The 72,089-nt window shown below is 42.0% G+C and overlaps 1 protein-coding gene across 1 annotated transcript; it reads left to right on the top strand.

The window, feature by feature from the left end:
- Positions 1 to 31,338: 31,338 nt before the first annotated feature.
- On the top strand, positions 31,339 to 54,757 carry TBX18 (T-box transcription factor 18). Its single transcript, XM_030447501.1, has 8 exons — positions 31,339 to 31,621; positions 32,456 to 32,639; positions 34,230 to 34,331; positions 37,247 to 37,418; positions 43,859 to 44,026; positions 45,248 to 45,312; positions 48,627 to 48,721; positions 51,179 to 54,757. Exons 1-8 carry the CDS (start codon positions 31,339 to 31,341, stop codon positions 51,901 to 51,903), a joined length of 1,794 nt encoding a protein of 597 aa, XP_030303361.1. The 3' UTR covers positions 51,904 to 54,757.
- The last annotated feature ends 17,332 nt before the right edge of the window (positions 54,758 to 72,089 follow it).

The raw sequence follows: 72,089 nt of genomic DNA, 5'->3' as shown, positions 1-72,089 counted from the left end.
CAATTGTTATAATAAAGTATAATGACATGAATGGTCACACACATGAACATCTACTTGGTGTGAAGTGTTTTCACTGCTCTTTCTACAGAGCAGATATGTCTTGACAGAAAGAGATGGCATAGAAAGCACTGCTGACATTTTTACGTGATGGAATACTGACAATATATTTGTTACTGATGGCTTTTTTTCTGGAGAAGATTCTCTACTGACAATACTATTTTTAGTGAAAAATGCTGACATCATCAGTTGACAAATCTATCTTTGAGCATGGAAATTTGCTCTGGAGTCACTTTCTTCATGCACCAGTTCATTCCTGTCCCAGTTTTCAGAGTGTATTGCAAGAATGCTTTCAAGCACATTGCCTTTACATCACTACTGAGGCCACACTAAAAGTACCAATATAGCCATTCCCTGAAAAGTTTTCAGGGCTGTCTCCAGGTGTTCCTAACTTTCTTAATAACAGTAGTTCACAGTGTCAAGGTCCCATTAGTTACCAGGTGCACTCCCAGAAAGCACCCAGCATTGACCTCAGTGATCTGTGTTTCCCCATCAGAGTCTGTTGCCTTTTGATCTTGAGCTGCAGTATGATTGTGACTTGTTGTGAACAACAGATCAAACTCCAACCTCTAACACCTCAAAGTCCACTCTTAAGCTAACAGAGACCCTGGAGAAACAGCTGGAGAAGCAGAACATCAGTGGTCAGAAGCTGCTGCTCTCTGCCATAGATCTTGTATGGGATCTTTATACCCTGTTCCTTTTTTAAAATTTTCTTCTTTTTTTTTTTTTTTTCCTCTTTCTTTTTTAATAAATAACTTGTATGGAGCAACTTGTCCCAGGCAAGTTCTTGTTTAGTTCAGTGCAGTACAGCAGACCATTTACAGGTTATTACTTTCATTTTCCATACCTTTCTTTCCTACATATTTATTATCCCTCACCCAATAAATCTTTTACGAAGTTATACATTAAGCATGAATTTATTTAGAAAAGGGTCTGTGGCAGGTTTTACAGCTAAACATCTCAAAAGTGCTATTTTATCACTACTGTATTTTCTATATAACTGCTAATACCTCTTGGCTCCTTTCTGCATCCCAGCAACTAGCTAAAGCATTGATGACACTTCAAATACTTCTCCCACGGATGCTAAAATCAATAGCAAAAACTGTTGCTCAGGAAGCATTTGTTTGAGAGGTGATGCTCCTGAAGCTCCCCACAACAGCAGCAGCAGAGGTGAGAACTGTGTGTCCATGTAGCTCAAGTTGGGCTGAGGGCCATTTTGTTTTGGCCACCTTTCTCCACAGAAAGTGGTCATGAGAGCTCAAAGGAGGCATCAGACCCCATCCCTTAGGAGCAGACCAACCATCTGCTGTGAGCAAGCCCAGGGCCTTCCTCGGAGACAAAATGGAGTGTCTAAAATCAGAGAGGTTAATAATTTTTAGGCAAAGACTTGAGGTGCCATTCAAATGTGTGACGGGTCTCAGCCCACAGATCTGCTGGAAGTTGTAAACTGCTCTGAAAGGGCCTGGAAATTGTAACAGGCAGCCTTTTGCTGCCAGAAGGCTTATGCTTATGGTGAAGAGCACATTCCCTGAAGAATCAGAAAGGGGTCTGTGGGCTGAAAAAAGGTTGGCCACTGCTGGATGAGAGATAAGCCTGAGCCACCCTGCAAGGTGTGAAGTTAAACTTCCCCAATTCTCAGATTTGCTCAGATCTCAAACATTTTTTTATAAGTTGCATTCAGCCTTGCACTGCAGATAAGAGGTAACTGTTTTAAAAGATCATTGAGAAAAATTAGGCTCACACCGAATCTCAGCAGGATTTGGCTCCTTTAGATCTACATTGACATCTTTTCCCTGTGTCCAAACAGACATCACCAATGCATCACGGCTTTCAGCTTTAAGACAAGCTGAATTCCCTCTGCTGCAGCTTGCCCAGGTGTGACAGTAAACCCCCAAAACTCAGTCTCTGCGCCCTGCCACACATGCTGTGAGCCCTGCATGGTGCCTGGGTGACCAGGCTGGTCAGAATTCCCTTGCTGCCTTTCATGACCATGCAAAAAGAAAAAAACCGAGGCAAAGCAAAACAAAAAAATTACCGATTTTACCGAATTTACTGAATTACCGTGCACAACAATTGCCCGCTCTTTCTCTTCCTCCTGGGGAAACACAAGGGAAAAGATAGAAACAACAGGCAGGCAACTTCTTTAATAAGAAACCAATGAAGTTAAAACTTCATTAGTACATACGGTTTTTTATATTGCTGTTTGTTTCAATAAAACACTTCTTGCTATGCGAGTGCACCTTCACATAGCAGGTTTGTTGCTTTGCCTGGGTAAGCAAATGAGCTGCTTTTGGGACTGATCATCCAGTTTTGCCCCACCAAACCCCAGGAACCATGAGTTGCACCTGGACTTGGAAGGTACTACGCTGTAGGCAATAGAGACTGAAAGATCTCTCCACAGGTTCTTGAGATCTCAGATGGGTTGACTTCCCTCCTGGAGATGCCTCACTCAGTTTGCTGAGGTTACAGAGAGAACAGCAGAATTATGTGCTCCAGTCAAACGCTCAAAGCTGACATTTTTCCCCTAGAGTTTTTCATCAGACACTACCTAAATTTAATCTGTCTTTCAAAATGCTAAGTAAAAGCAGTGATGCATCTTTTCTTAAAAAAGGAGGCATTGAACTGGAAACAGGGAGAAAAGTCAACCAGGAGGGCAATGTCAGCAACCTACCATGGTCATGTGAAGGCCTCTGAGCAGGGAGAAAGGAGGAGGAGGAAGAGAGAGGGAAGAAGAGGAAAATCCAGGGTGGCTCCTCTGTGGCTGATAAATGCTTAGGGGTCTGGAGGGCCTGGAAAATTAGGAAATATGTCTCCTCACTGTCCCCAGACACCCACAGCTGCCAAGGCTGTTACCTGCTCTGTTGCTGCCGAGGGAGCTGTGGACATGCTCCGGGAACCCAGAGTTGTTTTGGGCTCCCCAAGGCTGAGAGCTCAAGTCCACTCGGCTAGAAAAGGATGTGAAATCCAGCCTCACCAGAGCTGTCTGGAAACAGAGCTGTCTGGAAAAGCATTGAGGAAGGGCCTTAAAACCTGCTCACTACAGCAGGCTCAGATTAAAGCAGGTGTGTTGCAGGCAAACCTAAACAGACTCAAATGGCTGGAGCTCCTGCTCAGCTTGCCTGGACCCTGCCTCATGCTGACCCACTTTATGCTAAAAAAAACAGAACCGGTACTGATTGACTCCCATCCCCACCACAGATCCCATCAGGGCTCCTTTTAGCAGGTGCTAGCCATTTGCTCTGCAAAGCAAGATCTGTGTCAAGACTAATTGATCGACAGTGCAGAGACATAGGTAGTCCTTTTCTTTTTCCTTTTTTTTTTTTTCTTTTTCTGACTGCATGCAGTAGCACCATGGTGGGAGCATCAGTGTGCTCAGCTGACCTCATGGTAGTACTTGCAGAGAACCTTTCCCCACCCATGAGTTAAAAACTGCCCCATGTAGACACTTCCGCACACTCTTGTGAACACTTTGATTTTGTTCTTTCTTGTTTTGTTTCCCTTAATCTAAAAGAAGTTACTCAAACTGAGAACATATTGTTGCTCTTTGTGCGTGGAAAACATAACATAGCAACTTGTCTTAGCTCTCTAATAGTTTCACAATGTGCTTTTAAACAATGTCAAACTTGCTCAAGACTCCTGACATTTGAAGTTGGCAAAACACTAATCAGTGTTTATTTTCTTTCAAAAGCGAAACTTTTTAGAATTAAAATGGTTACATTTATTTCAAAGGAAAATATTCATCCCTTTTTTTTCTGTTTTCTATTTTTTTTTTCAGTCATGAAGTGCTGTGTATGCAGGATTATTTTTATTTTGAATGTACGTTGCAGCGCTCAACATTTTAATTGCCACTTCCTCAATAAAACTATTGGAAATCTTCCACGTTGCCATTAGCACTCACAAAATAACTGTTAACAATATGTTATCCAGACACAGAAACTTTATAATTAACATTGGACTAGTCTTCAAAGTCTAGTGACTAAAATATATCCCATAAAATTACTGGACTTCATTCAACGCTATTCTGCTGGTTTAATGTTCAATAAATGTGTTGAGGGGAGATATTTGGCAACACGCGCCAGTCTCCCTGGCAGGCAGAGTGACTACAATGGGCTTTGCTCTCTTGCTGTATGGCAAGAGCACCAAGGCTCTACGGGGCTGGAAGGTTGCTGCTGGTGTGAAGCAGTGTGGCTCCCGGGCACACTGCTGTGCAATCCCTCAGTGCAACACCCCCTCCCTTGTCAAACGTCAAGGAATGAGGCGTTTTTCACAGAAGCAACAAAACACAACAGGCAGAGTGTTTCTGGACCATTAGAGCACAACCAGGGTAGCGTCAGAAGGCAGAAGGCTGAAGGCCAAGCATCTCAGCTACAGGGGAAATACAAGATTGGCTCCAAAGCGTCTTAATACGATCCCAAAATGGAATTTCTGCAGTGCATTAAATAAGAAGGAACAGTTAGACCTGTGCCTTTAACACAGACATGGACATGACATCACTGGCAGCTAATTAAAACTTACTCCAGCCAGAATTGTGCTGCAGCCATGGCAGGCCATTCCACTGGTAAAATGTTTGGAGGAGATGGAAAGGATTGGAATGCACTTTCTTTTGGATTAAAATGTGAGAAAGGCACCAAAATGGATTAAAAAAAACCAGAAGAATAAAAGAAGTGTTTTGCAGGATCAAGGTCATTTAAATCAGTTTCTTGAAATAATCTGGCCATGCAGAGCCCTTTACCCATGGGAAACATGAAAAAAACCCCACTCTGCCTAGTTTTTGACACAAACAAGACTAATGGACCAACAGACGTGGATACAGTCCTAGAAGCTATTTTTACTGGGGTATAGTTATGAGTTGAGCCAGCAGTATCGTTGTGTTTAACACTTGATGCTCATAGAAAGAGGTGGTCACTGTCCCACGATACTTTCAGTATTTCATATAACTGAAATACTTCATATGCCAGGTGGTATCTATGCCTGGAGCTGCTGTGGGCAAGAGTCAGGCTGCTGAGGATTCCCACTGAACAATGAAAAGTTGAGTAGCTAGAAGCAAAATTCCTGGTCTTAGAGTCACAGAACCCCATGGGGCATCAAGGAAAGGGGAACCAGAGGGGTGTGAGGGAGCCCTTCACAGTTTTCCCATCCTGGGAGTTTCTAGCTGGGTGGATCTGCACGTAGAAAGAGAAGAATGCATAAACATGCAGCATAAGCATTTATACAGAATTTTGCTGCATTCGAAAAGGAAAATTCCTTGATTTTTCAGAGCATTTTACTAAGTCTGCTGATAACAGGCAATATGAAAACCATAGCTACACCATGTACAGCAGACTTTTAATCAGTAAAATAGCCTACTATAGTCTGCCTGTTCTCTGCTCACAGATCTTCTGGTGAGGCCATGGGTCAGAGTAAGGGTTTCAGTGGAAAAAAAGTGCCAGGGAAGGGCTTTCATCTTTTGTACTTGTTGCACAGGAACAGTCAGGGGAGGTTTAGGTTGGATATTAGAAAGAATTTCTTTACCGAGAGGGTGATCAAACACTGGAATGGGCTGCCCAGTGAAGTGGTGGATTCTCTGTCCCTGGAGATATTTAAAAAGAGACTGGATGTGGCACTCAGTGCCATGGTCTGGTAACTGCAGGGGTAGTGGATCAAGGGTTGGACTTGATGATCTCTGAGGTCCCTTCCAACCCAGACGATTCTATGATTCTATGATTTTCTTTCTGTCAACAGTATGGTCACCTGGTCAGAACATTTATTTTCAAATTGTTTGTCATTGTCTGAGCAGGTTTGGTCTCTTTGCAAAATGTAATTTTTCAGTTCTGTCATAAACAGAAACAGAAATGTGACCAAGTAGCTGTGCTGCTAAGGGGAGATGTTTGTGCTCAAAAATGTCTGCTGGGACACAGTGCAAGCTCATATCATCTGGGCATTTCTCTGCACAGAGTTAGTGAGCTTATTCTCTTCAGCAATTTGCTAATATTATAGTCTAACCATACACTTGTGAAATTAAGGTACAGAACACTGTGAGGGTGGCTGAGCAGTACAGAATAGTATAGTATAGTATAGTATAGTATAGTATAACTTAGCTGTATCATTACAGTTAGGTCTCAGATAAAAAATGCTGACATTTTTTTAGGGAAAAAACCTTTGTTGATTCATTGTCAACATTCAGGATGAAGAGAATCAAAGGATTTTGGAGTACATCTTTCCTGTGTATTTTTTTCCTGTCACCACATGATTATCGTAAGATCAAAGAAAAGAGCTCTATAAAGGACACCCAAGAAATAATCTAATTAATTTATCTCTGCCATGGTAGGACATATAACTATAGATACACCATTTCAGCCATCTGCTTTTCTAACCTGTTCTTGAACACCTTTCATAATGGACTTCACAGTCTCCCTAGACAATCTATTTCAATGCTTGTTTATTTATTACAATAGAAACGATATTCTTGCTGTTCTGGTACCAATGATAATTTTTCCTAGTTTAATAACCTTCTTTTTAATACAAAAATGGCTGAGGTATTATTTTTGTTCAGCACACCACTGCCCCCAGGTATCTGAAGGCTAATTATTCACAATTATTTCTTATTCTTCTGAAGACTAAACAATCTAAATTCCTTCAGCTGCTACAAGTAAGATGTAATTTTAGAGCTTTGACCGCAGCCAGTGCGCTCCTCTGGTCTCAATCCACCATGTCTTTTTGGGGTGCAACACCCAGGGAATAGAAGGAACATATCTTAAGTCTTACAGGTAATAACCCTGTTCACCTGCTGCCTTCAGAGCTCTGGCATTGGGAGGCAGAGAAAAGAAATGTGAATCTTTCACACTGTGGAAATGGCCAGACTCATCAGAGTTGGCATAATGGCTGAACTCAGTGATATTAAAGGTCTTTCCCAACCAGAACAATTCTGTGACTCTGTGACCAGAGAAAGCTCTTTGTAAAGAAAAAACACTTCTGAGACCATTATTCAATAAAGGGTTTTCATCTTAAAGTTAATTTATTTTTATGAACAGTTGTCTGAATAGTTGCAGAAGGTGAATGCAACTGTGGACCTAAAGGCATCTGTAAAAAATTTTCAGGTATTCCTAAAATAAGCGTTAAGTGTGGTCTTATTCTGAGTTGATAGAGAAACTCTTTCTTAGGACAACCCAAAAAGATAAATTATCCTGCAAGCTTGATAAGAATAATGATCAAAACTCATTAAACTAGTATTAGAAGTACATTATATTGTAGTTTAAATGATTTAAGAGAAATGAAGCAGTGCTTACATAGACAACAGAATATAACTTATGCTCTGATCCTTAAAAAAAACCCCAACAAAACACACCTCAAAAAACATCAAACAAAAAACCAACCAACCAAAAACACTAAACAAAAAACCCCCAACAACAAACAAGCTCTTATCCACACAAGCTGTCCTCAAGACGTGCTTCCAGCTTGGACCTGAATAGGGATTTTTTGACCCAAATGCTTGTCTTTTTTCAAACTATATTACTCAGCCCAACAGAAGAGACTGCCTCCATCCATAAATCTTGTTTCTCTGGTTGTTATCACAAGAATATTTGCTTCCTATAAGCCTCTGGGAGTTCCCAGATCCCTCTCTTTATCTCAAGAAGACAGAAAGGCGAAGGCCAGATGAAACCCTGTCCTGATGCTGGGTTGTATTCCCATGCAAAACAACATTATCAGGGGTTGCTACCTCAGCCTCAGAGAAGCTGGCAGGTCCATGCAGCAGAGTGCAATGCCATGAAAAAATAGGACCCTGTGTCCCAAAGCTATGGGCCCCCAGGTTCGGTGCCATGTCCCAAGCCACTGGGACAGAGGCTTCAGTTCCTTAAGTGCACGGTGGCTTTAGGAGAACACAATCTCTGTGCACGAGCAGGAGAAAATCACCAAGTGATTTGTTACAAATTGTTCACCATGCTGTAAGAATAACCAACTTATTTCATTTAAAATGAGGGCAGAGGGGTTTTCTGCGAGCACGTGAGCGTTTTTTCCCCAATGAACATTTCATACTGGTTAATATAAGCAGATCTACAGTAGTGCATATGGTTAACAGCTGCTTTAACATGATATGGCATAATAACTGTCTGGAAATCATTAGCCTAACTTTTCTCTAGAATTTGGATAATTAACCGACAGGCAGAGCTATTTCAGCTTATCAGATAATACAGAGATATATATTTTTTCTGTATTATTTGCAGCACATGCAGTCCTGTTTCTGAAAAGAATACATGAAACAATTGCTGAGTAGATGAAAAAAATCATAGGTCTCAATAGATATTTAATAGATATTTAGATCTTTCCAAAATGCTGAAATATTCATGGGCTCCAAAGAAGATTTTCCTTTAAGGAAATTAAAACATAAAATTCTATTACTGTTAAGGTTGCAAAGAGACTAACAAAAGCCTGCAATATAAATATTTATATATATATATATATAAATTTTGTTAAATATATTAAACCATAAAGCAGAGATCTCAGGGACTTCAATAATGTAGATCACCTTTTGGTACAAAGATTTTGTAGCAGGTCTTTATTGCTTTTCACAGTTACAACCTTCCCCCTCTTTTATCTGCCCATAATAATTTTGTTGGAAGCACAGCATTTCTTTAGCTTAAACAGTGATATCAGGAAAAGTTGTGGGTCTTTTAGTACCAAGCAGTCAAAATCAAGGATGAAGAGAGATCAAATGGAGAGCAAAAGAATCTTCCTGGTTTGTGTTGCTCCACAGAAAATTAGAAGCCATGGTAATCTTGCATAAAAATGTATATGGACAGCAGTTATAGGAAGGCAACTAGAAAAACTGAATAGTTCAACCAGCCAACAACAACAACAACGTAATTTGTTAAGATTCCAGGCTGAGAAGTTTTGTTGCAGATTCCAACTTTATTCATTTTGCAGAAGGATTGAATTATAAAAATAATTAAATATGTATATATACATATACACATATACATATAAAATAATTCCAAACGCTTCTATAGGAAATAAATATGGTCAAGAGGATGACCTAAAATTTAGACTGTACATAAGAAACAGAAAGAAACACTCATATTTGTGAAAGCTGAATTATTTTTCACCTTCCCATGAGTCCAGGTAGGTAAGGAATAATGATGTAAGGTTTTTCATTCTGCTTCCCTGGGGTGTTTGTGTGTGTGCATTTATGCACCTGTCCTTCCCTGAGGGCAGCTCAGAATTCACGTTTAATGCCCACAGAAAGCTAAACTTGGCTCCTCATGCAAGTGCATCAATGTTCTTTTGAGTGAAATGTTCTTAATAGTTTGGTTGTAATGAAGCTTTGGGAGTGGGGAGGGAGGAGGGACATGACTAAAATGCAAGTGGTTACTCAGCTGCTTGAGAATAAACCATAGTGGAATCTGACCCAAATGCCTTTTCTTTTAGGTACCACTAAATGCAGTTTTCACTCTAGCTGCTCCACAGAGCACAATTTATTTTCCCCTTTTGGACCTCATGCATACCAAAATATGAATTTCTTTACAGCACACATCTGAAAACACAGTGGAAAAGGTCAGTCCTTCAATTGACTTTGAAGCACAGGTGTGTGCTAGCTTGATACAGATTCCTTTTCAGCAGTAGCCATTTAATAAGAAATGTGTTTTAATGCACTGCTGCCTTTATCTGACATACTGTGCTTCTGCTAATGGATAACAATGTAGAGACAAAAGACTTATCAGTAAGATAAGTCTTTAAGTATCAGTAAGATAAGTAAGATGATCAGACATCAGTAGTGTTGCAAAACAAACCTCTTCTAGGGCATGGCACTCCAAGGTCCAACCAGGTGTTCCAGCAGACACTCATGAAGAGTGCTCTGAGTCTATTGCCCTCAGGGTTGACTAGCCTGGATCAGTGCTATTGCTCCAAAAGCAGCCAATCTCTCTGCTGGCTTGCTCAGGACTGAGCTGAGCCTGTGAGTTTGAGCCTCACCTTTTATTGGCCCTCTAATCCTGCTCATGCACAGTGGGGGCCCACCCTAATCAGGCACAGGTGGGCTTAACAAAAGCTCATGCCCACTACCTGGCAATTAGTGGCACCTGGTTGCCTCATTTCACTACACAGTAGCTTTTTCACAAACTCACCATCACTATTAATTAACTGCCTGTTAATGAGTGCAACATGCTTTCCAAAGTCCAAATCTGGTGATTTGGATGTAATGATGGGCTTCAGCAAACTACCAAAATGTCTATTTGTGGCCTTCATGGGACAATATAGTCTGTAAAGATACCTGGTGGTGTTTCCAGATGGATCTGACTTCTGTACGATTCATGGTTCAATATGAGTAATGACTGAAGTTCCCCTAAGGTTGTGGAGTAGCCATATCTGATGGGACTTTGTCAGTGGAAGTTGTTGCAAAACAGATCAAGATCTCACTTAACTCAGAGAGCTAAATTTCAGGAACAGATTCAGGGTTGAATCTGCTTCTAGTTTTAGTTCAGTGGGAGACAAAGAACTAAAAAAATTCACATTTCTTCAGAAATGTCATGAGTTGAGCTATTTCTCCTAGATCTCCATATAGCAGTGAATACTTGTGGGCTGACAGTCTTGCACAACATTTAGTACTTGGCACTTAAATCACAAGAGAACAGTTAATTGCATTTTATCTTCTTCAAGTTTGAGCAAGAATCCTGCTAAAGGCAGAAGAAAATCAGTCCATGGTTGACAGGGACCTTTTGAGGTGCAGAAGTTGAAGTCCCACCACATTCCTGCTGAACATTCCCCTCCTTGCAGACAGCACCAAGACACTTTTGGTGCACCTACCACAAGCACAAACACATTTTGACAGCATCACCTGAGCAGTTTCACAGCCTTCCTGAGGTGTTTACAGGAGTGAAATGTGAACTCTCAGGTGTGTCACTATTTCTACTGCCTTTGTGCAAATGTAGGTGTACAGCCATGCATATACAACAGGTCACTGGAGAAAAAAAAAAAAAAAAAGCATGGAGGGGTCATTTGAAAAGTAATCCTTAGTAAGGGAAAAGGGCTTTTACCTCACTTGACCTTTTTTTGCTCTTATAGGACAATAGCTAGAGTAAATTTGGACAGCAATAGAGTCAGAGTTCTAATCACAAACTAATGTCTCCATTCTCCACACACTGGATGAGGAAAAAACTTCTTTGGCCTCCGACCAAGTTCCATGTGGGTCTAATACTGAATCTTCATCCAAATAAGAAGAGATTTATCAATGTGAGGATCAGGACTTTTGTCTATAAAATCAGCTGGTTCCTGTTAGAAGATTCATTCTATCATGATGACATTTGTGATATCTCCACCAAAATCAGCAGAACTCATTCCTTTTGCTTTGCAAGATTCATCCCATTGTATCTTATCAAAGTCTTTGTTACTCAGAGCAGTGTATGTAAAGCATTATCAAAAAAAAAATAAATTCTGGAACTGCTTAAGACTACTGATTTCATATGGGGGATGGGATGAGTGCATAGAAATCCCTTTCCAAATTAATAGCATTTGAATCCTGAAACAACTGTAACACAATAAAATTTTCTTTAATATTACAATAAATTTAATGAGCCTTAGAGAAATTCAGTCACACTAATAAAAAACAGAATCATGCAAGTAACACTAATAGTAACAGACAAATTCTTAGAAAAAGTATTGCATCTTTCTGATTATAATGGCCAGAAGACAAGAAATTAAATCAAATTGGAAAAAAACTTTCAATGGAAAGTTTACTACCCATGCTTTCTATAATTTAAAATACATCTAAAATAAAAAGTAGCAAGAAAATAGTAACTGTCCTACCATACTATTCTTATTTTGATTTTTTTTTCCAGTTTTATATCTTCCACCTTTGTTTTCAGTATTTAGGTAAAGCTTCCAGGGAATGCTCTTTATTCTTAACTTCTTGTTTGTCATTTCTCTGTTAGCTGGGAGTGGTAGGGAGTGGTAGTAAAAGAAAAATAAGGGGTCAGTGGAAGCAAAATAGAGGAAAATACAGAGGAAAATATCTTGAGTCTCATTTTCTTTAAAACAGACATTCTTCATTTGTGCAGAATGGGAAATAGCACACTATAGTTTCTAGATGCTGTTAAAGGCTGAATCTGCCAGTCCACATCTAAGAAAGTGCCAGCAACATTTCTGAGAGGATTGCTGCCAAAGAGCAAATAGCATCTACACTTCAAGAAACAGAATTTGTGTCCGAAAACATACTCCAAGAAAAGGGAGAACATTACTCCCCATCTTTATGGGTTTCTGAAGACACATTTGATCCATGAGCTAATTGATTTATTTTGGCATGAGAGCTGTCCTTTTTTCTTTCTCTTTTTTCTTATTTTTTTCCCTGTAAAATAAGCCAGCTATCAGGACATCTTTTTAAAATGTAAAGATATGCTTAATAAACTCTTTAAAGAGTAGCTGGGACACAGATGTTTCTTATAATTTTTAGCTATAGCTTAAAAACCCCAATGATGGCAAACTAGAAGTCTGATTTTTATACTGTGTACCTATTAAATCTCTACTATTGGTGACCTTATCCAGCAGTACATAACAAACTGCAAAGCATGCATTAAATATATCACATGCATCTAGCCAGATAGTTGGATGACATATAATTAATGCAAACATTTGCACTGTCCTTCCACTGGAGAAAACATTTACTTCTGCTTTGCAGAGCATTCGACCAGTTAGTACCTCAAATCTCATGTGATGTGGTAAGGATGTTTCTTTTTTTCACAGCAAGCATGTAGAGCTTTACCTGTGGATGTTTTCCTGTAATGCAGAGCAGCAAAGCTTGTGTTGCTCAGCCCTCTTGACACAGAAATAGGATGGCTCTTGCTTGTTGTTTGCCAGCACAACCAGCCAGACCTTGGCCTTTGGAAAAAGGTTTTCACTGTCATTCTGGTGCTTGGGGATCCCTATTAGTGAGCAGGACCAGGCTCTTTCAAGCACTTCATACACAAATAACAATTTTTTTTGCTGCTCTGAAGAGTTCACAGGCTTGAGAAAGTCCTCTGCTCCTCAGCCAGCCCGCCGGCGGTAGCCAGCAAAGCTCCTCACCAAAGGCAGGCAGACACTTCCCAGCTGTAAACAAGGACACGCAGCCTCCAGTTCCCATCCAGACTCTGTTCTTAGCTGCTCCCCACAAATAAGTATCATTTTCTCCATTTTTGCCATGTTAAAGCTCTGTGGTTGTTTATCCCTGGTTTTGTTTGTCGGTTTTCTGCTTTTTCTGTTGTTTGTGTTTTACTTTCCCCCTCATTCCCTTTCAAACTCATTGCCTTTTTTTTTTTTTTTTCCCCCACAGAACTTTTTTAAGCCATCAGAATTTTAAATTTAGCTCAGCCTGAGGGTGGGTCCCCACACCCACCTCCAGTGATGTCAGGGTAACCTCGGGGTCCACACTTCCAGCCGGGCCCAGTGCTCAGCGGGGGAAAGCTCAGAGCACTGATTTTCCCATGCCCTCAGACTTTGCTGAGCTGCCTGCAAAGCCTCTCTGGGCTGCCTGGTGGCAACCACTGCAATAAATAAAAAGCAAATTCAGGACGGTTGGTTCTTGTTTTACCCCTATGTGTCAGGAGCCCAGGCTCCAGCCTGCATGAGCCAGGACACTTTGATGGAACCAGGAAAGGCTACACCAGGTTATGTCACCTGAGGACCTGGTCCTTGCTCTCAGGAGACTCCTTGAAGTTCACCAGGAAATTTTTAGCCAAAAAAGCTTTGTGTTCCCTCTCCAATAGCGGCCGCTTTTTCCAGCACTGAGTGGAGTTCTCATAAAACATTTACTCTTACTATTATGGGACAGTAATACTAATAATACAGTAGTACCCAGAGGCCTGGAATGAGGTCCCATCAAGTTTTGCACTGAACAAACAGAGCCGTGGGCCAAGGCACCAGCCCTACCATGGCAGCAGCAATCAGCACTATATGATCACAGAAGATCTGGAGGTACCAAGCAGGAGAGGATCCCACCAGCTGCCAGGTAGGTGTGCACCAGCTATGTCTGTCTTTGCATAACCATCCTTTTCTGCTCTAAGGTTGAGTTATCACCCTCTTTTTCACAACATCAAGAAACATGCCAGAAAAAAAAAACAACTTATAGGATGCAACATAAGACTGAGAGGAAGATCAGGAGGTCATCATGACCTCCACAGAAGAAATAAGAGAACATCAGATCTGTACATCACCATGGACTTAACTTGGTTTTCAAGATAAATACTCCAGTCATTAGCTGGCCCTTCCAGACAGACTTTTAATTGCTTATGGTAACCAATAGCTGATTTATGTTCCCTCCTGGGGTGTTAATATCACCCTTTCACATCTAAAAGGGAGACAGTAGGAACATATTCCAAACTTCTGGCTCTCAGATGCACTTTCAAAAACTGTACAGTGTACTGCAAGAGAGTGACAAAGATATCACCAAACAGAGCCCCTCTGAAGGAAGCTTTCCATAGCTTGAATATGTGATCTGCTGGAGAGACATGAGAATCCATGCTTTGTTTTTTTTGTTCACTTATGTCAAGTATTTTTTTAAAATAGGTATTTTATTAGCTTCAACACATTCAGTTAAATATCCAGTTAATTTACTGGAGAAGAAATTATCAACTGACGTGTTATTTATGGTTTCTCTCTCTACATGTTAACTGATGTAATGTTCTTCAAGAACAATTTTAGTCCTAGTGCTGCTGTTTTCTACCAGTTCTGGGATATGTGAAGCCTGTCCCTGTGCTTCCCCGTTCTGCGAGGTACTCTACAGGCACATAGTGCTTCACAGGCCCTATTTCAAAGATTTTAAAAATGACATTCATGGTTTCTGGATTGGATTCTCTGTTAGTTTAGATTGACAACCCTGCACTGACTTCAGTGGAAGTCTGGTAATTTACACCAACTGCGAATTTGGATCTTTATTTCTTCTTTTTATTTCTGAGGCCAGATTGGTTTATTTTAAAACCTGGCTGCTGGCTAAAAATGTGTGAAACAACTTTTTTGCTGCATAAATATTTTTAAACAGTATTTTCAAGGATTTTGCAATGAGTTACATGAAGCTGGCAAGCAGATACCCCCTTCATCTTGTGCAAACAGAATTATGTAAAGAACAGGCCTTTGGGACATTAGCATGTGCAATCAAAAAGAACATTTATAAGCAACTTTTTTTTTTCCCAGACACTCTTCTAAATTCCATCCATATTCCACCATCCAGGTATTTTACCTGATTTATCCTAACCCACCCCCAACATTTTCTTTACACCCTAGATAGGACCAGCTAAACAGTTGACTGCTTCCATTTGCCATCACTGCAATGAGCAATTTCATGCTGTGAGTCCCTTGGTCTATAAAGCCTACTCCAAATTCAATAAAATTTCTAGGTGTAGGCAGAAAGCCATCTAAAAGTTGTTTTTCCCTTGAATTTAATAGGTTTTGGCCTAGAGAGCTGGTCTTCTGGCCTTGTAGTTTTTCCTACATAAGGGAGGTTTTTCTCTTTCTTCATTATTCAGTATTACCTAGAGATCTCCTTAGCAGTAAGCACTCACTTACCTGTGCACCTCCCCAAAATGTGATGAAGCCACTGAGAATCTCTAAACATCAAGACAAATATTTATGAGAGCACTGTAAATGGCTTCTGCATACCTTTGAACCTTGTCTAAGGCCAAAACTCAGAGCCAAGGAATCAGGTTTAAAACTATGACTTGAAAATCAGGGCTCCTCGAAGGCAGGCTGCACACTTGCTGAAGCTGAAGGGTTGCCTTGCCTTCTCCAGAGCTGCCTCTGTATACACTTCAGCATCCTCTCTCCCATCCAAGGCTTTCCTTCCCTTCTCACCAATGTCATAGGGAAGCAGGTCCTACTCTGCAATATCCAGCATCTCTCCTTGATGATAAAGCAATTTGCTCCAGTATTTCAATGATTATTCCAGTCTCCCAGTTAGAACACAATGCCAGTAAGAACACTGCCATTTCCAGAGTAAAAAAGGAACAGTCTGGGCAACAGCAAGACACAGACACCCCATGCATTTGGGATATCTTTGATCCCTCCGTCGCTTCCTCATCTCCAAGGCTGTTGTGGGCATGGTGGTGCCAGGCTGCATTTGGGTGGGTAAGAGCTTCACAGTCTGCTCCAGGCCCAGTCCTCAGACTGAGAGCTGACATAGGTTTTTTGGCATTAGGGTGCTGATGGCCTCCTCCCAACCCTTGCTTCATTTGCAGACCTGCCTGTCATTCACCAGTGCACTCCTCCACCTAACAGCAATGGGTGCTGCTTCCTGACCCTTTCCGCCCACCCCAGACCTGTCCCCCACCTCCCCTGCTGCTCAGCCCCATGTCACTTTGTACTCCCATCCCCAAGGGGCTGTTTCCCTGGGTGCACACTGACTCCTCCATCTCGTATTCCCATCACACACACGCAAAAGTGCAAATACATCTGTTTCTGCAGGAATACTAGATAATATGGAATATTGGATATTAGAAAGAATTTCTTTATGGAGAGGGTGATCAGGCATTGGAATGGGCTGCCCAGGGAAGTAGTGGATTCTCCGTCCCTGGAGATATTTAAAAAGAGACTGGATGTGGCACTCAGTGCCGTGGTCTGGTAACTGCAGTGGTAGTGGATCAAAGGTTGGACTTGATGATCTCTGAGGTCCCTTCCAACCCAGTCGATTCTATGATACTATGAATTTCCACAGCTCTCTGCCTACCGGGTTCCTCTGCTCAGTCTGGTGTCAGAGGCTGGCCAGGAAGAGGGGTGCAGAAAACCCAGGGACGTGCATCCACCTGAAGCGCTTCCTTCACCTGGAGGTGGAAGGCGAAGCACGAGGGGTCAGGCAACGAGAGTTTCCTCCCAGAGGCAGAGCTGAAATTTATAAGAGGGATGGAATTCTGCCTTTAGATCTTTCCTGGCTCTCCTCCTGAGAAAGTCCTGTCAGTGTGAAGAGCTGGCAGAACCGCTGGCTCCTCCAGGTTTCTCAGCCCGGGACGACTCGCTCAGCTCTGGGCCTTCTCTCTGGCTTCTGAATCGCAGCTGAGCCGCACATGGAGCTGGCCCTCACTCCCAGCCTTTGCTCTGTCCCTCGATGCACCGCTTCTATGAATCACAGGTGCTCTGCATTCCCCTCAAAGGACTGAAAGGAGTTTTCAAGAGCTCCAAAATCACTCAAAGTTAATGGGAGCTGGGAGCCCAAAGAGCCCCCGAGGAGCTGCGCTGCCCCAGCACAGCTCAAGCCCTGATCTGTGCTGGAGCTGGGACTCCTAACTCACAGGATGCTTTTAAAAATGTGTTTTGCTCTCTCACACAAGTAGGAGCCAAGAGCTTGTGAGTTCTGGTCTTGCTTCTGCAATTAAATTGTTCTGAGGCTGTTAGACGAGTCACGATCCTACTGAGCCTCTTTCACCATCTGTAAAAGGAAGATAACAATATTTAACATCCTTCCAAAATAATTGTTAGTAAGACTTCAGCAGCTTACATCTGCATAGGGTCTTGAAGATACAAGGCACTGGGAGAGTGTTATGTGTTGTTGTTACTAATTGTGAATATCCTTTTCTTTAGTTTGTTGTCAATTATTATTAAAAGTGAGAATTTGTGACCCAATGTAATATTACTCTGAAAAGATTTAGTATCTTTCACAGCCTGTAAATAACTTGGTTGTATTTGTCTGATGCAGAGATGGTAATAGGAAACAGATTTCAAAAGTAGTGCAAAAAGGAACGTGTGGTTATTCTGACAATATAGCTCTCTTAAATTTAAACCTGATAAATCAGCTTTGGGCTTATGTTTTCTCAGAGGATAATATTTTAAAATAAGGCAACATAAATGAATTCCTTAATTGGAACATAAACATTAGCACTATGCTTCTATTCTTCCGTTCATTCTAATGAATAAACAGACATGTCAGAACTTTAAAAGATTTTTGGCAAGACAGCATAGGGAATTCCTTCACAAATTCTAGAGGGAATCTGATCAATGCTTTCCCACTACGAACTTTTTGTTAGTGAAAAGTGACCCACATGTTCCAAGGCCAGACACATTGGTGTCACGTATCAACTGTTTACCAAAAAAATGTTTGTCTTTGTTACCTTGAAATACCTATCTAAAGCCATCTAAAATTTGGCAAATGAAAGTTATTTGAGGGTAAAGGCTTTAGATCAGTTCACCCCCTCATATGGGAAGTTACTCAGGCACAGTGGAGCTCGGCTCTGTTTCCTTCATCTTGATCCTTCTCTTTTTTTCTATAGAAACTGCAGGACACCAGATACATCCACTCAGGGTCTTCTGCTCCAACATCAATGTTGGTTTTCTTCCCCCATCCTGTTCGCTCCTATGAGTTCATACTACCACTGGCTTCCCTCTAGTGGGGACCAGCCCTAAAAAATCAACCTCAATGTAAAGTGTGGGGTAGTTCTTGGCTTTTGTGCCATGAAGAAGTCATTTTAGGAAATGCACAAATTTTCTCAGGGATTTGGAATTGTTGACTATTGTTTTCAGAATTTTCTATCCCCATTTCAAGGAGTTCCCAGCCCTTCTGGGTCAAGGTGCACCAGCTGAAGGACTGCTGATGTTGCTATTCCTATCCTTTTCATAGGAGCATGGGTCACTGATGTGAAGCAGCCAATTTTGTCTTCAGAAAATGAAGTCTGAACTCTTTCTCCCATGCCTGAGGTTTCCATGTCTTTCTATGCCTGAGGTTTCACTGTGTAGCTCCAGGTGTATGTATAGTTTTGTGTGCTTTTAATGTAGCTTCTTGCATCCTTTAGATCAAAATATGTAATATTTTTCTAATAAAAAACAGTTTTAGAAGGGTCAGGTCTAATGTGTTTTATTATAGCTAGTAGCAGCTCTTGGTGTGTATGGATCTCTTATGGAATTTTGACTTCACTGGAGCTGAAGCAGATAGGAAATTCTCATAAGAACAGAAAGGACTGAGAATGCTGGTCTTTTTCATATTTCTAAGCAGCCATTTATTTTGGAATCTCTTGCAGATGTATCCCATTAACTGTCAAGTTACTTAGTAAACCCACCAAATTACTGCACACTCACTCAATAAAAGTGCTAGATACATAAAAGTGCATGGAAGTTCTCAAAGTTTTTCTTAAACCTCACCAGGAAAAAAAGGAATTGTTTGGGTATTTTGTTAGGTTTTTTCCCTTAAAAAAAAAACAACCCAAAACAACAAAAAAACACACACACACACAAAAAGAAACAAAAACCCAAACCAAAACAAGCAAAACAAACAAACAAAAAAACCCAACAAGGAGTACAGCCAGGGAAAACGAATGTTAAAAAGCAAGCAGCACAAAATGAGGGCTTACATTTCCAAACCTCGACATACCACATGTGCCTATAAAATACAGGAAATGGGTACAAATGTGAAGCTGCACACAGGATTAGAGGCATATGAACACATTTAAAGCAGGTGGAAATAATGTCAGCTGGAACTGTAACGTTAGGTTTGTACCAGGGGGCAAAAAGTAGATGGGGCTATACTGCCATTAAAGGACTCTTGATACAATTTTCTGAAAAGAAATCACAAACACAAACAATTTCTGGCATCCTTAAACAAATGTACAGATGTTGGTTGCATCTCTTCCCGTTGCTTTTAAAACAGGAAAGCCTCCAGGCCTCAGGCTCAACTGCAAAGCCTTCCAAATCCAGACTGCTACTTTGTCAACAAAAGAAGCCTTAGGGAACATCACTAAGTGACTTTTTAGTCAATTGGCATTACAATATCATGCAAGGCCAACACATGACATCAAGCTATTGGGAAATCTGTGGCCTGGTGCTAAACTGTCCTCAAATAATTGTGTTGTGTGTGAAAAGACTGACGGGATCCACACAGGACAAGTAATAAGATGGCCTCTACTGCCCCCACAGACTCATCCCTGCAAGATCAGCACGGGTGGGCATAATCCTTCACAAAACCCACAGTTTTCCCCTACCAGTTCCCAAGTAGGGTGCTTTTGGGTATGCTATGTCAGAATGGGACTGGCAGAACTAGTGTAAGGTCCACAGAGAAACAAACTTTTAATCTCTTTTTGAAGAACCCTGCCACCAGTGAGGGTAAAAGTAATTTGGCATTAGCTACAAAGGCTACAATCTCCTCTCAGAAGATCCTGGGGGAAGCTGGGGTTGACAAAGCCTGGCAGGCAGGAGGAAAAGGCTCAGAGCTGGCACAGAGGCACAGCACAGGATGATCCCGACCCTGTCTGCATCCTCTGGGATAGGAGTTGCTCTGTGAGCACAGTTGGTAAAGTTTACTGCGTCCTGTGTCTCTCCTGCCAAACTCTGGCTCACAGTGAGAATCCAAATCAAAGGCTCTCCTGCCTCTACAACCCTGCCTTCTCATAGCAGCTTAGATTACACATTTTCCACAGCCTAGAGGAGCACCTACATCCTATGACTTAAAAGCAAAAACTGAAGAATTGCCTGGGTCCAACGAAATTTGTGTTTCCAAAAAAGACAAAATGTGAATGATTTCAGAGTCTGGAATCCCTTCAATCAATGCCTTCCAAAAGCAACCCCAGCCTTGAATCCAAAATCTACTGAGGGAGGGAAAACAAGCAAATCTTTCCCACTTCTAAAGATATGGCATACTTGCTTCAGTGCCCATTAAATGAGATAGTAAGTTTTTCTCCTCTTTGCCAGGTTAAACTACAGATATTCCTTCCCATTCTCTTGTACTGTCTTCCAGAGCACAAATAAAGCACCATCTGGCCCCTCATTAACTCTATTTGGTTTCCTTTGATCTCATGTAAACGATGAGAAAAAGATCTAAGACTCTCTTCTCTTTAGACATGTGCATAACTCACATCAGTGTCAATGGGAGTTAAACATGCCTACGGAGAGGAAGAAATAGAAACCACTGTGTTGTACTGTAGCATCTTTTCATTTGCAAAATGGAAACAAAATGGTCCAAAAATCTAATTCCCAGATCACATTCCTCCAAGTCTGTAAGTGGACCTTAGAGAGGATGTAGAAATACCAGGATACTGGGATAAGACATGATAGGGTCCCTGAAGTTCTTATTCACAAAACAAAACCTCTCAGTTGTCATGAATTCAACTGTCCACAGCTCAGAGGAGAAAAGAATAGATTAATAAATGCATTTTGGAGTTTTTCATACTTTATCTTCTCTTTATACAAAAGACAAAAAATTGCTATAAATTAAAGCCTGTGGTCACAGAAGCTTTCAAAGATCCTCTTTTATTTTCCCCCATTCTTAAACTGCACTCACTCCCCATCTGAAGGGTACAAGTTGAGAAAAAGATGCTCTCTCTGTTTGGCATTAGGCAAAGAAGCACTGCATCTGGAGACCTGGCAATTGCCAGTGAACACCCCATGCTTCCTAAGGCATGTGAAGAAGTTTGTACCTATATAACACCCCTTGTGATGGACGCCAGGGCTATGTACACCTCTGGGAGGACCACAGCCACCGGGGCAGTCATGATCAGGCAGGGTGATAGGGACACTGCATAGCTCCTCACATCCCCTCTTTGTGTTTTGGGGCCTTCACCCCATCCTTCACCACCCCCTGGCACTGGGGTTCCTAAGGGGTTTCTCAATTCCTGTTCCACCCCTCAGCATCCTCTGCTGCCCCTTTCAATAAGGATTTAGGGATGTACAAGTGTGGCAAGAATTGACAAGGCCACTCAAGAGCTCATCTCCGTACATGGCCCCTTCTGCCCAACGGAGATCCAATATATGTGTGTGTGTAGATGGGTATATATACACATATACATGTATATATAAAGTCCGTTTTTGCAACTCGTCCAGGTGTTCCCAATTTTAGCACTGACTGTACTCGACCGAGACAAGAGAACACGGTGGGAGAAGGGACGGGGAGAACAGAGACCCCTACCCAGCGCACCGACCGGCAGCATCTCCGCAGGGCTCCGCGGGCACACAGGCGGGTGCGGCCCCCGCCCGCCGGGACTGAAGCAGTTTTGTGGCTCGTCCCGGCAACCGCGGGTGCGGAGCGCTGCGCCAGGGAGCCGAGGGGAGCCAGGGGGTGGAGGAGCGTCGCGGGAGGGAGCTGGATCCTCTCAGAAGATCCATTTCGTCTCCTTGGTTTCTAACGTGGGCTCTGATATCTAGTGCAATAATCAATAACCATCATTCAGCCTTTGAACACCAGGGGGCTGAGAGGACTTTTCAAGACAAACTCCTAGGGCGGTGATGTATACTTCACACTTACTGTGCACTCTCCGCTGAGGAAAGAAAAAAAGAGAGAAGGAAGGAAGGAAGGAAGGAAGGAAGGAAGGAAGGAAGGAAGGAAGGAAGGAAGGAAGGAAGGAAGGAAGGAAGGAAGGAAGGAAGGAAGGAAGGAAGGAAGGAAGGAAGGAAGGAAGGAAGGAAGGAAGGAAGGAAGGAAGGAAGGAAGGAAGGAAGGAAGGAAGGAAGGAAGGAAGGAAGGAAGGAAGGAAGGAAGGAAGAAGGAAGGAAGGAAGGAAGGAAGGAAGGAAGGAAGGAAGGAAGGAAGGAAGGAAGGAAGGAAGGAAGGAAGGAAGGAAGGAAGGAAGGAAGGAAAAGGAAGGAAGGAAAAGGAAGGAGGGGGAACGACGATGATGGATGGGCACCCAAATGAAAGAGCTACATTTATCTACAGAAATCAGCAACTGAAAGAATCCTGACCGCAAGGTGTGCCCATGTTTAATGGGGAAAAATTATTGATATATTTGTATGTTTGTGTATAGATCTATATCATCATGTATGCATATACAAACACATTTGTTTATTTTTAAAAAGGGACCAAGGGGACTTACACATGCAAACCTTCAAGGAGAGGGGCTTTAAAACCCCTCTTTGAGACATGTAGCTAGAGTTTGTACGAGAGCCTCGTCCTCGCCCCTCTCCCCGGGTAATTACAAGCAGAGGGCTAGCACAGTTTTTAATAACTGTCTCCCTTTCAGCACATCGAAAAAGCAATATATTTTAAAGATATATTATGTATGCAACACTTGATAGGGAGCTCGAGGGAAATGATCTCCTGGATGTTACTCTGAAAGAATTTTGGTCTGGTTGATTGCAGAGGAATTTAATTTTAACGAGCCAAATCCCTTCTTTCAGGTGATGGGGGGCTTGGGGGGGAATCGGACCATTCTGAGAGACCGGTACCCTCGCTGCAGCGGAGGCGTGGGGAGCCACTGTGCTTGGGCTGCGAGGCAGAGAAGCCTGTTTGATGGTTTCTTCAAAAATCTGTGCCCAGTTGGAGCTCAGCTTTCTCCTCAATCGATGCCTTTCTCCCTCTAAAGCCTATCCTCCTGTCTTTTTCCGACGGCTCGCTACAAACCCTCTTGCCCGCCATCTCAGACGTGTCCCAGGGCGTCAGGGCGCTGCGGCCCATTTCCCACTCATATCCCCCCCAAAAACGGGCAGGTGGATCCTTTGAAGCGAGGCTGTGTTTGTGTCCTGGTATGGGTGCGGGACTGAGGGCAGCCCTGGGGACTTTCCGAGGTAAGCGATGTCCCAGCACCGTCCCCCGGCATGGGTCCCCTCTATCCGTCTGGGAGTGGCCTGGGCTCTGGTGGTGTTTACGAGGTTGAAAAAAAGCAGAAAAAGAAAAAAAAAAAAAAAGCAGTAAGAGAGTGCCTCAGCCCCGCGGGTGCCTGGATTTGCAAGCGAAGGACGGATGAAGTTGGTCCGAAAATCCAGGCGTGAGGCTCCGAGGAGAAGCCTTCGGGCTCTCGGCCCCGCACCAGCTGCCGGGGTAAAAAAACAGTGGAGGAAGGTGCGTTTCAGTCAGCGAGGCATTTCAATTCCCCTCGCATATAAACACAGGAGCGGCCTTTCAAGAAATTCAGACAACTTTGTAAAACACCATCTACTCACACGTTCACACCGAGCAGAGCAGTAAAAGAGTATGAGTGTAGGGTCTGGATTTTATATTTTCCTTTCCTCTAGGGTCTGGTTTTAGACGGAGGGAATTGTGCTGTTTTGGGTTTTTTGGTTTTGGGTTTTTTGTTTTTTGGGTTTGTTTAGTTTTGTTTTTTTGTTTCTTTTTGTTTGTTTGTTTTATATATATATATATATATGTATATATATATATATTATCCTAGCGATTTTTCTCCCCCCAGTTTTTCTGTGTTAGGAAACCTTTCGAGTTGAGAAATATAGATGTTCCCAGGAATTCTTCCTCCCCATCAAGGCACATATCTAGGCGAGAACTGCAGAGCTGCGTTCTACGGGACAGCGAAAGGGAAGTTACAACGTTGAAAGCTAAAACAAAGGACTCTCGTATTTCCCACTGAGCAGTACCGGGCTAGTTCTGGCAGGGAAAAAGCCAAGTCCTCAGCAAGTGAAAGAAGCAGGAAGAAAGCCAGCTCAAGGCTGAGAGGCAGGGACTTTCGTTCAGAAATTGATCTGCGCTTGGAAGAGGAAAAATTTACTGTCCCTTCACATCTGTCCGATTATTTCTCTTTATTTATAGTTGATGGGGAAATATCATCTTTTCCTTCCCCTCCCTGGAAACGGGAAAAGCAACTTTCTGTCTTGCTGGAGAAGCTTTTCCACCGCTTTTCTGTCCCACACCCCCTTGTCGTCGCCAGCCCGCGGGGTCCCATGTCCTACGGCCCCTCGCTGCTTTCTATCAAGCAAAAACTTATCTACCCTTGCAGATGAGGGCCGTGTTTCCAGGGAACTCTGCGAGACGCGAAAAAGGAGGCCCGATCCTGCAGTCAGGCTCTCCTAACGTTCAGAGGAAGCCTGAACTAAGTAGGGGCTGTAAGGTCAGCTTCTGAAGTATCCTACTGGGTTGTTTTGTGGCCATAAAGTCCTTAAGTAACCTTGCATTAAAAAAAAAAAAAAAAAAAAGAAAAAACAAGAAAAAAAAAAAAAGAAAAAAAAAAAAAAGGAAAAAGAAAGCCACCAACCTTCATTAACACGATTCAGTAATAAAACAGTTGAAGAAGCTCAACTTTTCACATTCGGGCTGTGCAAGAAGGGAGTTCGCAACTTGCTGCAAAATCCCTCTGTTAGATAATGACCTAATTTGTGAGGTATAAATTCACTGTCTTTTTTCCCCCTTTTTTTCCTTTTTTTCTTTTTTCCTTTTAAAATTTTTTCTTTTTTTTTTTCCTTTTTTTTTTTTTTTTTTTTTTTTTCTTTTTCCTTTTCTTTTCTTTCCGGACCTCCATGGAAATGTCTTTGTTCATGTATCTGTAATATACCAAATACTTTAACTGACACTTTGCTGCGCAGTATCCCAAGAACGGAAAATACTCGCTTGGGTACCCTTAGCTTTGTAAATAACTGCTTTGCCAATAGATGGCATAGTGTCCTTTCCATTGTGAGGAAGCTCTATTTCCCCCATTATTTACCTTGCTTGTTTGTTTTGCTCACAGCAATTTTTTTTACGCATAAACGTCTCTTTGCATTTCCTTCCCTGGAGTACAAAAAGCATAGGTATCTTTAAAAAGGTATATTGCAAAAATTAAAATTACAGATGTAATACATACTGTGAAACCTATAAAAATGCGTTTACAATGGTTACTTAAAAAAAAAAAAAAAGAAATTTATAACTTTCATATGTACCTTACTCGTGCAATATGCAACTGCCATATGTTTTCTAGTTCCATAATTCAGTTTTTCCTGGACAGCTGGAGCAGGTAGTACTTCTTAAACTACATTTCATGTAATATGAGAACTAGCCCTGACTAAAGACCGAGAGTTACCATAAAAAGACTCAAGCTTTGCTTAAAAAATGTTGTTTAACTACACATAATTTCTTACAATGCTATGATAGAAACGGTAAAGCAGGGGTACACCGTATCTTTTTATTGTAGAAATCCCAGCCTCTCAAACGTAAATATTTCAAATTAGTAACTCTTCCTTAAGCTATAGTGATTTAAGGCTACGTAATTTAATTTCATCTAATTCCATAAATGTTTTCATATCTTTCCTGAGACAATAATGAAAATGCGAGTCAAATTTATAGGAAAGCAATAAAAAAGTAAAGCCAGAGGTTTCTTCAGCCCTCATTTAGCGTTTACAAAAGTTTATTTTGTGACTGGAGTAATGAAAAGTCTATTTTTAAAAATCGTTTGTCTGAAACGAACAGTAACTGTAAGTGGAAACGTCATATTAAAGACCGGACATTTCCTTAAAAATTATGCATACTCGTGGCTGCGTAATTAAAAATTAAGGTAGTAATTTAAGCGCTATAAAACGCAATCACCAGATATTTATAATTGTAACAAGGGTGCCTCAAACTGTGTTTTCGATTCTTTTAATGCGATTCCTCACCATTTTCAACCGCCTGAACTCCGGTCTGTTGCCTGCATACTGATTGCCGTGCGCTGATCTTATTTACACTCCTCAACAGGGGAGTGATTTTTAATTATTTTTTTTTCCGCAGTTTTATAACGAGACCTGAGGCTGCGGGGGTAGCAGCCGGTAGTGACGGTCGGGGTGGGGGGCCCAGTGGACTGCATGGGGAAAAGCCGGAGGCTGCCGCGCCGGGGAAGATGCGCGCCTGCGGGTGGACCGGGCGCACCGTCGGCGGGCATGACGGGCCGGACCAAACCCGCTCACATCCTCAGAGCGCCGCTGCTCCGGGGCAGCGCACCGCGGTGCTGAAGCGGGGACAGAATGTACCACACCGCACCGACGAGCCCTCATCTAACCCCACTCAGGGCTGCTGTTTGAGGGCCGCCTTCGCACCGCGGTGACCCCTAATTCCGGCAGGTTGGGCTTGGTTTCGGGGCGACTGGTGGGTGACACCCGCAGCAAGACTTCCCGCGGTCCAGATTAACATTAAATCACTCCAGGCGACACCTGGCTCTGTAAACAGTGAGGGCGCTGGGGTTCCCCTCCCCGGCCCGGTTGCCTTTTCTCGGCTCTTATATTAGAAGCACCTAACCTGATAATGCGTGTACCCTGGTGCTTCGCCCTTCCCTTGTTTTGGGAACCGCCAGTTGAGTTCCAACACGGGGAGCCTCAGGTGTCGGGGAAGCCGGTCCCACTTCTCCCGCCCCAGCCTTGCATCGGAGCTGAGACCGTCGGGCGGGATTACGGGGCGGTGCGTGCTAGACAGGCCCCGGGACGAGTACCGGCGCCTTAGTCCGACGTGGCCGTGGCCTGGTCCAGGCGAGGCGTGGGGTGAGCCCCTCTCCGTGAACCGCGCTCCTTGCGTTCTCGCCGAAAGCGACTCAGGCAAGTGAGGGCAGGGTCAATATAGCTCTCATCGGAACCAAATGAGAGTCTCCTCCGTCGCCGCTCCTGGCGGCCGCTCCTTCCGGCTGCCTAATGCCACCTCTTACTCCGGGCTGCAGCTCCCTTGGAAGAGGCGGGAGCAGCCTGGCTGGAGTGTCCCGGCAGAACGGGACGGGCAGGCTGTAATACCCCCCGGTGGCCAGGGGGGCTGAGGGGGGCTTTTCTCCCTATTTTAAATTTAAGCCACGCTTAACCTTCTCTCAAGCTTACTTTGAAGGTTATCTGCATCTCGGGGAGAGTCGCTGCAGGCTTGCCTTTCATACTGTTACAGGAAAACTGGAAGTGCTAATTCGTCCCCAGCACACCCAGTCCTACTCCTCAGCAGTGACGGTGGAGAGCGTGGAAGACAGACGGGGATGAAGGTGCGCTTGGGATGTATAGAACAGAGGTTACATGCGATTTTCTCAACGGGGTTTATAGTTTTTCCCTATTGGTAAAGGGACTAGCCTCGGTCAGCTACCTGCTGTCAGTTTTATACACTATGTCTCCTTAGGGTGAAGTGATTAGGCTCACTGGAGGGAAAAGCGGATAATTATATAAACGTATTTTCCTTAGTGACTGCTCTTGTGGTCCCCCTCCTAGAAAGTTACAGAAAATAGCGCTTTTAAAGAGGAAAGAACGCTGTGGACATTTTTACTGTCAGATGGCACTCGCCTTTTAATGTTTGAAAAGATTTGCTGAAATTACGCCTTGAATAGCAAAACATGGCCATAATCATCCCCTAATTATCACTCGAGATTTTCGAAGGAAGCGCAGGAAAATATCTTTCTGGTGAAAAACAGTTTAAACTTTTAAATATATGTTTACTTTTCTTTCTCTATTTTTTCCCCTTCTTTTTTTCTTTCTTTCCTTTTTTTAAATTTCTTTTTAGGTTTAGGTTTTGGTTTGTTTCTTTTTTTTAGCTTTTCTTTTTTTTCCTCAGGAAGTCGAAATATGCGATTCTCCTTCACCAAATAAATAGCGCCTCACCCAACTGCCTGCAAACCCGGACGGCATTTTGAAAGCCCGGAAATAAAAGTAACCCCAGAAAGGTGTTTTGAATATATGTATTATTCCATTAACAGGTCATTGTATAGAGAGATTCTTCTCTCTTTCATCATCCCATAAAAATTAATCGGACAGACATATGGATCACAGGTTGTTCGATAAATTTAAATCCACGCAGTTATTTTTAAAAGTCAAGAAATTAAAACAACATGCCACATATCGACCTACAGAAATCTGGCAAGGGAAAAAAAAATCAACAACAAGCGCCCACCCTCCCAGAAAAAAAATAATCCGGACGATTTGTCCACGCTCGGTAGGACAGGCGGGCTGCGCGCACCCTGCAGTGCAACGCGGAGCCGTGCGGAACCAGAGGTCAGGGTCTTCTCCGCGGGAGAGCGAGGCTGTTGGCTCCAGGAAGAGGGAAAGGAATAAAAACTGGGCAGAACCAGCAGCCCCGTGCCCAGAGGGTTCTCCGGGACCACCGCTGCACCCCCACCGCTCCCGCTCCCTCCCCGCCCGTGCGGCGAAACGGCATTCTACCGCCGCTGCCCCGCGGAGAGCCCAGGAGCAGCTTGGGTCCCCGTCAGGTCCCGACGTCTGCTCGGGGCCGACCCCGCTCCCCTTGCCCGCGCCTCCGTTCCGCCAGAAGCGCAGCCTCGGCCTAGAGCCCCCCCGCCACCGCCGTTCGTACGCCGGGCCCCGCGGTCGCGAAGCGCAGCCTCCTCCTCCCGCGCTCCTTCACGCCCCCCCCCTGGGCCGCGACGGCGGGGGTCGGTACCTGCTGCCGCGGGGCCCGCCGGGGCCCACGCACCGGTGGCCATGTCGGTGGCGCGGGCGGGCCGGCGGCCTCGGGCGGTGAGAGCGCGGAGTGGGGCCGCGGAAGGTGCTGTCGGAGACGGGCGGGCGGGGAGGAGGTTGAGGGAGCGCCCTCGGACAGAGAGGACCCATTTCCTTCCTTTCCCTATCGGTCTCATCCCCACCGCGATGGTTTTTAAATTCATGCAAGATCCTCTAGCTTAGCACGTTTCGACCACTCTCGCACATCTGATTTCCTTCAGATTCAATCACGGCTGGAATAGGCAGAGCAGACAGAGTTTAGACCACGGAGCAGTTAATATGTCCCAGATTTAACGTAAAGATAAACTAACTCCACAGCACTGTTCGGTGACAGGCATTAAGAATTCTCTGCTCTCGCATCGACTCAGAACGACAGACTCTGCAGGGGAATTTTTTTCGTATTGCTGAATTTTTCTCAGGCAAATTGTCATCTCTTCCAGTGTGGAGAGTTAGTGCTCTAACTAACGGTGCTCAAAAAACGGTGTCGTTTTTTGTTTATTTGTTTGTTTTATTACTATTATTTTTAATTATTATTTTTAGTTTATTTATTCAATTATCTCTCACATATCTACGTTTTTCACGTCTGGCAAGCACTTTTACAATTTAAACTCTGATAACCTTATTTGAAGGGATAATTTATTTCTAGGATATATATGTATTAGCCAGCCCCTTCCTTAGAATCTCTGAGGAAGCAGCTATTGAAATTAGGCATAAATTTGCATTTCAGAGATAGGTAAAATGCGATAGTGGAAACGGTTACGTCTCCTAAATGGCAGCTATTTCCGCTTTAGATTAGATCAGAAATCTCAGCTGTGCCACTTGACGGCCCGAACAGGACCTCCGAGGCTGTAACACAGACAAAGCACACACCAGTTTCTCTCTTTCTCTTGCCCAAAACAGCGAAGTGAAGCTGAGATCCTATCCCCGAAACCTTGACAATTACCCTGGGATGTTTTTCAGAAAGTGGGTTTCTATTTTGTTTCCTTCAGAGAAGCATGTCACCTCATTTCGTTCTGCTGAAAAAAAAATCCCCCAGGAAAAAAAAAAAAAAAAGATACAACAAAAATCTCAATAGTTTTTTAATTTCCCTGAGCATGAAAAGAAAAGAGAAACAGGCTGCAAATCTTTAATAGTTTTACTCACTGGAAAGATACGAAAGGATCTTCCCCGTGACTATTCTATGCACCTGAATACCATTATTATTAAAGTTGCTGCGGCTGGCTGCATCGACGTTCATACAAGGTTCGGTATAACTCTTTTTATTGAAGCTTAAGTGCATAATGGGTTGGGTTTAAGGGTGGAGGGGAGGGGGGGGGGTACGGATGTTGCGCTGAAACCCCTCTGCAGCCAGCGTTTGAATAGCAACGCTATGAATCTCGAAGTGCAACTGTTGAAGAATACTGGTAATTCCTAACCCCTAACAGCAAGAAAGGGCACAACGTCATTTTTTTCTAAGTTTCTCCCTAGCGCAACTCAGCGCCCCGGGGGGGTCCGCCTTCCCGCTGCGTTTCGGAGGGAGCTGGGGCTCCCGGTCCCCTCGGGGGACTGCAAGGGGAGGGGGTGTTCTCATTAGCGTTTTATTGAGGGTTACATCTGCCGGGGGGGAAAGGGGCTCTTTTCGGCCTGGGTGTGGGGTGCAATGCGGCAGGGCCAGGGGCGGAATGGCGGGGAGCCTCCCCACACACACACACACCCCTTTCCCGCCCGCCGCGGCGGGGCCCCCTGGAAGGGCGGCGGGGCCGGGACCGGGGCGGCGGGGCCGGGGCCGGGACCGGGGCGGCGCTGATTGGGCTGCGGGCGGCCGGGCCGTGGCAGCCCCCGCCCCGCGGCTCCGCCTTGCCCCCGCCGCCGCAGTGACACTAATGAGCGAGTTCTTCCCACCGGTCTCCTGCCTGGAAGTGCTGACAGATCAAGGCAACAAATTTCAATTACAAGCCCTAATTTGTGTCCGCAGAGCGTTTGTTACCCATGTCAGTCCTGCCTGGCCCATCAGACAGGGCAGAACGTGGAGGAGGAGGAGGAGGGGGAGAGAAGGAGCGCATCCGCAGAAAGGAATAGATTTTTTTTCCCTTTTTAAAAAAAACAAAACAGAACAACCCCCCGTCCCCCCTCCCCCCCCTAAAAAAAAAAATAACCTTGGCTGATAACTCGGATTTAAAAAGAAAGGCGAGGAAAAGCCCCAGCCCCTTGCTTGCACGGTCGGGAGGACGGGAGGGCGGCCGGCGCGGCGGGCCGGGCGCGGGTGCCGGCTGCCGCGGCGCGCCTGGATGCTCGGGCTATAGGGGGGTGGGCATGGCCGACAAGCGACGGTCCTCGCCCGGCACGACCATGAGCCTGAAGGCTCACGCCTTCTCCGTGGAGGCTCTCATCGGAACCGAGAAGCAGCAGCAGCAGCCTCCGCCGCCACCGCGGCAGCCCAAGCGGCGGAAGCTGGGCGGCGAGGACGAGGCGGCGGAGGACGAAGGGGGCAGCGGCTGCTGCGCCAAGAGCTCCCCCACCACCACTACCACCACCGCTGCCAGCGGCAGGACCGGCGGCGAGATGGAGTTGGGCTGCGCTGCCCGCGCCCCCGCCGGTGAGTGCCGCCCCGCCACGGTGCTGCCCGCTCCGGCGGCTGAGCTTCGGCTTCCCCCTTTTCCAGCCGCTCTTCTACCCCCTTATCTCTTCTGTCTTTCCGCACTGCATGGGCACCCCCTCTTCACCCACCCCTTCTGCCGCTTAATACTCGCGAGGGTCCCGCGGCCGCGGAGCGGAGCAGAGCGGCTGCCAGAGGGGTTGTCGGTGCCGCAACAGCAGCTGGAGGCTTGTTCCCGATGAGCGGGGGAAAGCGCTTATACAATACATATGTATGTGTGTACTACCAGAAGTGTATATGCAACGACGTGTGTGTATATATATATACATACGTATATATATAGATATATATGTAGCACGCATATACATGTGTGCCTCTAATGTATTGGCTGTGGACGCCAGGACAGTTTTACACTACGAGGGCAGAAGGCCGCGGGTCGGTCACCCTGAAGGCGCCCAAACGAAATGCGCCTCCGGCCTCGCACCACGGACTGGCTACCGACCGGAGCGGACCGCGGCTGAGGTTGCGGTACGCCCGGCCTGGCACAGCTCTCCCCTTCCGGCCTGGCTAGCTCAAGGGCTCCGCGTCGGGGACCTAAGCCCGATGCTTCGGCGCCCCTCTCGTCTCCCGGACGTCCCTGGAGCGGCCGCCCGGTACTCTGGTCGCCTCCCCCCATTCCGGTCTGGCGCTCGAGGCCCGCGGCCCAGGCCCGGGCCCGGTGCATCCCCTCGCCCTCCGTCACGTCGGCGGGGGCCCGGCACGGGCTGAGAGATCCTCCCGGTCGGGATGTCCGCGCTCTGTCGGCCGCTCTTGCTTCCTCCGCTCTCTCCGCAGGCGGCTGCGAGGAGGGTTTCCTGGCGGCCTCCCCTCCTGCCTCCCCCGGCTGCTCCCCTAAGGGCTCCCGGCCCGGTTCGCCGCTGCCCACGCCGCAGACGCCGCGGGTGGACCTTCAGGGAGCCGAGCTCTGGAAGCGCTTTCACGAGATCGGCACCGAGATGATCATCACCAAGGCGGGAAGGTAACGGGCACCCGCGGGGCCGCGGCCGGGCTCGGAGGGCCGGGAGGAGTGGGGTACATCAAAGAGGGACAAAAACGGGGGTAAAAATCCCAAACCACCAAAGATTTACGAGGCAGGTAGACGGCGATAAGGTTAGGATGGGCACGGGGGCATGGGGTGTTCCGAGTTCCCTGTTCATTAGGGAGAGATCTGGGAGCGTTGTGTCCTTCGGAGGGGAAACTTTTCCCCTTTTCCAGTGGATACACATGGTAAAAACCTGGGTAGTATAAAAGTATCTGAACTTATTAGAAATTACAAAAACATATTTTATTGAATCCATATGCTACCTTCTAAATTTTCAGAGAGGCTTTATTAATGATTGAAACGCAGTCTTAAACAGCACAAAGCAACATTTGTCTTAAGAGAGTCCAGTCGGGGCTTTTCTGTTTTATCTTACAGGTGCACTGAAACAACAGCAAAAACTAGTTAACCACAGTCAGGTTTGCCCTCCTGCTTATTCAGAGCTAGCAGAGATAGTATTTTTCTTTTCAGTAACGACTTTTAGTTGAAAAACAACCAGAATGGTTTTCAGGTTTCTAAAACTAAAATACAGGAAAATACCTTTTATTAGGTTGCAGTCAACTCGTTGTAGATGTTGGTTTTTTTTGTTTTGTTTTGTTTTGTTTTTTTCTTCAAGACTTTATACCGGGTTTGGGGTTTTTTGTTGGGGTTTGCTTTGGTTTTTATTTTGCTTTTTTTTTTTTTTTCTTTCGTCATAAAAAGCGTACCAAACGTGAGCTAAGAAACGCATTTCTATGTTAAAACCACCACATCAGTTAATTACTCCATTTTCTGTGCAGGAGCAAGAACGTGAACTTTTTTTTTCTTTTCTTTTTTTTTTTTTTTTTTTTTTTTTTTTAGAAATAACCTCGTAGATTCGTTTCTGCTTTCAATAAAGAAGTTTTACTATACCTTTCAAAGACAGAGTAGCTCTTGCACTTCACCTTTAGTAAGCTGCAGACAGGAAGTCCCGTCTCAATAAAGACCATATTGTTGGGTTGCAGCATGGCAAGTTGGCTTTTAGAGCTGCATCCTCACCGTGTTCTAATTGTATCACTGCGGATTTAGCTTCCTAATTTGCTGCTACAGAACTGGTGCACCATTTGCTGCTGTCACTTGAAACTTCAGTGGCTACTTGCATTTCTCTAAGTGCTGCTCTTCCTGGGTAGAGGTGGTGTTAGCACATCTCCAGAAGTGTATTTCTAGCTTGTATCTCAAAAACGAGCTTTAAATGCACGTACTGTTAACGTAAAGTCTCAAAACCAAATGATTTACTGTCTAACAATACAGTTGAAATGATGTGGTAATAGCTGCACTCCCAAAAGCGTTATCCCCAAACATGCGAAGCATTGTTCGAGTAAATGCACTTAAAAAATCCGTTTTGACATCTCGAATGGGCCGTTTCGTGGCTATGTAACTGTAATCGTCCAAAAGGACTCTGTAGGCTAAAAGGAAGAACGAGAAAAATCCCACGAACCGGTTACTTTTTCCTAAACAACCGTTCCCGAGTCTGTTTCATATTAAAAATGACCTCTCTCTTTCCGTCTTCAGGCGGATGTTTCCCGCAATGAGGGTGAAGATCTCAGGTTTAGACCCACATCAGCAGTATTATATTGCTATGGATATCGTGCCAGTGGATAACAAAAGATACAGGTATTGTGACTTTAAGGGAAAAAAAAAAATACGATGTAAGCCATAGGGAGCTGGGCTATTGGCAGAAAACATTAGTACTATATTAATTAGCAGAAGGTCGTGTTTAGCTCTACTTCAGGTTCCTATTTTCATCCTAGCACATTTTTAAAAAAACACAACAAATTGTGCCAAGCATGCAAAACCAACTAAAATGTCTGTTGAAGCTCCTCATACATTTATCTTATGTTGTGTATGTGCTGTGGGGAGATACTCAGATTTTGGATTTCAGAGAGTTAGGAATGCAGTCAGGAAATGTTACCATATTTTATTCCTCTTAATGTCAGTGGGAATTATTTCTTATTAACAAATAAATATGAAAATGTACTTTTTTTTCTAGGGCTAAATAGCATTAACTAATATTAACACTAGTAGTATTTATGTCTGATTTAATGGCATATATATTTTTAGTCATGCTTCAAAATGATTATGTAATTTAATTTAAAAGCTGTTTATACTGAGATACTTGGTTGCTGAGATTCACAAAGAGTAATGTTTCTAATTAATGATTTTTTAAAAAGAATTAATGGCATTATTATCTGAAGAATAATGTGAGGAATGAAAGCAGGTACTGCCTGAACATTTAACAGTAGGGATTACTTTTTGAAACTCTCACTACTGTGAGGTCAGTCATGTTTCCAGGGTGCCAGCTGGGCTCTGCTGAAACCAGTGGTCCTGTAGAAATGTTTGCAGGATCGGGCTCACGCAGTTACTGTGTGGGGTGTTATAGGTGATTTCTAGGTCTTGCTCTACAGATGTGATCCCATGATCCAGGAGGAGCCTGGCCAAGTAGTTCAGTAGAGGCAGGATCAGGTCCTTCCCAATTGCTGGGTTGATTGCTTCGACCCTGCACTTACTGTAATGTAGGGAAAAACGCTGCAGATTTAATTGTAGAACTAGGGAGTATTTCAGAATAAGACTAAAAGGCTGCTTCTGCAGGAATGCTGCCTTGTTTCCTGAGCAAACAGTGCCCTATCTTTTGCAGGCATCCTTACCTTATCGACTGCAATTGTGTCCTTTTCTCATGTGGTGTGTAAGATGTTTCTTAGGACCATTTTAGATTTTGTGTTTTTGATACCAGTGCTGAGGATGTCCAGTAGGTACAGCTAGAAGAAGGTTTTTTTGACTGTACCATAGAGAAATATTTATTTTCTTCCTTTGGACCAGTGCAGTACAGCTCAAATGAAAGTCCTTTTCTTGCTTTATGTTGCATGTGTGCATTTACTTAACAATCTGCCCATATAATCCCTAGAAGATCTGAGCAAGCCCTTAATTAATAGAAAAAGCAAGGTAATGATTCAAAATATAATAAAAATGTTAATATTAAAAATCAAAGGCAATAGTATAGAATATGAGTCGTTTAAACCTCATATGATCTAAAATAAATACAGTCACACTGAGTTGCACTGCCTACCCTGTGTGATACACAGTGCCTGGGTAACCAGAGTAATTTAATCAAAGCTGTACAAAGTGCAGTATTTTCTTAGTTCACAATTTAAATATTAGTACCACACCTTTAACCTTCCTTCTAAATATTAATGCTTTACATGCTTTATGTGATGCCACTTCTCATTCTTTACTGTACAGTCCATGATATTTTTATAGCTGACTTTTATTTTAACTTTGTCTGTTCATGTGGCTCTACAGACTGTCTTGCAGGTCTTTAAATTTGAAAGATTCAATATGGAGCCTAAACTTTAGGTGTCACAACAGGCACCAAAACTGAATGGAAATTAAGAGAATTACATCTAAATATAGATTTATAGCAAAATTGGATGTTTATAGCAAAATTGTTGTATATACATGTAAGCTTAAGTTGTTGCTGAAAATATTTGATGTGTATTTATGACTTGATCTACTTTTGTAAGGAAAGCATACATTTAATATAAACCAACAAATATAAAATAAATGAAAAAATATTACAGCAGTTGACTGTGTGATCTGGGCTGAGAATTTGTCTCCAGGAGAGAATTGCACCAACATTCTAAATTTTATTTTTACATCTTGATATGAATTGTACAGAGCAACACATGTCCTGGAAAATTTTGTTTTAATTTCCTATTACGTTGCTTGTCTTTTTCTAATAAGAAGCTGAATTTTACAAACATATGATTTGATATTTTATTTTTTATATAGATGGATTTCTGGAATTTTACTGTCCTTGTGAGAAAAATTCCTTGAGGATTTCAATTAGTGCTTTTCAAATTGCCCTGTGAAGTGTCTGCCTTCAAAATAGCTTTTCTGCCAAAGCAGGCACTACTTTTGTGAGAAAATTACTTTGTCAGCATTGGCCTATCAAATGAAATATGGGCTGTGTTTTTTCATTTTTAAGCCTTTATGAAATACTATTCAAGACAATTAATATGGTCTTGCAGAAATAGCAAGAGCATAGTTTGACATAGTTTCATTATTTTTCTCAGTCATAATGGTCTCTCCCTTCAATAGCTTTATTTATAGACTCTTATATTAGAGTCAACATGTTAAATCTTCCAAATATGGAATTACTACTGGATTGGATATATAGAGGACCTAATTCTTCCCTTTTTGTTAATGCCTCTTCAGCTTCAGCAATTAATGAGAATGTAGCAATTAATGAGCTGACACCAGCTTATATCTCATTATGAAGCCTAATGTTAAGACTGTTACTGATTTTAGGAAAACTACGGTGAGATCAGAGCACAGGTTTTAGCCTTATTTTTGGCAGATACCAAAACTGCCTTTTGAAACTGAAAAAAAAATAGCTTTTATTTATCGTCTTTTCATGTTCTGTTAATTGGGGGGTTCTTGGTGTATGTATGGTCCCTAACTTTTTAATAAAGAGCGGGTCTGATAAATGACTTCAAGTTTAGTGGTTATAGGTATTCGTTTTCTTCTTATAGGTACGTTTATCATAGCTCCAAGTGGATGGTGGCTGGTAATGCTGACTCCCCCGTCCCACCTCGTGTTTATATTCACCCCGATTCCCCTGCCTCCGGGGAGACCTGGATGAGACAAGTGATCAGCTTTGACAAATTGAAGCTTACCAATAATGAGCTGGACGATCAAGGGCATGTGAGTATTTGCTCCTCTGCAGTACTGTACGTAGGCACTTTGCTCAGCCCTGAAAGACTCTGACATACTGCTTCAGGCTGCCAGAAACAGGCTTGACTTTTCAAAGCTGTTTTGGAAGTTTACCATCCAGATCTAAAATCTACTTGTTTTCTGCTCTGATAATTAACTGCTTATTAGAGCCTGCTGTTTTAGTCCTCCCTCAAAAACAGAACTCATTCTGCAAAGTAAGACTTTACAAGGCTAAATTGCCTGAGATGAAGGGGCAGAATTGCTCGCATGTTTTCCCACTGAGCGTGTTACTTTCAATTTCTGCTCCGATCAAAAAGGGCGCTTAAATTCACAAGTGGCTAGAAGAAACATTAATAGTGTGTCATAACTTCATGTGAATAAAAATACACTTAACTATTTTCTTAACCTAAACATTTGTGTGAAATCACATGAGGTGTTAATAATTGCAGTCAAAAACGAACAACATGGGAGCTGGGTTTGCTCTGATAATGATTTATTACATACCTTATGAAGTAAGACCCTTTCACAGCTGAGGCTCATTACTTCTGAAAAAACTGGCGAAGACGTATGCAGTATGAGTGTTCTGTTTGCAAGCTCTAAATTGTTTGGTTATGACATTATCTAATGTGACAAAATGTGTTATGTTAATATTTCCTTTTCTCTTCAAAACTGTTGAAACATGACAGATGTAAGCCAATATCTTTCCAGCAATCCCTAAAATAGTTTTACTTGACACCTTAGGAAATAATTAAAAAATTAGAATTGTTTTCAGTAAGCCTTTAATTTTGCAAAATCTTGTAATAAATGGCAAATGTTGGCTTTCTTTCAGAAGGAGCATTGAGTTCCAAGTGCTAGAGTTTTAAGATGTTGGAGGCAAATTTTGAGACAGGATGTGGATTCCATTGTCCTTAGCATAGCTCAATTGATTAAGCAGGATACTCTGTTCCTTCACGGAACAGAGTGAAAGAAAATGTACCTGGCACAGAGTACAAAGATACTGCATGCATCTTTCAGCATAGTTGTAACTTTGTGACATTAAGCCAGGTATTTTGTCAATACATAGTCCAAGCTTGAGACTTTTCCCCCCTTTTGTGGAGATAAATGTGAGACTTTGGCCAAACTGTGAAGCAGCTACAGCTTTTGTGTTTCAGAGGCAGGAATACAGGAGACTGGCTGGACTGAACTAGTGACTTTGGTAATGAGGATTAGAAACCTTCCTTTTTTACAAGACTGTTCATAATTTTATTGCACTCTTCCTTAAATAGAATGGGGAAGTATTTACATCTCTTAGATAGCCGTACTTTACTTTAGGCTTGTAAGAAACACATTCTACATTGCTTCCTTCCAGAATTAGACTCACAGAGTCTCTGTTCAGCAGTGTTTGACTTAAAGTTAGCACGCATAGTTCCCTTACTTTGCCCAGCGTTTGTATATTTGCAGTTCTTCTCAAGTGGGAGTTCCTTTCTCTGAGACCTCAGTCTGTTTGTAAGGGCTTTACAAAGTGAAGCGGATACGAATGGGGAAAATGTCACTTTTCCAATGGAGAGCAGGCTGGTTGGTTTCTGCACTCACTCATTTCGGGGGGTTGGAGTGGAGAGTGATAAGGTGGGTACCATGGTCCCTCCATGCACTTGCAGTTGCAAACCGCCCTGTGATAAAATCTCGGCTCTGTGGACAATTGTATTATTGTATTTTTCCATCCCAGATCTTAACTTTGTTTCCATTCTGAACTGAAACCTGTGTAGTGTACACAGCACACCATTATTCATAATGTGGGGGGATATAAATTTTCTGGTCTTTAGTTAAGTGTTTTGATTTGGAAACTAGTGAAGCAAAGCCCTAGTACAGTGATCTGAGACACATTGAACTGATTCAGAGCTACGGCTGTGCCCCTCCTCCCCAAAATGGAAATTTCAGTATTAAAATACAAGGACAAAAGAAGGATGACTGTAAAATAATTTCATATTTTTCAAATCTGGGAAATTGCAAACATGTCATTCATAATTACCAGAAAAGGCAAAAGCAGAAAGCAGAAAAGTGTCTCTTGCAATGGGTACATTTTTTCTTTTAAAGCTATGGTAGTGTGGAATGCTGTATTGAAAAAGCTATGTAGCCTCTGCATGCCTCCAGCAATAATGGAAAACGAATAATCATATTTTGTGATGAATATAAAAACCAATTGTTTCTTGCAAGCAGGAAGGAACAGTTTTTCTCAAGAGGGTACCAGGGGAGGGATGGAGGATTAGAAGAGTTAGGGGTCAAGGCTGTCCCTCGAATACTTGTTTTTACATCAAGTGTTCTGACTCTCCCACCCCTGTATGGGAGATGGGGTATATTATAGATTAATAGAAAGTTGGTATTTTTCCCCTACTGCACAGGCAGAATGGCTCAGAAAAATCTTGGTGGAGTCTTTACATGGTACCATCATTCCTTCAGTAGTTCAAGCAGTCTTGACTTTTAGCTGTTGTTCTTTCAATGTGTTTATTATGCTTTCTGGTTCTGGGGCTTTGCTCCTCAGCAAAATTTTCCCCTTATTCTTCCCATGCTCCTCAGAAGTATCAGCTTTAGCAGTTTCTGTGTTGAAATCCCAGGATGAGCTTTTGATCTTCCAGAGGTTGAGGTAAGGGCCTCGCATGAGATCAACCAAGTGTCCTTTTACCTATTCTGGAGTACTAACTCCCAGAATTGGTGAGAAAAGTAACCCACATCCATGGGAATGAGGAAAATGTTGCAAACAGATGCTAAGGGGGTATTTCTGTGCAGCATTGATACTGTGGTGGTAGCTCATGGTAGCCAGTGCCCCTTGCATTGCATTGGGCTGGGATTAGCTTCTTGTGAAAGGAGATCAGACATCTATAAGATGCTTTGCTGCTCAAACATTTTCTAGGCTCTTTGTTGCCTGCTGCTATTTTCATCAACATTTTGAATGGGAGTTTGTGGCAACGTAATTTTATAGCATTTTTCTGATGAGAGATTTTGAAATACTTCTACCTGTAGAACACTCTCTGATACATGGGTTCCACTTGCAGACTGAGGAGATCAAGTAAAATTTGTATGGATATGTTTTCCTGGAGTGTTTTTGAACTCCAAAGGGAGTCTTTGCTTTGGGTAGACTGTGTGCTTATGGAGGCATTAAGGCCCCATGGAATAATTTAGACCCACACTGTGGCGTTTGTGTCTTTTATCTGAGTTGTGATGGTAGGGAAAAATAAAGCTGCATTTTGTAGTTGACACTGGGAAGTTCATGGTCTGGGCAATCTTCGTTAATGCTTCTCATCCCTCTCTCATCTGTGGGTAAGTGCTGCATTGTAAAAGCAGCCTCTCCCTCTGGCTGGTTAGAGCTGGATGATCTTTCTATTTTCATACAGTTTTTATTCTGAATTTCAGTAGAGGGGAAAAGGCAATATTTTTTATGCTTTTCAACTGAGTGTTTTTTGATGCAGAGGAACATCTTTTAACTTTTAGTGAAAATGAGGCTGTTAGCGTGTTAATTACTCTTTGGTGGTATTTTTATTTTTTTCCCCATTTGAAAATGGGGTGAGGCTGGAAGCAGAGGCGGAGTGTTACTCTGCCCAGATTTGGCTCCAAGTACCAAGCTCTGCTTACAGTCAGTGGGTAGCTATTTGTTCTTGTCACAGTGAAAAGCTGGGAAACATCAATGTTTGCACTTGCAGTTTTTGTCTTTGTGAAGAGGGAATCCATGCTTCTTGACCCCACACTCCTCCCTAACTGCAGAAAACTCGGGCTTTGCAGGGAGGATTTTTGGTGAAAATAGCATCAAGGTGAGAACCCTGCCATCAGTGGGGAGGTGGGTACATAATCTGCACACAGCTGAGCTGCTGGAGGATGGCATCTCCTGTGAGGAAGAGAATCGGGGTGTTGCTTTTGCTGTCTGTGACGTTTGTGCCAGCTCAGGCCTCATCACAGCAGCAAAAATCAAAGGTAATCCCAAAGGTAATCCCAGTTTTGTGTGTCTGCAGTGCCTTGGCCACCTTTGATCTGCCAGGCTGTCGCTTTGCCCTGCACCTACCTGTTCTGCATCTATCTGATAACGATGTCTTGTCTGCTACAGTGGTCAAAATGTAATTTTGCATTTAGCAGTAGAGGTTTGTTCTTCCACAAGGTATTTAGGTCGTGACCTGTGAAGGATTTGTAGAGAGAGGCAGGCTCTTCAACTGTGAGCTGAAAGTAATGCCAGTTCATGTTTGGTGTTCTCTGGGGTTTTTTCGGTTTGAGGTTTTTTTATTGTTGGCTTTTAAGGGTGCAAAGGGAAAGTTGTTGCTTCAGCTGATAGACTCCTAGATCCCCTTTGTGCCGATAAATGTGCAAGCCATGCAAAATGTAAAGTTGGAATCTCCTTTTCCTTAGATTTTTCTTCACTGTAGCTTTAGATGATCCTGAAAATAGAAGAGCTAAATGGTTTTCAGAGTGGATATTGCATCTCTTTTTCCTTTTGTGTCCTATCTTCATAATGTTTTTTAATTCCCAGAACTCTGCCGTTTTATATTGTTTATTTAGAATTTAGAGTCCTGGTCATTAACAAAGATCCCATTGTACAAGGCACAGTACAAAATCAAGAAAAAATGTTTTTTCTCTGGATTTGGTGATCAGCTAGCAGTGTGTCAGCACACAAATTTTCAGCCTAGCGCAGAGCCAAGCCAGGTTGCTGAGAAGAGAAGACAAGGATCAGTTTAGGTGCAATAACCAGTGGGGTGAGGGGGGGAAGGTGGTCATCTCCTCCCTGCTGTGACTTCATTTATTCTGATATATGAGCAGAGCTGTTGATAGCTGCCTGGGTTATCACTGCCTATGGTCAAGTCTGCTCTGTAGGTGAGCAGTAGTTTGCACTGCAGAGTTGATGGGGTGAAGTGATTGGGGTGGTAGCAGAACATGGTACGCTCAGTGGCACCCAGGCAAATAGCAAGGCACAGAATAGTGATGAATTTGAACGGTGGAGCAGAGCTTTTCTAAATAAATTTTTTTTCCTGTTGCACCACTGCCTGCCTTGGTATCACTGGGTGTTCACAGGAAAACAGGGTCAGGAATGTGCTGTCCTCTTTGCATTTTCATTCTGTAGGTCTTTGCCAGTGGAGAACTGAAAGGAGTGTTGTAAAAGAGAATGCACATTTGTATGATAAAAATCTTGCTCCGTGCAAGATTTCAGAAACTGGGGAAAGGTTTCATATGAGAACATCCATAGGGCACTCCCTGAGTAAATTAATTGGGGCCTGTGATGTCATTGTCAAAACCTTACTTACAGCCTCATAAAACCACTGATTATCCAGAAACTTGGCTTCTCCAAAATACAGTCATGTCATCTGGCCAGGACCAAGTGTACTAAACTAGCCAAACTCCAGTTTATCCAAATGAATGTAATGTCCTCTATGTCATTTGGATGAATGAACTTCCACGGTGTCTGGCTTAGGGGCTCGGTTGAGCTCCTCAGCCACATGCACGTTCTGAGGCTACTCAACGAGCAGGAAATTAAAAAGCTTCCCCTGAATGTTGATTAGTGGTTCCACAGGCCAATAGCCATAAGACTATTTATCAAGTTACTAATTTCTTAGACCTTCCAACAAAAATAGTTGAGCTTCCGATTATTTTCTTTTTTTTCATGAAATCTTCTATTTTAGTAGTGGTTAGCTGTCGTGGAGTGAAAGAGAGGGGAAAAAAACCCTGCATTTTAAATATTATATATATTTCGGGAGCTATGCCAAGAAAGTTTTTTGTGTTTAATTTATGCTCTGAGAGTTCATATACTTCTCATTTGTAATTTATTTTTACTTGAGTTTTTCTGTCCTGGGAGGGGTTTGTGTATTGATATTAATTGTATTTAAATCTAGCGTTATTAACACTTTAGAGTTTTGGAACTTAATATTATTTTACTATGATTTTCTGCATCCTCAAAGTGTGAGAGTCTCAGCTTGTGTCCAAAACAAGATAAGTTTCCAGCATTTGGGCTATCAGGAAAAAAAATGCTCCAAGCATATCCCAAAGGTTTGAAGAACAAAGGCAATAGCTTCTGCTGTTAATCCTATTTGATCAAATCCAGATTCCAGTGGAAAAAAAGTGACAGAACTTTCTTAATTTCAATGAGACCAGAATTGCACTCTTGTTTTGGTTTGGTTTTTTTGTTTGTTTGTTTGGGGTTTTTTTTGTTGGTGGTTTTTTTTTTTTTTGTTTGTTTTTTTTGAGCCAGTCTTAATTGAGCCAGTCTCTGAATTTGTGTTTTTTAAATGCTTGGGGTTGGCAGTAACATAAATGCAGAGGGATTAGACTACTGTAACAAGAACCTTCAGAGGTTAAAGAAAACATTTGATTTCCAGTAAGTGGTAAACACATACCATAATATGTTCCAAAAAGGTATTAGTCCTGAAACAGCAGGGTGTCCTTCTAATAAATGTTATATTTTTCCTTTCATGACTGCGTAGATTATTCTGCACTCTATGCATAAATATCAGCCTCGTGTCCATGTCATCCGAAAAGACTGTGGAGATGATCTGTCCCCTATCAAGCCAATCCCTTCAGGAGAAGGGGTGAAAGCCTTCTCATTTCCAGAGACAGTTTTCACTACTGTCACAGCATACCAAAATCAACAGGTAATTTGGGCTTTCTGCTTAGTGCTTCACAGGCTTTGCAGAGTAAACCAGGAGAAGTAGGAGGTAGGAGAAAAGCAGATACCATTATTGTACCACTTACTAAAACGTGTTGTTGTCCAAGCCCTCATGCTAGTACTGCAGCCCTGCCTGGAGGCTACAGTTGAGACTTGAGGCCATCTAGGTCAGATGCTGCATGGAAAAAATCATCCTTGTTATAGAGATCACACAGGTTAATTAGTATAGTTAACGGTGTCTTAATTATAAATACAGCATTGAATCAGAAGGCAAAGAGCAGGCTAATTTTTAAAGGTGTTTTTGTACCTTTCAGTGTAGATAACATCTGGATAGGAATCTTTTGTTCCTGAGTCCAGTGATTTCAAAACTCCCAGGATCTTAACAGAGAAGCTGAGGTCTGAAGAAAGTTGCAGTTGTTTTCAATAACTGCATTCAGCCTATATTATTAACTGCAATTTATCTGGGTCCACACAGATTCAAGTCAGAAGTAAACTGCAGGTTCCGTGGCTCCAGCATTTGGCTCTCATTACCACTTGCTGAAGTAGTAACATACATAGTGACATCATAGTGTTGTGATGTTTTATTAATTCCACCTAAGTTATAGCAGCTATATCTTGGGAAATCATATATGCCTTGCTGTCTTTGTAGAGAATAGCAGAAGAACCATGTAAATACTGTAAATATATGTTACGTATATATATATATATATATATATAAAATACATGTAAATAGTTATTTGTTGCCTACATGTGGATAGTTATTTGTTGCCTATGCCACCTACTTAAATAAATTACAAATATTGAAGAGGGTGGTTTGTTTTTTTTTTTAAAGGAGGATAATAGCCTAGAGATAATCTCTCTTTTCACATTTCCTTCTTGACCTGTACAGAAATAAAATTTAATTTAAATTTTATTGCGGTTAGGCAGCGTACTCTCTTAGGTGAAGAATGACATTTGCCAGAAGATTTTTCTCATGAATTCCAGCCTGCCATTTGGTAGCATTAAACACCTATTAGCTTCTCTGGGGATTTGCAAAAATAATGATCAGAGGGCTGGCCCTTATTTTGATGTGTTTCAGGACAAACATCTTAAACTATGCCAAGGTGAAGATGTTTTTGCTCCATTGTTGATTTAATTCTGCCAGGAGAGTCATTTTGTGTGTCACTTAGCTGAGTTTGCAGCTGAATTTGTCTCATCATGTTCACAGATAACTCGTCTGAAGATCGATAGGAATCCATTTGCCAAAGGGTTTAGAGATTCGGGACGCAACAGGTAGGTGCTGATGAAGGAGGTGGGCTTGTTACTGCTGACCAAATGGAGGCTGGTCAGGGGGAATATTTGTATTTACAGACAAATTGGTCTGAGAATTCAGACTCCTAGAGGGAGCACATAGATTTTGCAGTTATGTTCTCTGTAGTCAGCTCCAGTTCCTACTTCTCTGACCATGGAGATCTGGAAGAGGTGAGCACTTGGCTTGACTCATGTACTGAAGTTTCCTTTTGGTGGAAGCAGTGGCGTATCATGCAGGCTGCAAATGGAATTAATGCATGCTCAGGTCTGTGATTTCAGGCTGCTTCTGAAATTTCCTCTTTCTCCTGGCTGGAGACACACACTGTAGATACCAGTGTCAAAATATAAGCCTAGATTCTCTTGCATGTAAGTGACGTTTCTTATGGATGAACAGCTCGTTGTTTTCTCTTAAAGAGGGAGAAACTAAGATGCCTTGTGCAGTGACCTGGTGTTTAGTACACTTGTCTAGGAAGTAGGAGACCTGTTCACATGACTCTTTAGCTTAAGGGGTTTTAAATCCACTTACTAGGTGAATGCCTTTCCTGCCAGGCTACTGATGACCTTGAAACAAGCCTGGTTTCCACCTCCTCTGTTGTGGTTGGGCTGATTAATTGCTTGTTCTTTGTTGATCCATGAATCTTTCAAAATAGCAATGGGAAATCTGAGTAGTGCAAAGTGGAGACTTGGGTCTAGTCCCTGCTGCCAATACTGATGGCTTTTATCTGAAGACTGTTTAATGCAAAATACTTAAGCCTGTTATGAATTGTATGCTAAACCATTTCAGCTAAAAAAAGCAGCACTTAATTATGGTCCATTTTATACATCAGTTCCAGGGGCTACACTGTGTTTGGTGTCTACATTTCCTGTATTTATGACCCAGCCTTGCAGAGAAGAGATCTGACTCTGTGCTGGTAGTAGTGCTCAGAGAGTATCTTTTGGTAGCTGCTTTGTTGAGCTTCTCTTTTAGCAGAGGCTGAGGGATTAAAACCTCTTTTGTTCTTCCACCTGATTTACATAAATAATGAGACTGGACAGTAGGCAAGACTTGTTTTTAGAAGATAGATGAACAGTTACAAAAGTGGTGGGGTAACTGTAAAGATTTGCAGGAACCCACTGTAAGTGTGTTTACAGTTTGCACTCTGCGTTTATTGCTCTGTATGATTTTTGTCTTCTAGCAAGAAACCTGGGGCCTGGAAGGGATGCCTCAGTCAGTGGCATAAGTAGAGTTTTGTCCTCCTTTCGTAGAGTTTTATCCTCCTTTTTTAGACTTCTAGTTTGATATTAAGTAAACAGTAACTTCCAGAGAAATGCAGTGACTGATGAACAAAATATGCTCTGTGTATTTGGGGAAGAAAAGAGTTGACATACATGCCCTATATGACATCTCTCTGTAGGCAGTGTCTCTGCTGTGCATGATTTTTTGCAGAGCTATAAAATAACTACTAGGGACCCTCTTAAGAAGGGTGATGCCACGACTCCTCTGAAATTTCTGAATCTAAGTAATGCATCTATAGCCACGCAAACCCAGTCGTCTGAATTGCATTCCCTCAATCTCTGTGGGTATCCAGAGAGGGTCTTTTTGTTTGGCTGCTAGGAATAAATTTGGTTCAAGCATTAGGAAAAATACAAGATGTTTTAACTGAAAGACAGCTACAGCTTATGGAAATGCATTAGGAGGCCAGTCCTGTAGGAAGGGCCAGTCTCTGTATAAATGTTTTGGAACTGGCTTTAGATGAGATCTGAATGCTTTTATTGTAACAAACACACCCACTAAAGAAGTAACTCTGCAAACTCATCCACTGCAGACAGACATTGCTTTATGAATCAGTATTGCTGTTCTCTTTCATAGGCTCCATGGTACTGAATAAGTATGTTTGGGAATGCAGCTTACTTTTTTAACTGTCAGGGAAAATTTCCTTTTTTGATTTAAATTACTGGTGTACTCACTTGATTATTATTTTACTCTGTTGCTGAATATTAAAATTAAATGTTAAGATTGGGTTATATTCATTGTTCTAGCTGGTATACCTCAGCGTTTGAGTCTCCAACAAAAGTGTGAAAAGAATACTGTGGAACCACTATATCCATTTTTCAATGTTGCTTTAGTTCTTGGAGCTATCTTACTCTGAACTGTTGCATGCAATAATTCTGTTTAATTAAAAATACTCCCTTTCAGGTCATTCCCTTGCAGTCCCACAGGCTATTTTACAGAAATCAGTAGCTTTACCTTTTAAAAGCATTCCCTGTGCATTTGCAAAGTGCAAGAGAATTTATGTGCTGAGAATAGTCTCATTCTTCAGCTGGGCCTTAAGTTTGACCCTATAAAAACTTTTACTCAGGAAAGGACCAGAATTTCTCCCTTTAAATACTTCAGGAAAAACATAACTGTTTTGTTAAATAAACTTGGCCATTTGATAGTGCAAATTAGGGTGGTGATAAAATGTGGAAATTGTTCAAAGGCATCTTGTATAAATTATCGCCTTGGCTACACTCCTCCAGGAGGTGGCTTTTATCTCCACTTCAACTAGAAATGAAAATTCACCATTGCTGAAGAAAATGAAGGCTATTTTTTTTAGTCCAGGTCCAGCTAATAAATGCCTTATAACTTTTTCCTGAAGTACCTTTCCTGTCCTGGTGGAAATGCAGTGGGGAAGAAGCAGTATCAGGAGAACATGTTGGTAGCTTCAGATTGGGCTGTTTGTATAATTTGAGTTTACAGAGTGCTGCAAGCACTTCTGTTTGGTGTGTGCCTGATGCTGACACTTACCAGGCCCTTGAGGCCCAGCAGCCAAACGTAGGAGCAAAAGGATATCCCTGAGGTGATATTATGATATTATTTGTGAAATTCTGTCAGAAAACAAGAGAGCCTTTGCCTTAAGGAAATAGAGATTCTTCTATATATTATCTGCTACAATCGTCTAGCCAGTTGTTTCTGTTTTGTCTTGACACTGTTGAAAGAAAGTGATTGCCTCTAGCAACTGAAAATCTTTTTTGCTCAGCACGTAGTAACCATGACATAACGTTGTTTTGTCATTTTTAGTAGCCAAAGAGTTGTACACCCAGGACTTGCTCTTACACTTGTAAGAGTGACTTGCTAACTCATTGGTAGTTACTGGGAGTCCTTTTTTAACATAAGTTGTCAGTGGATCACCTTTGTTCTAGGCAGAAATAAAAGAGAAGATTAATAGGAGATCAGTGTTACTCTAAATGTTTCTTAGGTAAACTATGCAAATAAATGTGATAAAATATAGCTTGCTTTCATGATGGTGTGATGTTGTGGGTTTTTTTCTAAATAGAATGGGACTGGAAGCTCTGGTAGAGTCTTATGCCTTTTGGAGACCTTCACTTAGAACACTTACATTTGAAGACATACCCGGGATACCCAAACAAGGTAACAGTCTTCTCTATGTCCTTTTAAACAAAAAAAATCATGAAGTTATCTTAGTTTTGCCCACCATTTTTTTACAAAAAATTAGATGAATGTGTCACTTGCAGAGGAAAAGCAACCATCAAAGCCCAGAGTGGGCCATCACCTCTCATCAGAGCTATTCTAAGCTTGAAAAATTAATGCTAACTTAAGCACTGGGGCAGTAAAAATGTCAGGTTGTAAAGAAAATCCAATCACATGTTGCAGATGACCATTATTTAAGGATGGAATAAACTTTCTTAATGTTACTCTCTCGCTGGATACATAGGCAGAGTTCATTTTAGATGACTCCATTGTACACATCCAGAGTCCCATATAGGAATAACTTGTGTATTTCAGAGAATGAAAAAGGAGAAGAATGACCTCAACAATGAACCATGAGTGGCAAGCTTAATTAAGTTTCCTCTTTGGAAAGCCTCCTTGATCTTTAAAAACATACATTTTTTTTCATTAAAAGTCACAATAAACTTTATATGCCTCCTAGAGCTTGAAAAGTGAGCCTTTTTTCCATTTTGGTTTCTCCTGCTACCTGGCCCATAATACCTTGGTTCTTGCTTTCTCCATTGTAAAGGTAGTGCTGGGCAGGAGGAAGGGGTATTTAAATGGCCTGTTTGGACAGAAAAAGGGGTCTCTACTCTTTTCATGATTCCTTCATTTCCCAAATACCCCAGTGCATATAGAAAACCTCTCAGATATTTACCAACTAAATCAGACATAGTGGTTTTGATTCTTCCCTGTTTGTGCTACCAAATAGATCCTTCTTGACTTCTTGATAATGTATTCCAAAGACATCAAGTGTCTTCAGAGCAAAAACCCAGAAAAAAAGAAAGATACAGAAATAGCTTTTGAACTTCCTCTTAGCCCACTTCTTTGAGAAATCCTGAGTGTTTGTGCCTGATGTCTGTGATTAAAAAAGAGTTTTTGTGCCAAGTAACAGACACGCTGGATGAGGGTTGGCTGAGTTTTGAGCAGAGGATGAGGTGGGAGAAACAGTCTTCATAAAAGGGCTTGTAATAAGAAACCAGAATCAGACCCAAAATACCTTGTCAGACTGTGTAAGGCTGAAAGTTAAAATGTTTAGGAGACAAGCCAGTTGTATTGCCCTGTTTGTATATAGCAGCACTGTTTGAGAGCAGGGGAGCTGATGGCATGAACCTCCCTGCTTTCTTTTCTGCTGTTGCAGGTTAAGGAGCTTGCTGAATCTGGGAACTGGTATTCATGAAAAATCTTTTGTCCCCTGTTCCTTGGTCACTAGGGTGGTTTAGAGACTTGGTGAAGGACCCCATTAGAAATTAGTTCTGGTTGTTAATGCTGGGAGTGTCCACCTTCCAGCAGCAGAGGTGTTGAAATAGGTTGGAAGAAAAATAAGTATGCTTTACACTACAATTTCTTGAATGTGGCAGTGTTTTGTGGTGCTGGGTTCTTGTGGCCTGACAACAGAGTGAGCAGGAACAAGCAGAGTTCACTGATAATGAATTTTTCTTCTTCGTAGCTCTGCTATCATGAAAACCTGTTAAGTTCTTGACTGTGTATCTCTTTGAAGTTTTGAGCTGTTTGGTAGTTAATGTGATTCAGAAACAGGAGAGTCTTCCCTGCTAAGTTCCTGGGAGACTGTGAAAGGCCCAAATCAATTTTTTTGCTCTTATTTCGAGGGAGGAACACTCTCTAAGGAAAGGAAGTATTTCTTACATCTATCTATGAAATTTTCAGTCCTGCAAAAAGGATTCACCTATAACAAGCAGTGCATTTTCAGGAGTATTCAGTACTGGTATTTGTCATGTAAAACATTCTGGTATCAGTAAATTAATGGTTTACTAACACTTCTCTGTAAACCTAATCCTCCTCCTATCTGTTAAAGAAATGAAGTGGCCACGCACTGTGCTCAACCTACACTTTTTCTGAAGTTTTGTTCTGAAGTTGTGAACTTCCCTGGAGCTGCTGAACCACAGAAGCCTTTATCATTTGAGCTAAGGAGTCGGATCCTTAGCTGGTGCTCTGCCAGTGACTCAGGCACAGAGGGCTTGAAACACACTCTGGGGTGTAGCAGCAGCATAGACAGTATAAAAATCTTAACTTTGAAGAAGGCTCCCTGTGATGTGGCACTCTCCTGGCTACATCTGAGCTGCCATGCAGTTCGTTTCCTGTGTCAAATACTGAGCAGTTTGCACAGGAGCTCTAAGCATCAAATGGTGGTTGTGAAAGCACAAACTTAAGTTCTCTTTCTTAGACAGGTTGCCTCTTTAAAAATACATGTGCCACACATGCACACACATCCCTGCACATGGATGTCGTGTCATTTTTTGAACAAATTTGTGTTGTGTTTCATGCTAAGGGTTATTATAAAATGCAAAGGTCTTGATCTGTCACCTAGGAAGTGAACCTCTCCCAACATGCTTCTTACACTGTAACATTTTCTTGCAGGAAATGCAGGTTCCTCTACTTTACTCCAGGGATCTGGCAGTGGAGTGCCATCTACCCACCCTCACCTTTTAACGGGTTCCCCTTGCTCATCTCCAGCCTTCCACCTCAGTCCCAACACCAGCCAGCTCTGTAGCCTGGCTCCAGCTGATTACACAGCTTGTGCCCGCTCAGGCTTGACCCTGAACAGATACAGCACTTCTTTGGCTGAAACCTACAACAGGCTGACCAACCAAACCAGTGAGACCTTTGCACCCCCAAGGACTCCCTCCTATGTCGGAGTGTCGAGCAGCACGACTGTGAATATGTCCATGAGTGGCAACGATGGGGATGCATTCAGCTGCCCACAGACTGGCTTATCCATGCAGATTTCAGGGATGTCTCCACAGCTCCAGTACATCATGCCATCCCCATCCAGCAACGCCTTTACCACTAATCAAACCCACCAAGGCTCCTACAACACGTTTAGGTTGCACAGTCCCTGTGCTCTCTATGGATATAACTTTTCCACATCCCCTAAACTGGCTGCCAGTCCTGAGAAAATCGTTTCTTCCCAAGGAAGTTTCTTGGGGTCCTCGCCAAGTGGAACCATGACGGATCGGCAGATGTTGCCCCCCGTGGAAGGAGTGCACTTACTTAGCAGTGGGGGGCAGCAGAATTTCTTTGACTCTAGGACCCTAGGAAGCTTAACACTCTCATCTTCTCAAGTGTCTGCACATATGGTTTGATGAAGCCTTTAAGTAAAAGTACAGTATGTTTGGTGTCTACAGTGTATTTCTTTTGGAATATGAAAGGGCACTTGATGTAGCTTGTAAAGTGTGTGTATATATAATATGAGAGGAAGTTTCACTGAATTTTTGACTTGCTTGTGGCCAGGATATTCTCCTACTTTGAGTTACACAGAGTTTGTTGCAGCTCAGACTGCTTTAGTTTTCTGGTATAATACACTTAGTTGTATAACACGTTGGGACATATGCAACAAATTAAGCAAGACTTCCTCCCCTTTCCCCCTCCTCTGTTCTAACCCCTTTAAAGAATGAAATGACACTTGGAGTATTAAAAGACACAAACAAGCCCAGTTACATTGTCTATAGTATTAGTGAATCTCTTTAAAGCATTCACACAATGATAAGCTGATGCACCAAAGGCATTTTACAAGTTTCTTCTCTGTTATAAGGGATATGAAGGGTATTCGGACTTTCAAGTGTTAAGCATCAAGCATCCAGCCTGAAATAGAAGTTTAGCTGATGGATTATTTACAAAGTAAACAGAAAGATTAGTTTGCCTTCTCATGATATGCTGTTTTTAGCTTATCAATGGCACTGCATTCTTATTAGGATTTTTTTTTCAGCGTTAGTCTAGATTTATGTTTAGATATTTGAAAAGAATACATATTCAAATTCTGGTGATAAGAGTAATTTAAACCAACAGCAGAAAAAGCAGCAATCCTTGATTCAGTATGAACTGGGAGGTGCTTCATTTTTGTCAAAGGGCTTGATGCATTTTTTCCTCCATAAATATTGCCTATAAGACATTTACTGGACACTAGGATATTCTAATGTATCTTTGTTTTTGTATTTTTACTTTTTTAAAGGAAGATGCAGGTTTGATCTAGGGAAAAAAAAAAAAGTGAGCAGGATGAAAAATTTCAGTATTGGTTTTACCCTTTCATGTATGTGTTGTGTTTTGGGATTGTTTTTTGGTTTTTTTTTTTTTTTTTTAACGTAAGGGCAAGAACTCTCCCATCCTCAGTATCTCATAATCTCATATCTGTGGCAATCAGGCAGATGACTCAGTTTGCCTACAAATGTTGCTGGAAGCAGAACTTGGCCACAGCTGTCTCCCTGTAACACAGCCAAATGGGGACTGGGATTGAAATAGGCAAAATTCATTTAATTGTTTACTTTGGGTGCTCCAGCACTACACCTAGCAGCCTACATCCCTCCCCCCAGGGAGTCATCTGTCTTCCTCTTACTCCTTTCTGACACGAGCTTGCTGCTGCTCTGTTTCCCAGTCAGTTTTTGCCCTGGAATTAGAGAGGGTCCTTCCTAGCTCTGGTTTTAACTGGTGCTTGTAAGAACATAGAACCTGCTCCAGACTAGGCTTCCCCAGAGAGACAAGAACACAGGGAGACACTTGGGGTGAAATTTCTGCCCTCATCTGCACCTGTGCAGCCCTGGTGTGCATCTGTCCTGCTGCAAAGCTGCCTCTCAGCTGCCTGCTTCTTGGACCTGAACCATGGAGTTTGGAGAAGAGTTTTTAATGCTTGAGAGAATGGGGCTTCAAAAGTATGCTAAGCCTCTCTCTATATGCTAAGCTTTATATTGGGCAGGTGATGTACAGGCATTACAAAGTGGGTACAGATGTAGTTGAAAATGCTTCCCTCATCAGCACTGTAGGGGAGTGAGGCCTTCCAGATTTTGTGTTTTCCTCTGCTAGATTTTTTTGCTGAAGGTGGATTATTTTGTTTTTCAGGAGTTACTACATCTTTTCTGGCAAACAGTGGGCTCAACATCTCCCACTTCAAGAAGGACTCATTGCAGCTAGTATTTTTTTCAGTGGGTTGGAAATGATGCATGCAGAAGCAGTCCTCTCACTATCTCATCTTATTATTTGTGAACAGAAAAGAAACCACAGCAGTCTTTAAGCACGTGCCTGGAGAAGGCTTTTTTTCTATTAGTTACATATGCTTTTATGTTAAAGAACATACATAGAAAGTTCTCATTCAAAGCTGGAAAGACAAGAGGATGTGCCTGCAGTTAAGGAGATATAGGTTTGCTTCTTTGCTGTCACAAACTTTCCAAGTGACCTTGGGAAATTCTATATATTGTCTTTCTATATATAATTATTTTTCTTCTGCAAAATGTGATAATAGCACATCTCTGCCTCACAGTAAATGGTGACAGTGCCTTAAAGATTATCTTTATCTTTAAATCTACTGTGCTGTAGACAGTACATTACAGATGAATGGTTAGGTAGTGTTCATATATGAGGATAACAAAGAGGATCTGTGCACTCCAGGTCTGTCGCTAGTTTTGGCATTGCAGTGTCCTTTGAGAGAGATCTCCTAGCAAGCTTCAAAAACCTCACGCTAAGAGTTTGTGAAATGGTTCTAAGATGTGTAGAAGGTACAGAAAGTCTTGATTATTTAAATTGTCATAGCTGCATTGCTTTAAATTAACAAGAAACCTCTGTATAGTAATGCCTGCTCTATACAAAATTTTGAAATGTTGCAGTTGGACAAATCCTTAAATGGGAAGAATGATACAACTGGTCTGTACTTGAAAAAGGTTAAAGATAACTATGTCATCTGAAGGGCTGTGACTAGGTGAAAATGTGGAAGAGCTAAACCATTCGTGTTCCTACAAGGGAGGAAAAAAAGGTTGTGCGTGGATGTTCATGGGGATTCTTCTAGCAGGAATATGTACTTTATCATCTGGACATTTTTTTGAGAACTGGTCTCCTATTTTTCCTCAAATTGTTCTTGTTATATAACCACACAATATTATTTGAAACATTTGTTTCTTAAATTTTGAATCGTATTGTAAATACTTACTGGTGTGTCGCTGTGGAAAGACTAGCTTTTTACCAATACAGTAAATGCTCTATATGCATTATATCTTTAATTATATATCTGTATTTTACAAAAATGTCACAGAAAATATATTAAAGTGTGTATTCAAACACTTTTTACTAAATTTGAAAAACTGAGAGGCTTTGGCCTGTTTTTTTTTCTCTACAACTTCAGCAAGATCAAAGGAAGTGACAAAGGTAAGCTCTAAAATTCCAGACTTGATACACCAAGCTGCAAAAGTCCAACTGGTCCACAACTCTTACATGATCCAGTTTAACCATCTGCTGCTGCTGTCGAAGGTCCCTGTGCTTTGTACAGAAAGGTCACAACAGATGTCGGGCACAAGGAGATGCTGAGGCTGATTGCAGAGCTGTGAGGTTTTTATCTGGGAATGAGGGGCTGAGAAGCTTGCTGGGCTCATTAATCAGTGATGGAACCTTGCTGGTTCATCTCATCCCAGCTGCCAAGACCAGTTCAGCTGCCTTGTATTAGCCAGGTCTGGGAAGTTAGCACTTCCTTGTGCCCAGCTGCTTGACTGGGAGCTCAGTACCCTGCATATTTTCTCTCTGCGCTCTTACTCTGGTCATTCCTTTTCTGTTCTGCTTATTGTAAATGCAAAAATCCATCGATTCCTAGGGCAGAATGTACATTTTATAATGAGCTGGGTATACTGTTACTCAGGAATGAGCAACTTTTCTTCCCCCCAGAAACAGTGTTATGCGTAGTGCCCTTATTTCCTATTGTACTGCAATAAATGATTCCATGTGATGGAGGGCACAGGGCCTGAAAATCTGATTACTTCAGAGGCTAGGGTTTCATAGTCACTTAACACCAGCATTGTTGCAAATGACTAGAATTAGGCCAAGAGAAGTAGGCATGAAATGCTTGATCATAAATATCAGGCCTTGAGAGAGAAAGAAAGCTTCTGTTTTCAATAAGAGAAGGGCCTTTACTGGAATAAGCACAATCAGACTCGGAGAGGGCTCTTTTCTACTTCATCAGAGGACAATGAGAGAAGCTTTAAAATCACAGTGTTTGCGTTAATGATATTTAATATACACCATGAGCAGTTCAACAGAAGGAACTTAAATCAACATAATCAAAAGTAGCTCAGGTTATGTGGGTATATTTGTCCTTACTGATAAGGTATCTATCTAGTCTGTGCAGATAGGTGTGAAATTGGCTGAAGAGTAGCTGCTGTTAGAGATTTGTTCACCAGCTTCACATGAAATTACTATTTCAGTGCACTCTTCCAAAACTCATTACAATAAGTTTACTTCCAAGTCCCATTTTATAATATCAATAACTGCAATTCATCATATTGAGGTAATGGTTGGTCTGTGAGCTGACTGCACTTCAAATGACACAATATATTGAATTTTCAATAGAGCTCTTCATTATTGTGATCCATAGATTCAATATTTTGCCTTGTGCTTAACATGTAATTGTTGCTATGTCAATTCAATTATGCAAAACTACAGGAAAAGTCATGTTCTACCTTATTTTCAGCAATGTTATGCAGTTAATTGAACAAACTTGACATGCCAAGGTGACATAGACTTTTAAGAGGTGATGACCTGTTTCATTGGAAAATAACATTTCCAGAGGATTCAACTCACTTTAAATCCTTTTTGTCAGTGTTGTTATGTTCATGCTCCAAAAAGGTGGTTTTCACACCAAAAAGGAAAAAAGTCCTATTCAGTCACCACTTACTCTTGCAAAGTAATATCAAATTGGACATTTAACTGAGATACTTTGATGCCTAGAGTTCCAGCAAAAGAGAATCTGAATCTTCCGAACATATTTGAAGAAAGATACAAGCCTGAATTAGTGAGAGTTGTATCTATTGCTTATGTTAAATCTGAATTTTCTTCATCTGAAAAGGCTAAAGCTTTGTACAGGGATTTTCTAGATCTTTCCTTGCCAAATGTAACCTGCTGCAGGCTGGCTGAAAGCCTGTGCCCTCTTGAAATACTGTCAGTATTCCAGTTGCTCACCCCTTCAGGCTATCTGATTGCAAAAGCTCTGGACAGGTTTCCAGGGGAAGAAGACAGTACTTGCTGTCCTGTTAGTTGTTACTTCTACAGCAAAGATTCATGACCCACAGTGAAGGAAGTAATCCTACTAAACGTAGGCCATGATTTTAGAAATCAAAGTCCATAAAGTCAGCACTTAATGTTTTTAAGATGCATTGATGAAACAGAAGGTCAATGCTGCTATCAGCAAAATACAAACAACTCTGGGCAAATAGAAACTGTCCTGAAACTTATTGCTTGTGACCTTCTGTTCAAACATTTATGGCCATTATATTGGCCACAAAAAATTGTTAAAAAAAATATTTAAAAATTAATACTTTACCTCTTCCACTCCACCAGAATGAACGTTAGGCCTTCAGGATCTGGATACTTTTTCCAATGTTTTTCTTCGTGTCCTTTCTAAAAGTTGAAGGTTTCAAGACCAGGGGTTGGAATCCAAATCTGCAGTGGGGAACATGAGAAGTGGAGATAGCCCAAATGAACCCCACAATCCCACCATATACTTTTACAGTGTCAAGGTACTTTCAATGGCACCCACAATGTATATAGCTCCATCCAAATATATCTCAGTGCACCACTCACAAGAATGTGTAGCCTAAAATGAGGTCTGACATAAAAGGCTATTCAGGAAGGGTAAAGCATGATATGAAAATACTTGTGCTATCCAGAAGCTGGGCTACTGCAGAGAATACTGAGAGTAGCCACAGCACAGACTTTACCTTTGTCAGCACTGCAACCACCTGGACTATACCATGCCCTTACATTCACTTGCACACCACTAGGTTTTATTTGAATGCTATAATATTTAATTTAGAGTAAATTTAGAGCATACTGGAAAAAACCTGGACACTCCTGTGGCCAGTGGTTATCTTGCCACTGACTTGAGCTTTATGGCTACTGCATTTTCAGACACTACCTTCAGCTGCCCCTCTTTCTGTTGTTAAGTACTTTACCCACAGGGCAGCTGTAGTCAGACTGTTCTCAGGGATGTTCTTTTGGCCCTTTGTGGTGCTCTTCAGGTGGATAACCACCTTTTTGTGTTTTGCATGCTCATATTTTGGTTTGAAATTTTTGTTTTTGCAGTTTTCAAGCCACAGTCTGACTCACACTGGACAAGGCTGGACAAGGATACAACAAGGCTGGAACTTGGTTCTACCCCCACCCCCCCCCAAAGCCTTGCCGAGGGATGGTGTATTCCCTTCTACTGGAAATAACTGGCTACATATTTCTCACAATGTTTTTATTGTATTTTGCAGTGAAAAGTAATAAAAACAGAGGCTGTATCACAATCAAAGCAGTGTTTCCATTCCTCAGGCAATATTTTTCACTAACCCAAATGAGAACACCTTCCCACCCTTCCCTGGTTACAATGCTCAATATATGGCTCTCAGTAAGAAGAAAACCAGATGCCATATTTAAATGTAAGATGGCAGAAAGCAGAAAAATGGGTTCCAATTCAAGGAAATGTTCCTGGATAGTCTTTGTGTTCTTTGGAGTGCAATATGGACACTAAGGTTTGTAGAGACATTCTCAAAGATTCTTTGAAATATCACCAAGTAGATAGCTGTTTGCATATGTAAAGGCCTTGCTGCTACAGTGTGCACTACAAATTATCTGCCCCACACTCAGGCCAGGCACTGCCAGTGCTACACAAAGATGTGCCAGAAAATGCCATTTATGGGGTTCAAGTATTCCTACAAAGAAGTGTAGTTTCACAAGTGTTAAACAGACCCCAAAGCTTTGTTATAGATCAGTGCTCAGAGAGAACTAGTTATACATCAGGCCCCTGCAATCCACTCATCCTCATGGTGGTAATTAAATTGCATCTTACAATGAATAAGCACTTAGTCTGAGCAGACATTTATTTCACTTTGCTATAACAGAAGAAAATGTATTTATTTTCTTAGCATTTGGAGAGGGGGACTGAATGCCTGGCAGCTGTAGTATTGAATGTTTCAGCCCCATAGGAACTTTTTCTTTTTTTTTTTTTTTTGTGTGTGTGGAAAGAGGAGAGCCTTGGAAAACAACTGGTAAATGAAGGCTGGTGTATGAGCAAGATACCTTTAGACATCAAAATATCCCATTGCAGATGTCTAAAAACAGTCTGTCTGGTGTCACGTCCTTGCATTCAGCAGAGGACAGAACTGCTACATTAAGGAGTGAAGTGATCCGTGATACCTTTAACTTATGAAGTGTTTGGTAGGAGGAAGGCCTGTGTTTAGTAGGTTAAAAGTGGAACAAAATAATATAGGGTTGAATATCTGCAATTTTAAGTCTGTAACTTTTTTTTTTTTTTTTTTTTGAAAGCAACTACTAGCACAGAAGAGATGATGCTTAAAAATTTCCAGCCAGATGTGTCCCCAAACTTTCCCAGGGATGGATGTTCAAATGTAGTTTGGATTCAACTTATTACACAGAAAAGTTTGTTTTATAGCTGACCACAGCTGTGAGGTTTGGATTCAGATCTGTAACTCCCCTAAACTTTGAAGACTGTAGTCAAATCTGTGGTTTTGGATTTGAACCTCCAGTTGCTTGTTGCATCAGACTTGTCACTCACATCTGTTACACCAACAGCTCTGTTCAAAACTCTGATAGCAGTTTCAGACTGGGCCAAGTTGAACCTCAGAAAGGCCACTTCTTAAACATTCTGTTCTGTAAGTGGAACGACAGCAGCATATTTCAGGGCTGTAGGTTAACAGCTCTCTATGTGCCATATAATGGCCACCTCTGACCCACCACAGAGCACTGGCTGGTGGGTCACAGGTTGTTGGCTCCCACCTTGCAAACTATGCTTTACATATTTCCTTCATATTTTGTTTCTGTGGAAGCAAGTGCTGTAGCTTCCCAAAGGGATATTATGTGAACCTGTGCGGGAGGAGAGAGGGTTGGTGTAATTGCAAATGGGATGAAATGGTCCTTGAGGCACTCTCTGAGGGCTTATCTATACAGACTGGTTGCTGAGAAATAAACTAAGAGGTGAATTTACAACACCTCAGCTCCACAGGTGGGCACTCTTAACATGCAGTAAGCAACAGGAAGTTACTCCGTGTGGAAAACAAGAGGAAAAATACTCCAGGCAAACAATGTTCCCATCAGGATACAGTGCTGTGAAGCTGAGGTCCTGCAGTTTCCCTCTCTTGTTTGCTCTAGAGGCAGACTTTGAGACTTCAGCCATGCTGTAAAAAAATAACAACCCACAAATGTCTATTTGGGGGAGTGTCACTGATTGTCACCATGGCACAGATGACCTCACCAACTGCAGTGATGGAGCCACCCATGGTAAATGCTGGACAACTCTTCTGACCTGTTAATAGTTGGCAGAGTATTTGATGACAGTTGCAAGAATCTGATGCACAGCAGTATCCTTTACAGCAGTTTAATCTTTGTCATCAAATCCCCCAGCAGCCATGATTAATAGCAGCACTTGAGCTTGTTTTGAAAGTTGTATATTTGGCAGCTATGAACTTTGATCTATGGTTTTGCTTTAAAGAATCATTATGACACAAACTTTTCCTGTAATCCTTCCATTTAATTAAGCCACACACAAACACTATGTGGGGAAATATGATGCTATTGATATAAGCTGTGTGTTTATTACAATATTTTAGGCCCTTTATTAAAGTGGATAGTTGTTCCCACCAAGATAGCAGATAAGCTCCCCAAAAACAATAACATCACCCAGAAAGAATATATAAGAGAATTTCCCAAGGCCATATTCGATTAGAAACTTTCTTTGTTGGTTAATAGTGTGCCCTTGAACCCGTTAAGGGCTCAGATGTTTTAACCTGAGCTGAAATTACTAGCATTTAATGAAACCAGCCTACCAATGTGTATTTTTCCACAAAAAAAGTTTGTCTTTGTTCCAGATAGTCAGAGGACTTCAGTGTCTAATGTGATAGTATCTGTCTTCCTGTAGTAGGTTGTTCATTATTTCAGTACAGTTTAATGGGGAAGTTTTCAAAGACCCAAGAAAATATGGTTTCATGTAAGTATTTTCAGGCATGAAGCATCCATGTTTTGGTAGCTGAATCAACAGTAAATCAGACATATCTACCTATCCTGTTGTACACTGTGTAATGAAATTCCCATCAGGAAGATAAAGCTCAGATTTCCAAGCCTCAAATATGAACTGCAGGTCAGAGTCTGAGCAGTTTTTTTTCTCAGGCTGAGCTACAGGGCTGTGTAGTCTCAACTGAGCTGACTTGCTTGGGTACTGCATCTTCATGGCCATGGCATTTGTGCAGAAGAGTGCTCCTTCCTCTAGGGCAGCCTACCCAGGCTCTGAGCACCAGTTTTATGGCTTCTGCCTGGAAGCTCTGGAGATATTCCTAATTGGTGTGAAATGTGATCTGGGTGCCACAAATCTGAGATAATAGAGGTATAGATCACCATGCTGAAGTTCCTGGTAATACCAGTATTTATATTTGCCAGTAACCATATTTTCTGGGTAGGCTTTTGTCCAGGTGACTCTTGCCTAAAACATAACTCCTGTCTATACTGGTTAAACCCAGTGACCGTTTTCTGAGTCAGCTGGAAAGCAGACAGAATACCGAGTGTAATAATTTTCCCAAATTGTCTCACAGATTTCCAGGGCCTTGTTATAAATGTGCAACAGCTGAAGCAACATGAGCAATCCCTTAGGGAATTCACAGCTGAGCGCCCTCAAGCAGAGGGAATAGCTGCCCATCACCACTCTCTGGGCTTGATCAGAAAGGAGTGAAACTGAACTGCTCTAATGCAATTCCATCTCCTTGTGCCAGGTTCTCCAGTCTTGGTATTAATCCCTTATGACGAGCTGTGTCCAAGGCTACCACAAGACTGAGCAGAATTAGCAGGGACATTTGTCATGTGTCATGAGGGAGGCTGGATCCATGGCCAGAAATGGCCTTGACCTTACCTGCTCCTGAAGAGCTGGATGTAAGTTACTTGAGCTGTCATCCTCTCTTTAGTGGCTCTTCTCTGAAAAGCAAAGCTTGCTCAGGCACCCTGGAATCCCTCCTACATCTGCACGACGAGGGCTTTGAGTGTCAGTCACTGGCTGGGCAGAGTGGAGGTGACACATTATTCTCAACTAGCCACAAAGGCTTAGGGGTGGATGTAGGATCAAAATGTATTTCATATACAACTGGAATAAAGTTTTGTATAAAGAGCTTATAAGACCTCATAAGAACTTTTTACTAGATCAAGGGCAGCCTCTTGTTCTTATTGAACTCAATGGGAATTTTGCTACTGACTTCAAAGGAAGTTGAAAGGAGCCATGAGGGGTTGATTTCCACTACTACATGTGTGCTTCTGCACACCAAATTTGCATCTGGAAGGACTATGCTTTAGTTGTTTTTGTTGCTGTAGCTGAATTTTTTTTTGTTACTTGAGAGTTTGTAGAAGCAGAAGATCCGCTGCATGAAGATTATTTACATGCATGTGGAAATAGATTATTTCTGTTTTGTGAAACTCTGTACACTACACATTGCACACGTGCCTTTAGATGCATTCAGCTACTTCATCCAAGCAGCATCATTCTCCTGAGAGAGCAAAGTCTCCCCTAAGCACATAATGACTGGTGAAGCAGGTTTTACACTTATCACTGTCAGCTGCACAAAACCAAACCAAAAATAAATTAAGCATTTGCAGGTCTTTCCCGAAACTGCAAAATTGAAAGCTTCAGCTTCTGTGCTGTAAGCTTCTATTCTGTAAGACAAGATTCAAGAATCCAAACTGTTGTCGAAATGGTTTGGAACTTTAACTTAAACCACTCTGAAGCTCATACTTTCCTCTTCCTTCTCTGCAGCGATTTGTAGAGGACAAGATTTGTCAGCTACTCTCACATACACTACATTGGGCCAGAGAGCTTCTTACACAGGAATATGAGTCAAAACTCATTGTTTGTTCAGAAAGAAGTGTAAAGCTGTTAGACTGGGAGAACAATTTAAAAAGCAGTTCTCTACAATCCTTGTGTGTGCTGGAGGTTCCTGGGGGCCTAAGCAAAATCAGATAATTAGTTTCTATGTCAGTAATAACATGGCCTGTCTGCTTTACAGCTGATGGAGACCTTGCTGCTGCTAACTTTCTTTTTGTTAGGACATTTGTTCATTGAACACTTCAATAATTACTATCCCATTCTTGATAATTACACATTCCCTATGAGTCTGAGAAATTCCATTATTTGATAGATTTTATATACTTCAGATATTACGAAGCATTATCATAGCTGTCTTCAGTGATCTTGTAGCCAAGCCATATGTATTTATTTCATTCAACCTTCTCTTCTGAGAAGATGCCAGGGGGACAGAGAAAATCTGAACAGTATCTGTGTCTCTGAGTAAGGATATAACAGAAAAAAGAGTGGTTGGGCCCTCACAGCCTCTCAAAATAAGGGCTGAGGAGAAAATTGCTCTGCTTGCTCTTCCCCTCCTGCGTGACTCTTTTTCTAGATAACTTGAAGCAGGGGCATGGTGTAGAAAATTGCTGAAGCTTCAAAGAAAATGACCCCTGCTAAACTGGAGAAAGTTCAGGGGATGTGTAGGAGACTGTGTGGAGATGGAGAGTTGCAAGCAGGGAGGCTTGCTGAAAGCCTACACAGCCTTGGGGTAAAGAGTTTGGGTAGTCATGTAAAGCACCTGGTTGCTGATGAGAACAAATCCAGTTTTCTGAGCTGACTGATGTTTTTTTCCTCTTCATGAAAAATATATACTTCAGATCTCACACTCTGTAGCTAACCCAGTCAACTTTTCAGAATAGGTTTAATATATTTTGTTGTATTTGAGGTCAAAGGGCTTCGCTGCAGCTGCAGCTCAGCCAAATAACCTGGACCTGTTGCAGGAGTTACTAGGCAGAGCTCTGATTTGTGTCAGGTGTAGGTTCAAACCAGATGTGACAGGGATACTTTTTGGTGTTGAAAGCCAGGGAAGGTGTCCCACACTTCCTGGGAGCTTAGCCTGGGGCAGTATATATTGAAGAAAATAGATTTAAAAGATGTACAATAAAAAAGTGACATTGGAAAATGAATTATAATTTATCTAATAAACAGAAACATCCTGTACCATGGTTGTGGTTGTGTATAGTGTTGATATTTTTTATTATTTCTGTAAGGTTTTCTTTATGTTCAGGATTAGCTTTTCAACATCCAGAAGTGATAACTTTTAAAGGGGTGTAGGTAGCTAACTATAAGATAAAGGCAGAGAACAGTTACTAGATTTCTTTCTATTAAAGCAAACATAGCTACCAAACCTGAGCATCCTGGAGACAGGCACTAACACAGAAGCCCAGTTTGGAGATCCACATCTTTTAAAAGGTGGAGTTTGAACTAAGAAGCCTCTGTGGTTGAGAGGGAATGAGAGCACTGGAGGGATATCTGCACAAATAAATCACCAATATGTGCAGACTGGAGCTCCTGGTATCACAGACAGGCTAGACTTGCCTGTCAGCTCTGGCAGCCCACAGTGTGGAGTAAACAGGTAAGGACATAGCACAGATCCTGTTCATCCATTTTGACCTGATAGGCAGATGTTCCAAGCAGAGGTTTCACACCATTTTGCCATAGGGATTTATGCCTGTGGGTCCTGGTGGGACCTCACAGATCCTCATTTTGCATTATCATCGCTGTTTTAGTGTAAAATAGTTGGTGACAGAATACTCTGATGGCCAGTTTCATTGCAACAATTAACAGGAATTTTCTCATGCTGATAGGGTAGGCTTTGTTTTTAAAGCTGTTCAGGCTGCTTGCTGTTCACCAAGAATCCAATATTGCACTCTGCTTCCCTAAATTTCAACAAAAAGGAGGAAGTGTGTGAAATACCTATATGTTACCGCCTGCTCTTTAGAAACCCAGAATGCACTCTGCATATGTAGGAGCACAGCACAGCTCTCTTCAATAAGAAAAAAGGCAACACATGTATTTAAATATCAGAGCCTGAATGGAGTCTGCTTCTTTTCCCACACCTCTGTAAAATCAAAGTTTGAAACCCTGTAGGAGCTCTTTTAAAATATCCTGGCTTCCTTGCTGCAGACCATATGTGGTTTCAAAAACCAGGACTGCAAACTCGAATAATTGCATGACTTGCATTCTATCACTGTAGACTGTGCTCCACTGGCTTCAACTGGCACGGCTTGGTAGCTGTTACAGATGCCACAATTCATTGCTTTGAAGTCTGCACATTAAACAAAAAAAAAAAAAAAAAAAAAAAAAGAAAAAAAAAAAACAAAAGGAAAAGAAAAAAGAGGACGGGAGGAGGAAAAAAAAATAAAAGCTTTCAAAAGATTTGCCTGACTTTCTGTTATGAATAAGTCAACATTTCGCAACATCTGTCATAGTCCCTGCCACTTCAGCTTCCTTCCTCGACTTATGTGTTTTATGTTAATACTGGAGCAGCTGTGGATTCATGCTCCAAGAAAGGTGCAGCAGGGTGGTAGGAGCAGGTAACTGCTTTCTCTGAGGATCAGACCACAAGGTGTTGCCTTGCTCTTGCTGACATGAAGTGGGGAGCAGAGCGAGCACGGATATTGCAGTAATATCCTTCTGGGAGCAAATTGTCATCACAATAGCCTGCAATAACCTGTTCTTGTGGAAGAGGTTCAGATCATCCCTGAGAAACCTATAGGTATCCAAACCACCTCCCAGCACTGCTCAGGCATTTACAAATTCCTCTCTACTGCTCTGAACAAGGCTTTACGGACAGTTGTGTCTGAGGTCACTGGGGTGCAGCTGACCTTATCCTTTTCCTGCTGTTTGGATGCTCAAAGCAGTGGATCCATGCTCTGCTCAGCCCCTCATCTTGACTGGTTCAAGCGTTGCCATCAGAGGATATAAACCTCCCCATGCTCTGTCTTTGGTTATTGGTTTTCATATTCCTAGATGCAATCAGTATAACTTCATTCAGCTGTTAAAAGCTAGGACTCAGAAAAGCATGCTCCAGGTGGACTGGATTGTTTTAATTAGTTTGTGAAAATAAATATTGCCAACAGGAGAAAGAAGTGATACCGGTGCAAAGATTGAGCTTTGGCTATTAAAGTATTCAAAGACTAAGAAAAAGCACCTTCACTTTGGCAGCTTCAGCTGACTCCCCAGAGAACATGCAATGTGACACCATTTTGCATGCCGTACTCCCTCCCCATTAAAAAAAAAATGACGCAAACCCCTCTTTGGCATTTTACTAGCAGGGTTCCTCTCATAGTGCTCATGCTTAGGGAGGTGCCCTGACTTTCTGCAGGGCCCTGGCTTTGCTGAACATTGGCTCTTTCATTCAGGCTCCACATGGAATGGTTCCACTCGGGCTGTTTTCAGGTTTGAACCTGAGGGCTGGAATTCATCACCTCAGAGGCTGCTTCCCCGGATTCGGTGGTGTGTTCCATCACAAGCATCTGTAATCCCGGTAATCCATTTCACCCTGCTTGCCTTTTCCATGCAGGATGGGAAGAGAAACTGTCTGACTCCATAAAAGCACGTAACACTGCCTCTGACCCTGCTTAAAAGCCAGAGGAAGGTGTCCTTGAAGCTATTAAGAGGAACTATGTGACAGCTCTTTACACTATTAAGTATCAGCTCAGCTTCCTTATTAATTTCCATTATATTTTTGTTTTGGTTTGCTTTTATTTGGTAATAATATCCTGAGCACAGCATTCATCTGGTTTAGTCGAGGTGGTGCTACTGAGGTGGGGGTTTTCCCCCTGCCCTCAATACTGTTGGTCTGGTTTATAGAACATGGGGAAAGGGTCAGGGCAAACATAATTAAAATGCTAGCACATCACCAGATTTTGTCCACATGTTCGTAAGATCTTGTTGTTCTCGGGTTTGCTTTTTCTAGGCACCAGGTGTCAAGACCAAGTTATGTTAAAGGAGTTTCATATTAAAAGAGTATATCTGATGTGGTATATTATTAGCAGGCAGCAGTGCTGTCTTATCCGAGTGAGGTAACATGGAAAATTTTTGCATGGCACTGCACTTTGCAATCTTTTGCAATGTGAAGCATGTAGGTCTTGGGAAAATAAATGCATTTCAGCCCATACTGTTTTGTCTCCTCCCTGTCTGCCATGATTTGGAAGGGTTTCTAAATCTTTGCCACTTGAAATCCCATTGAGCTGAAATTTGCCCAAAAAACTGTCAACCTTTTTGTCTTTTTTTCTTTAACATGCTATTCATTACTTTCATATACCTTCTCCCACAAAAAAAGAGTGGCAAAAAAAGGAAACAAAGAATTTTCTAAAAAAACTACTAAAAGACAGATTTCTAACTGGTGGTGATTTACAGTCTTTGCAAAAAATTAGGCTTCAGTGAACACAGAGGGTTTTTTTTTATTTTGATGATTAACATTGTTCAAGAAAAGTATTTTGAAGCCTTGAAATACTGATGTTTGAAATCATTAATTAGAAACATGCCTCATTTTTCATAAGGATGTGATTGTCTATCACAACGCTTTCAAAAGCTCCGTTTTCGAATTCAAAACCATTTAGAGAGGATCCCACTTTTAACTAAGAATCAACACAGGAGGCAAGCACGAATGCAAAAGTAGATTAGAAGGGGACATTTTATCATGTAAAATTCTTGACCAGAAGCCACCTTTGATCCTGCTCTTGCCCTTTTTAGTTAACAAGATGCCTAAAGTGGAGATCAAAGTAACACACAAAAGTGATTCTCTGAACAACCAAGGTTGAAGCTCAGATGCATGACTGTAATTTCCTGTACCTTCTAGGATACCTCCAGCAGCAGGATTCAGCAGGGAGAATGCAGGAATGAGGATGAAACAGGATACACATATAGAAATAGAGTAAAATGTGAGTATGTCATACATGCATGTATATACCATGCCTATGTCATGTCATTTTGTGTGGCAGAAGCTCTACTGAGAAGGCAGCTTGGAAACCATGAACTGAGCAGCCACCATTTGTCAAAGCCTGGAGCCTGAGCACATGGACAGGCTTTATGGATATTTTTCCTAGATATCTACAACATATGAACTGGTTGTGTAGTTACTACTTTACAGCACATGGCTATATTGCATCTTCTAGGTTTCCATTCCTTTATTTTTTTTTTCCCCCCAAAGAAGTCGTGTAAATCAGGTCAGATAAATTACTTTTCACAAGCACCACTCACACTCCCATAATTACAAAGGACACCTAGGAAGCCCATTTCGGATGTAGCAAGTTGAATGCAATCAGCTGGGATGAATCTTATCTAAAATCACCGTGCTGATGATCCTGACTTCTCCTGGATCTCCTTGCATTTGCACAGCCATCATATAAGACACACAGCAGCCCCTGAGAGATGTAATTCTTTGTGATTTGTAAAAGACTTTCTTCTTCCAGACCTGTGGTTTCTTTGGAAAAGAATCATCTCTTTGCAAGGTGCTGTCCATTAGCCAGAGTGACATTTATACTTGTGCCCAGAGCAATACCTTTTACACTTGGCTGGACTGAATGTGAGCCCTTTCTTTTTCCCTTCCTGAAGTGATGCTCAGGAACCTCTTGTTTTCAGTGCTGGAGGTGCAAAACTGCCTCTTCAGAAGTCTAGACCCTTCATATTCTGAACATCACCTGAGGGCTAATTCTTCCAGCACCCTAAAATAAAGCTGGCAACACAACTTACATGCCTCTGTTCCTCAAATAAGCCTTTGCTTTTGCTGATTCTCCATGGCTTTATATTAACCTGAGAGCAGACAAAGTCCATGATTTCTGCAAAGTTAAAATCCCTTTCCTTTGTTAAAGACCTAAATGAATATAACTATATGTGGGCAAGTCTCTACCTCTCTTGCTTGTCTTTTTTTTTTTTTTTTTTTTATAAAAAGTTGAGCTGTGCCACCCTCTGTACTGACACAGTTGTGTGGTTATCAGCATCCTGGTAGTTAACATCAGGAGGAAAGCTGTTATTTCACTTGGTGTAACTTATTAGCACTAGAAGAAATCTGTGTATTTACTTATCTAAGCTGAAATAAACACATTACAGCAGTTGTGGCTGTTATAGTTATGACTGAAATGAAATTTCCACTTACAACTCCCACTTTTATATCTAATTATAATATTCTTAATCTGGCGCAAACATTGCTTGGCTGAAACATTGTATTTGCACTCATTTGAGAACAGCATTTGTGGGTTTATCAGCCATGAGTAATGTAGTAATTTCTATTTCAAATTACATATATTATGTTTACATATATAACTTATTATTTTATACGATATAAATATACATATTTACACATACATACACAAACACATGAACTGATAAGGACAAATATTTCATCGTTAGGCTCTCAGAGAATTATGAAGTTAGAACAGACTGAGAGGTTCACAATGAAACTTAAAACTGGCTATAAGATTTCATTACTAACACAAAAGTCAGTCCAGTACTTTTCTCAGGCCAGGGTCAGTTTATTTTTAGCAGGAGGGATGGTCTTGTAGTTAAAATACAAGTGATAATAAGGTTTTATTTTCAACACAAACACTTCATATTGCTGAGTAGCTCCTCAAAAAAAAAAAAAAAAGATAAAAAAGATATTTATTGGCAAGGATGTAACCTTGCTGAATTCAGTGTAACCGCTTCAAATTTGCCTTGATCTGCTGTGTATATGGTAAGGATCCTTATGTTTGCTTCTTCATGTTGTTTCTTCCACTGCACACCTTTATTCTTCCACTGACATTGAAAGGGAGAGGTGGGTGCAAAATAGCTCATCCATGCAGCAGCTTGGCGTATTTCTTTAGATAAAGATGTTGACATGGTTATATTTGCCCCTGTACTCAGCGCTGGTGAGGCCACACCTCGAGTACTGTGTCCAGTTCTGGGCCCCTCAGTTTAGGAAGGAGATTGAGGTCCTGGAGTGGGTCCAAAGGAGGGCAACCAGGCTGGTGAAGGGACTTGAGCACAGGCCCTATGAGGAGAGGCTGAGGGAGCTGGGGGTGTTCAGCCTGGAGAAGAGGAGGCTCAGGGGAGACCTCATCACTCTCTACAACTCCCTGAAAGGAGGGTGTACCTGGGTGGGGGTTGGTCTCTTTTCCCAGGCAACTCTCAGCAAGACAAGAGGACACGGTCTTAAGTTGTGCCAGGGGAAGTTTAGGTTAGATATTAGAAAGAATTTCTTTACGGAGAGGGTGATCAGACATTGGAATGGGCTGCCCAGGGAAGTAGTGGATTCTCCATCCCTGGAGATATTTAAAAAGAGACTGGATGTGGCACTCAGTGCCATGGTCTAGCAACCGCAACGGTGGTTCAAGGGTTGGACTTGATGATCTCTGAGGTCCCTTCCAACCCAGCCAATTCTGTGAGTCTATGATTCTGTGTCCTCCCCGCCCTCTTCATGTGAGTGTCCTTGTGCCAAAGATTTTCAGAGGAGTGTTAATGCACACAGAGTTGCAACAAGTTCCTGAATAATCGTCTTGGATATAACTCTGTAGTTTCAGGAGTCAAGTCCCCAGGCAGGAGGCAGGAATGCTTCTTATTTTAGTCAGCTGCAAAGCCCAAGGTGTGAATGAAGATAAAAAAGTCCTTGCAATAGTAGTCAGAGCACAGAGTTAGCATGAGCAAATCTCGTCACCAATGTACTTTTACACAATCATTTGCTGAAGAGAACAACTCCAAATAAGAAATTCACTTCTAAACTTTATTTCTAAGTGAGAAGGTACTTTCTAGATGTCTAGGAATATAAAGTAGGTATAAACAATATAAGAGGGGAAAAAGAAAACCAGAAAGAGGAAAAATAAGCAGGTTATCCTCTGTTAACTGCTTAACACTCTTCACTAAATAGCTTATTGTTATAAGAAGAGATCTCTCAAGCTAATAAACTACATAAAAGTTGATCACTTTGCTGATGGGTCTTATGTGTGAGAGAAGTAGAGAGGGGATAATGAATCAGTATCTCTGTCATTCAAGAAGGTTTCAAAACTTTCACTGTCAGGAGCTAGGTTCCTGCATCTCTGAAGCTGTTACCCAAGTCTGTGTGATTTCCTCACAAGCGTTTTTCACAGACTGAGAAACTTGCTGTTAATTTCAGTACAAAAGACTGATCTGAAAGCAAAATTACAAGACAGAAAATTAGCTCTATCCTGGCCCAAACCAGGACATACATGCACACATGAAAATTTACACCTGCCATCAGTTCCTTCCCACTTCGTGCTGGAGAAAACAATAGTTCTTGAGTGGAGACATTTCAAGGTGCTTTTATGGAAAGACCATTGTGCCCAGTATTGTGCTAATATTTTTGTAATTTTTGTAATCTAAGCAGATGTTTAAACAAAGTTGTAAGACTGCAGAATCAACGGCTGCTGGGAAGTGCCCTGTTCCAAGGCAGAACCATGGAAAATTGCCATTAAGTATTATTCCTCTGTGAAAATGAAGCATAGGTTTGGAGGTGACAGACTACCTCTGAGGAGAAACAAGGAACCCCTGGAGAAGTTCTTTTCTTTGGCACTGGCTTTATACAAGTTAGAAGCCCTCCTGGGTCTTCTGCAATTTTTCCAATGGGTGGGAAACACAGTTAACATTTCAGAAAAGCAATTTTTGACTGCCAAAGCTGCAGTCTCTGACAGTTTTGCATCCAAGCAGAACTGATGAAAATCCAAATATTTGTGGATTTTGCTTCAGATGCAAATACTTTGTATAGCTTCAATCCCAAACTGAAGTCCCAATGGAATTTTGATTAAAACTCCTGATATCCATACCTCAGTGTTTCCCTCATTTCAGAAAATATCAAGCTGAGTATTTCTTAATAATTTTTGGAGTAGATATACATGTCAAAAATATTTTAGCCTAGTACATGTTTATAACACTGTATGTGTATTTTCAAAGCTGACTTCAGTGAGGATTTTTATACAGGGTGTGTTTTATGGCCAAAATAACAAGCAGAAAATATGATTGTTTGCCAGGAGGTATCAATCACACAACCACACACTTCTTGGCCTTGGGTCAGTCGTGCTATCAATTGCCTTGCACAAAATCAAACTCTGAAGAAAAAAAAAGTTGCTGCTTAAACCAGCAGTCAAGATTGTAATACAGTTTGGATTAGCAGAAAGGATATTGCTGTGGCTGAATAAGTATCACTGTTTTCTCTCAGATAAGTAGACATGGCAGAGCTGATCACTGGAAGGAGAATAAACTGTGAAGTGATCTCAGTTTTTTAAAATATCTCTGTATTTTGTGTAATATACTGAGTGATTACAGATACGAGCCTTCAGATTAGTTCTTTGAAACACACAGATCATCAAGGTTCAGTTGGTTTTTTTTCTTGAAAATCCAGAAAGCTCACCGAGAGGTTCCCTCATCAATGCCTGCTAGAGAAACAAAGCTGCCATGGGATGAGAACCAAAACCCTGACATGCCTAAAGA

This window comes from Calypte anna, chromosome 3 (assembly GCF_003957555.1).
Source record: "Calypte anna isolate BGI_N300 chromosome 3, bCalAnn1_v1.p, whole genome shotgun sequence".
NCBI lineage: Eukaryota > Metazoa > Chordata > Aves > Apodiformes > Trochilidae > Calypte > Calypte anna.
This window is presented reverse-complemented; position numbering and strand designations above follow the sequence as displayed.

Excerpts from the sequence above, each read along its gene's own strand:
- TBX18 (XM_030447501.1), top strand. The coding sequence starts at position 31,339 with ATGGCCGACAAGCGACGGTCCTCGCCCGGCACGACCATGAGCCTGAAG. Across the intron at positions 31,622-32,455 it reads CGCTGCCCGCGCCCCCGCCG|GCGGCTGCGAGGAGGGTTTC; the intron begins GTGAGTGCCGCC and ends CTCTCTCCGCAG. Across the intron at positions 48,722-51,178 it reads ACCCGGGATACCCAAACAAG|GAAATGCAGGTTCCTCTACT; the intron begins GTAACAGTCTTC and ends ATTTTCTTGCAG.